The sequence below is a fragment of the Stegostoma tigrinum genome, chromosome 11, assembly GCF_030684315.1.
Source record: "Stegostoma tigrinum isolate sSteTig4 chromosome 11, sSteTig4.hap1, whole genome shotgun sequence".
Lineage (NCBI taxonomy): Eukaryota > Metazoa > Chordata > Chondrichthyes > Orectolobiformes > Stegostomatidae > Stegostoma > Stegostoma tigrinum.
In genome coordinates this window covers 76,204,307-76,276,395 of record NC_081364.1, presented here as the reverse complement: position 1 = coordinate 76,276,395, position 72,089 = coordinate 76,204,307, and the positions used below count along the sequence as shown (strand labels likewise).

Genomic DNA, 72,089 nt, shown 5'->3' with positions numbered 1-72,089 from the left:
TACTCTCTAGCCCACCTACCTCCCTATTTTCAGCATATAAACTGACATTTTCTCAGCCACCATCAATTCCGAGGAAGAGTCACTGAACCCCAAACATTGACTCCTTTTTTCTTCCTTCAAAGATGCTGCCAGATCTGCTGAGCTTTTCCAGCAACTTTGTTTTTGATCCTAGAATATAATTTGTTGCTGTTTAACATTTAATGCTTTTAGGATGAGGGCAGTCACACCTTAGAGTTGGGAAATAGAAATCTGCAATATGATCTTTTGGGGTTGAAAATTATGCTCTTTTGTCGTGTCTGGTGTTCAGTAATGTCTAATCGAGATTCTTCATAGTGAAGAACATGTCTGCAGAATTTCTTTCCCTAACATTGCAGTCTCCAGATATAGTAGGAACTGCTGCTGCTGGAGAATCTGAGATAACAAAGTATCGAGCTGGATGAACACAGCAGGCCAAGCAGCATCAGAGGAGCAGGAAAGCTGACATTGCTGGTCTGGACCCTTCTTCAGAAATGGGGGAGGGGAAGGGGATTCAGGAATAAATAGAGAGAGACGGGGGAGGCGGATGGAAGATGGATAAACGAATAGATCGGTGGAGAGGAGACAGACAGGACAAGGAGGCTGGGATGGAGCCAGTAATGGTGAGTGTCAGTGTGGAGGTAGGGTGGAGGTTGGTCATTCTAGAGAAGACAGACAGGCCAAGGAGACAGGGATGAGACTGGTTGGTAGGAGGTAGGGGTGGGGGTTGAGGTGGGAGGAGTGGATCAGTGGGAGAAAGGATTGACAGGTCAGGGAGGCAGGGACGAGCTGGGCTGGTTTTGGGATGCAGATGGGGGTCGGGAGATTTTGAAGCTTGTGAAGTCCACATTGATACCGTTAGGCTGCAGGGTTCCCAAGCAAAATATGAGGTCCTGTTCCTGCAGCCTTCGGGTGGTATCGTTGTGGCATTGGATGAGGCCCAGGATGGACATGCCATCCAGGGTGTGGAGCGTAGATGTTCCACAAAGCGGTCTCGAAGGCTCCGCTTGTTTTCCCCAATGAAGTGGAGGCCACATCAGGAACAGGGGATACAATATACATTAGCAGATGTGCAGGTGAACATCTGTTTGATGTGGAAGGTTTTCCTGCAGCCTGGGATGGAGGGTACGGGGTGGTGGGGTCGGGGCACGTTCCGCACTTCTTGCAGTTGCAGGGAAAAGAGCCGGGTGATGTGGAGCTGGAGGGGAGTGTGGAGCGGACAAGAGATTCATGGAGAAAGTGGTCCCTCCGGAAAGCAGGGAAGAGTGGCGAGGGAAAAATGTCTTTGGTGGTGGGGTCAGATTGCAGATGGCGCACGTGCTGGGGGATGATTTGTTGGATCCGGAGGTTGGTGGGGGTGGTCGGGGCCGTTGTGGTATGTAAGGGCGAGAAGATTCTGTTTTGGTTTTATTGAGCGGAGGGGGTGTGAGGGATGAGTTGTGGAAAACATGAGAGATGCGTGTGAGGGGATTTTCAACCACTGTGGAGGGGGCTTGCAACCCTTGAAAAACGAAGACATCTGGGATGTCTGGGAGTGGAATGCCTCATCTCAGGAGCACATGCAGAGGAGGCGCAGGAATTGGGAATAGAGAATGACATTTTTGCAAAAGGTGGGTGGGAAGAAGTGTATTCTAGGTAGCTGTGGGAGTTGGGAGGCTTGAAATGGATATTGGTTTCCAGGTGGTTTCCAGAGATGGAAACACAGAGGCCCAGGAAGGAGAGAGATGTATCACAAATGGTCCAGGGAAACTCAAGGTTGGTGTGGAAGATGTTGGTGAAGTGGATGAACTATTTGAGCTCCTTGTGGGAGCACAACGCAGCACCGATACAGTTATCAACATAAGGGAGGAAGAGGTGGGGTTTACGGCCAGCGTGGCTTCGGAAAAGGGATTGTTCGATGTAACCTACAAAGACGCAGGCATAGCTTGGGCCCATGCAGGTACCTACGGCCAACCCCTTTGTCTGTAGCAAGTGGAAGGACTTGAAGGAGAAGTTATTAATGGTGAGGACGAGTTCAGCTAAGCGGACAAGGGTGTCAGTGAAGGGGGACTGGTCGGGCCTGGGGGACAGGAAGAAGCAGAGGTCCTTTATGTCATCTGTATGGGGAATACAAGTATACAGGGATTGGAGGTCCATGGTGAAGATGAGGTGTTGGGGACCAGGAAATTGGAAGTTCTGGAGGAGTTGGAGGGCGTGGGTGGTATCATGGACATTGTTGGGAGTTGCTGGACCAAGGGAGAGAAAATGGAGTCCTGATAGGTGGAGATAAGTTTGGTGTGGACAGGAGCAGGCAGACACAGTGGGTTGACCAGGGCAGGCAGGTTTGTAGATTTTGGGAAGGAAATAGAACCAGGCGGTGCAGGATTAGGGAATGATGAGGTTGGAGACTGTGAGTGGGAGGTCACCTGAGGTGATGAGGTTGAGGATGGTCTGGGAGATGATATATTGGTGGTCATGGGTAGGGTCATGATCAAGGAGGCAGAAGAGGGAGGTGTCAGAGAGCTGGCATCTGGTCACTGCAATGTCGAGGACAGTGCGCCATTCTCCAACTGTGCTTCCCTTGTCCGCGGATTTTATAGTAAGGTGAGGATTGGAGACAACGGAGCGAAGGGCTGTATGTTCTGCGGGGCCAGGTTGGATTGGATGAGAGGGGTGGAGAGGTTGAGGCAATTGATGTCTCAATGGCAGTTGCAGATAAGAAGTCGAGGGAGGCTAGGAGGCCTGGGGATGGTGTCCAGGAGGAGGGGGTGTGTTGGCGGTGGGAGAAGTGGTCAGTAGAGGGAGGATTTCAGATAATAACCATTTGAGCTGGAAATCATAGCCAAGCAATTAAAGATGTTAATAGTTTATCTCAATGGCACAGCACATTCCCTCAACATCCTGTAGTTGAGGCAAGTACCTTGCATTTGTTCAACACTGAAAAATCTTCCCTGTGTACTTCAGCAAATTTAACCAGAATTTGATAAACCCAAACTCAGTTGATAGTTGGCACGCAAAATGAGACTCAAAATCTGGGCATGACTTTGGTCTTGTGTAATGGGTAGCGCCAATGCCTCTGTGGCTGTGCTCTGATTCAATTCCAATCTCTGAATCTAGGATAATGTCACTAGCTCTGGACCAGAAGTTCTGGATACAACTCCTGCCAGTCGCAGAGGTGTGTCACAGCCTGTCAGAACAGGTTGATGAGCAAATATACGGGACAGTCATATTATAGATTCAGGGGCCTTCGCAGTGTGGTGGCCTTCACCTTTGGACCAGAGGTCTCCATTCAAATCCCACAGCAGTGTTTCAATAAAATGTCTAAACAAGTTGGTGAATGTTTTTCCAGAATTGTGACTTGATTGAGAAGGACCAGTGTTGAATTTCAGAATTCAGGCCCGGGATAACAGAAAGCACAGCCATTCGTGTTGATTGGAGTAAAATGTGCGCCTTATATATATTTATAAAAACATGAAGGGCATGGATCGGGTGAATAGTCAGGATCTTTTTCCAGAGTATGGGGAGTCAAACATTAGAAGCACAGGTTTATGGAACAACGGGAAAGATTTATGAACCATACGAATGAATTTCCAGACAAAGTGCTTGAGGCTTGTGAAAACACCATTTCAAAGGATGGGTACATATATTGGAAGGGTCCAGAGGAATGTTAGCCAAATGCTGGCAAATGGGATGAGATTAATTTCGGATACCTGGGCAGCATGCACATGTGGACCAAAGGATTTGTTCCCATACTGTACATCTTTATGACTCATTCATTTACTCAGGATCTCTTTGTAATCTTGGATAACCTTGTCTGTCCATGGTTCAAATAATCTCAGTGTCATCCGTAAACTTGCTAACCTTGCCTTCTATAATTTTCATCTAAAGCATTCTTCTAAATGACAACCAAAAGTAAATCTAGCACCAATCCTTGTGGATCACCGCTAACCACAGGTTTCCAGTCTGAACGACAGTCCTCCATGGACACCCTGTCCCCTGCCATAAAGCAGAAACACGCGCACACACACCTGCATACGCACACGCAGGCACTTGCATACACGCACACAGCCGTAGAGATAGATATATTTTGATGAATAAGCAGTTCAAGCGTTATGGTGAGAAGGCAAGAGAATTGTTATGAGAAATATGTCAAGCTTAATCGAACAGCAGAGCAGACTCGATGGGCCAGATGGCAAATTCTGCTCCAATTTCTGATACTGTCTGGTCTGAAGGTATCGGGAATATTTAGAGGAGGTAATTTGCTGTGAAGCTAACACACTTTAAGAAGTCTCCCAATTAAGACTGAGATACGAATATCTCTTTCTATTTAATATTGTGCTGTCTGTGGTGTTCTCATACCCAGGGAATAGTGAACACTGGGTTAGTGAAGATATTCAAGGTGGAGCTCAACTGACCATTAATGGACAAGAGAGTCCATTATTGGGAATAAACAGGAAAAGTGTGTTCAGCCACAAACAGATCAGCCATGATCTTTCTAAATGAAGCAGCAGTCTCGAGCGTCCGATTGGCCAACTGCAGCTTGTATCCTGTTTGTTGTTGTCTCACTCCACCCTTCAAAGCTGTTACTGAGGAAAAGGATGTCCCCATTCAAACAGTCATGGTTGCTATCATAGAGACACAGAGATAAAAAGCATGAAAACAGAGCCTTCGCTCCAGCTCATCCACGCCATCCCGATAACCTAAATCAATCCGGGCCCATTTTCCAGCATTTGATCCATTCCTCTCTAAACCATTCCGAAACATATACCCATCCTGATGCCATTTAAATGCTGTAATTGTACCAGCCTCCACCACTTCCTCTGGCAGCTCATTCCATAAACACGCCACCCTCTGCATGAAAATGTTGCCCCTTAAGTCCCTTTTAAATCTTTCCCCTCTCTCCTTAAAGCTGTGCCCTCTCGTTTTGGACTCCCCCACCCCGAGGAAAAGACCTTGGCTGTTTCCACTCCTGTGTCTCTTATGACTTTGCAAACGTCTGTAAGGTCACTCATCAAAGGCTTATTATTTTCTTGCGTACCAATTGTGGCAATTTTTCCACACAGCGCCCACAGCCAAAAATGAAATTAATCATTAAGATTACCTGTACTCGTGGTGTTGTTATAGGGACAAATGTTAACCGGACTGATAGGAAATCTCCCCTCTTCCTCGCTACATTTCTGTGGAAAATTGAACACCTGATTGATAGGGCAGACCAGATTTATTACTGCATCTCAAAGACAGCATTTTTGACCTTGCAGCATTCCACTCAAATAGTACTCCACATTCTGTGCTTGTATTTTAAACGCTTAAGGATCAGAATCATTGACAGTACAACCTCTACCTGATGATCTGACAACAAATAGCCCTAATGGTGTGTTGCTGAGCTCAGATACACCTCAACAACCAGCTACACACCACAGGAGAGGCCCTGCAATCATTCCCAGCTGCTACACAGCAAGTCCTGGTTAGCTGACGGGAAATGCAGAATGTAGATAATTATTTAGTTGCAGGTTGGAAAGCTGCGACTAATGGAATTCCTAAAGGAATGTTGTGAGTTCATCAACAGTTTACAATCCAGATTAATGATGTCGATGAAGGGCTGTTCGGATTGGAGCTCAATGTGCTAGTACAGCATTATATTCACCCAATAAGATGACAAGTGGAGGGAGGCGATCTACACTGGTGTGTCGACAGGCAGTGTTTGGGAGCAAACTTCCGGCAATGCAAATAAAATAGCACAGTGTGGGTTATGGGACATTTGTGTTTTGGGGAAAGGATAAAACAGCAGTAAATTATATGACCGGAGAAGTAGCGCACAAATCAGTGCGACTGAGTGATTTGTGTGTCCTGGTACAGAAATCATATAAAGTTAGTCTGAAGATGTCGCAAGTGATTTGGAAAGTTAATGGAATAGTGCTGTATCTTGAAAAGGGTGCTGGGTATGACGTGAGGCATGTCTCCCTGCTTCTGTACAGGGCATTGCTGAGAATCCCTCTCATGCTCTGTCTGAAGTTATGATGCCCGAAACTGAAAAAAAATCACAATGGCCTTTGAAACTTTTCAAAGATGGTTCTCTGTCCACTGTCCTGTGACGAAGGCATTATGTTATGGAGGATTAACAGTTTAGTTCTGAGAACCAGAAATGTTCTTGACTATATAAGAACGTGAGGAGAGTGTAATTGGTGAATACCTGACGGATAATTTGTCTTCATTGGGAGGATACAACTGGGGAAATAATTTTAAAAATAAAACAGATTCTGAGCAAGGTTCACTTGACCTGAAACATTAATTCTAATTTCCCTTCATAGATGCTGCCAGACTGCTGAGCTTTTCCACTAATTTCTCTATTTCTTTAGGAGTAAGACACATTCATTTTAATATAGATGTTGTGAAGACATCAAGGCTTGTTATTTTTAAATTATGCAGGCACGTATAAACATGTCTTTAAATCAAGTAGGCCTTTTTGTTGCTCAGGAAATGAGTCTGTGTATGACAGCAGCAATGATGCGTCAACATGGAGCAGGGAACGTGATGGAAAGAAATAGCTCGGGCAATGTTCAAGAGGACCCCACATGTTCATATCTGGGGGTTGGATAGCATTATTGCATGATTCAACTCAGAGAGGAGAAAAGAAACGCAACCGACCTGAAAAGCAACAGCCTATCGCTCCCTCTCTATTTCCTTGTTCCTCATCGCATCAATGTATGAGAGCTGAATACACACCAATTATCTTTACGTCTCATGGAGGATTCATGATGAGGATAAAGTGGAATCTCCAACTGCCTGCAGCAAAGGGAATTCAGCTAAATCTAATAGTTCCAGGGAATAATCCCATTGCCAACAACTTGTGCGAGCAGAACAAATTTGGAAGCAGAATAACAGTTGGGACAATCTCACACATTTTTCCTTTTGTCATGAGTTCGACTGTTACGTGGACAAAGTTCTTTCAAATTAATATTTCAGCTTGTCATCAAATATACGTGTGTGTGTCTGTGTGTCTGTGTGTGTGTGTGTCTTTGTGTGTGTTTCTTCTTTGCATCATAGTTTGAGTAAAATTGGTTTGGTCATAAATGTGTCATTTTAGCAGATTCAAGAAAACTGTCTGACTCTTTCCTGACACTGACCCAGACCCAGTGTGAGACCTATATTATCGGCCACATCACCAACCTGGTTACATTTAAAATTTGTAGTGATCAGGGGAGAGGTGGGACTAGAAAAGGAAACAGTGACCCGGCAAGCCAGTGCGTCAGAGACCAGTGAGTCTGACATGAGTGCTGGATAAGTTGTTGGAGGGGATTCTGAGGGCTAGGATTTACATACATTTGGAAAGGCAAGAAGTGAATAGGGATAGTAAACATTGCTTTGTGCAGTGTAAATCACATCTCACGAACTTGATTATTTTGAAGAGGTGATAAAGAAGGTTGATGAAGGCAGAGTGGCAGACACTTTCCAAATCGGCTTCAGGAAGGTGTTCCATAATGTTCTGAATGGTAGACAGATTAATAATAGGTAATCACATGGAATCCAGGGGGAGCAAGCCAATTGAATTCAAAATTGGCTTGAAGGTGGAGGATTGTTTTATAGACTGGAGACCAGTGACCAGCGGTGTGCCACAAGTATCAGTGCTGAGTTCACTGCTTTCCATCATTAATATAAAGGATTTGGATGTGAATATCAGAGACATGGTTAGTCAGTTTACAGATGACATCAAAAAGTGATGCAGTGGACAGTGGTGAAGTTTATCTCAGAATGCAATGGGACATTGAACAGATGGGCCAATGGACCAAGGTGTGGCTGATGGAGTTTAATTTAGATAAATGAGAGGTTTTGCGTTTGGTAGAGTAAAGCAGGGCAGGACTTTGGACCCCACACCTCAGGAAGGACACACTAGCCCTGGAGCGTGTCCAGCGGAGATTCACACGGATGATCCCTGGAATGGTAGGTTTAACATATGATGAACGGCTAAGGATCCTGGGATTGTACTCATTAGAGTTTGGAAGGTTGAGGGGAGACCCAATAGAAATTTACAAAATAATGGATGGTTTAGAAGGGGTGGACGCTCAGAAGTTGTTTCTGTTAGGCGGGAGACGAGGGGAGACTAAGTTGTTTCTGTTAGGCGTGAGGAGAGCGAGAGCCAGACAGAGAGAGCGCCAGGATGCTGCCGGGAAGGTAACATTTTTTGTTCCTACTTAAAAAAGCTTCCCTCGAGCTGGGGCCATCTTCATTTATTTGGGCAGGAAAAAGAGTGGAAGGGCGAAAGTCATTGGGGATTCAATTGTAAGGGGAATAGATAGGCGGTTCTGCGGTCGAAAACAGGACTCGCGAATGTTATGTTGCCTCCCAGGTGCACGGGCCAGGGATGTCTCCGATCGGCTGCAGAACATTCTGAAGGGGGAGGGCGAACAGCCAGTTGTCGTGGTGCATACAGGCACCAACGATATCGGCAGAGAACGGGATGAGGTCCTACAAGCAGAATTTAGGGAGTCAGGAGCCAGTTTAAAACAAATAGAACCTCAAAGGTAGTAATCTCAGGATTGCTACCAGTGCCACTTGCTGGTCAGTGCAGAAAAGAAAGAACAGCTGGGCTGGATGCGTGGCTTGAGAGATGGTGCAGGAGGGAGGGGTTCAAATTTTTGGGACATTGGAACCGGTTCTGGGGAAGGTGGGACTATTACAAATTGGATTGTCTACAACTGAGCCGGACTGGACGCAATGTCTTTGCGGGTGTTTTAGCTAATGCTGTGGGGGAGAGTTTAAACTAATGTGGCGGGGGATGGGAACCAAATATTGGACAGAAAAGAGGTAGGAACGAAAGCCTGTAGGGAACTAACTAATGGAGTCAGTGTGACTAAAGGGAATAATAGTCGGGAAACAGATGATGAACACAAAGGGACAGGTGGTCTGAGGTGCATTTGTTTTAATGCGAGAAGTGTAGTTGATATGGCAGATGAGCTTCGGGCTTGGATCAGTACCTGGAAGTATGATGTTATTGCTATTACTGAGGCTTGGTTGAGGGAAGAGTATGATTGGCAACTAGTTGTCCCAGGATATCGATGCTTTAGTGGGGTTAGAGAGGGAGGTAAAAGGGGTGGAGGAGTTGCAGTACTTGTCAAAGACGATAACACAGCCGTACTGAAGGAGGGCCCCATTGAGGACTCAAACAATGAAGCAATATGGGTAGAACTCAGAAATAGGAAGGATGCAGTGACAATGTTGGGGCTGTACTACAGGTCTCCCAACAGCGAGCGTGAGATAGAGGTACAAATATGTAAACAGATAATGGAAAGGTGTAGGAGAAACAGGCTGGTGGTGATGGTAGATTTTAATTTTCCCAACATTGACTGGGATTCACTCAGTGTTAGGGGTCAAGATGGAACAGAATTTGTAAGGTATGTCCAGAACGGTTTTCTAGAGCAGTATGTATGCAGTCCAACTCAGGAAGGGGCCATACTGGACCTGGTGCTGGGGAATGAACCCGGCCAGGTGGTTGATATTACAGTAAGGGACTACTTTGGAAATAGCGACCACAATTCCGTCAGTTTTACAATACTCATGGACAAGGATGGGAGTGGTCCTAAAGGAAGAGTACTAAACTGGGGGAAGACTGACTATAACAAGATTCGGCAGGATCTGAGGAATGCAGATTGGGAGAAACTGTTTGAAGGTAAATCCACATTTGGTATGTGGGAGGCTTTTAAGGAGAGGTTGATTAGTGTGCAGGAGAGACATGTTCCTGTGAAAATGAGGAATAGAAATGGCAAGATGAAGGAACCATGGATGACAGTTGAAATTGTGAAATGAGCCAAGAGTTAAAAGGAAGCATACATGAGGTCTAGGCGAGTGAAGACAGACGAAGCTTTGCAAGAATATCGGGAATGCAGAGCGAATCTGAAATGAAGGATTAAGAGGACAAAGAGAGGACATGAGATATTGCTGGCAAACATGGTTAAGGAAAATCCCAAAGCCTTTTATTCATATATAAAGAGCAAAAGGGTAACTAGAGAATGGATTGGCCCACTTAAGGACAAAGAAGGAAAGTTATGTGCTGATTCGGAGAAAATGGGTGACATTCTTAACGAGTATTTTGCATCGGTATTCACCAAGGAGATGGACATGACAGATGTCGAGGTTAGGGATAGATGTTTGCTTATGCTAGGTCAAGTTGACATAAGGAAGGAGGAAGTGTTGGGTATCCTAAAAGACATTAGGATGGACAAGTCCCCTGGTCCGAATGGTATCTATCCCAGGTTGCTGAGGGAAGCGAGAGAGGAAATCGCCGGGCCTTAACAGATATCTTTGCAGCATCCTTCGACACGGGTGAGGTCCCAAAGGCCTGGAGACTTGCATATGTTGTCCCCTTGTTCAATTAATTAACAGACTGTAAGGAAGTAAATATACTGACCTGCTGGGTTCTGTCAATGGCTGGCATCTACCATATTAGTGTAGACAAAAGGTCTGGCATCAGACACAGAATGCGAACATGTTACTCTGTTGTACATTCATTGTGCTGAGGAACGCAGCACACAGAAATTGCCAAAATAGCGAAGTACATTTACTTCTGTCAATAATCTATTTTTCTCTATTTTTACACCTCTTAATCCATATTCCCTCTCTGTTTCAGTCTCCCTCTCTATTTATATCTTGTTAATAAACCCTCCAATAGTGCCCGGTATCACATCTCTCAAATCTCCCTCTTTCAGTTAGATCTATTGCTCATTTGTGGATGAGATGTGATTATAATTGAGGAATATCACTACAAAGGAGAAAGGAAGTTGCCAGAGTTGATGGGAAGGGAAGCCGAGCAGGGAAAACAGTGGAGCAGCAATGGCAGGAGTTTCTTGGGATAATTCAGAGGCACATTTTAAATTCCTCCCAAGGGAGAAGAAGCATACTCAGGGAGGACAAGGCAGCTGTCGGTAATGCAGGAAGTTGGGGACAGCATAAGAGCAAAAGAGAAAGCGTTCAAAGTGGTGAAGACTATTGGAAATCCAAAGGATTAGTAAGACTTGAAATTCCATCTTAGGGTAAATGATAAAAACAATAGGGAGGAGATGATGAAATATGATGGCAAGCTTGTTAATAATATAAAAGAAGATTGCAAGAGGTCTTCAGATATATAACAAGGAAAAGAGGGAAGCATGACCAAACACGGGACTGCTGGAAATGAGGCTGCAGTAGTTATGGGAAACATAGAAATGGTAGAGTATCTGAACAGGGACTTTGCATCAGTCTTCACGTTGGAAGACACCAGCAGCCAGCCAGAACATAAAGCGAATCAGAGGCAGAGGTATGTGAGGTGACCATTCATAAGGAGAAGGTGCTGGGGAAGCTGAAAGATTTGAACGTAGATAAATTAACCAGATCAGGTGGACTGCGCGCCATAGTTGTAAGGAGATAGCGGTCGAGTTTGTTTGGCTTTGCTGGTGATCTTTCAGGAATCACTGGAGTCAGGGAGGGTCCCAGAAGACTGGCAAATATCACCCCGCTGTTTAAGGAGAGAGAGACACAGAAATCAGGAAATTATAGGTGATGGGGCAATGAAAAATATTTTGAACAAGGCTCAGTGGATCCTTAGATTTGTGAGGAGAGGTCCAGACTATAAAAGCAGGGAAGTGGTGGAGTATATTGAAAAAAAAATTGGTTAAGCTACAGCATAACAAGGGTTAAATTTTCAAATTTTATTACAAACAGAAGACTTGCAAGTGCGGTTGAAATGAAGGAAATCGGTTTAAAGCATACAGGAGCGCACATGACAAACAAATTGTTGCCTAGACCCTGTACTTAAGGATGTTGGGAACAGCCTGTGAGTAAATTGAGTTTTAAAAAGTCTAAAAAGCACAATGAAAGCTGTTGCTGCAGTGGTCCCAATGTACAACAATGTCGACAATATTGAAGATGAAATAAAGCCAGATATTTGAAAAGATCGCAGACTCATTCCTCGTTTCTCAGCAACGCAAAACACACCTTCCAGGAGAAGCAGCATTTCACTTGTACTCTTTCAATCCAGTCTACTGTCATTGGTGCTCATAATGCTGCCTGCTTTACACTGGCAAGTCCAAAGAGAGACTGCTTTGCCAAACACTTCCACTCTGCCTGTCGAAATAACCCTAACCTTCCAATTTCGATAATATACCTTGTACTCATGCTAACATTTCGATTCTGGGTTCCTGCAAAGCTTCAACGAAGGGCATCCCAAGCTCAAGATACACCTCATTTTACGCTTTGAGCTTTATAGCTTGTAGGCCTTAATATTCAATTCCATAACTTCACAGCCTGACACCATTGGGAATGTTCTCCATTTTTTGTACGTTCTCCCTCCCGGCCTCCCTGTGACCTTGTCATGTTTGTTTAACTTGCACTCAATGGAAAGAACACATCTCCCCCATTCACACCTGCATTTACTCCCATTTTGCATCTGTTTCTCTTTCACCACAACTAAACGTCCATTTGTCTTTTGCAATGTAAACCACACCCTCTGTTTTCTGTCACTCCTCCTCCACATCTGTCAAGGCATTTTTCATTTCTTTCCAGTTCTGAAGAAGGTTCAGGCTGGACTTGAAACCTTAACTCTGTTTCTCCATCTCCACAGATGCGTCCAGACCTCCTGAGTTTCTCCAGAAATGAATCAGCACAAAATAAATTTTCAACAAAACATAGAACTGTGGACACTGGAAATCTGAAACAAAAACAATAATTGCTGATGAAACTGAGAGCTTTGAAGAAGTGTCACCGGATCCGAATGATGGCTCTCCCTCGACAGACGCTGCCAGACCTGCTTAGTTTCTTCAGCAATATCTATTTTCAAATAAATTCCAACAGTGTGTGTCAAAGCTGCACAAACGCCCTGTCCAACATGGAGCACCATACACTGGGAAGTGAATGGCACAGCAAGGTGCACTAATTCATTGGTTAAGGCTGGCACCACTGGCACTACAGAGCACTTCATCACAGTCAGGGAGAGAAACAGGGAGAAGCTCATTCACTTTAAAAACAGAAAATTTCACTGTGGGAAGTGAAAAGATTCAGATGAATATGTTAAATGTGTCTTGTGAAATGTGACAAATTGGAGGAGAGACATCATGGAGAGAGTCTCAGAACATTAAAATAGAAGTGTTACCACATCAGAACCCAGAGTAAGTCACTGAGTGCAGGAGCGATGGCGACTCGGATTGGACTGGGGGACAGGCAGTACAATTACATTGCACATATTGCAGCTCAAACCTGGGCATTCATGTGGTGATGTAAACCACTGCAGCAGCAAAAGCAGAATTGTGTTCAACCACAATCTGTAACTTTTTGTCCCAGAGAATCCCTCAGTCTGTGGTTACCATGAAGCTGAGCAATGATTCAGTGATGAATGCAGGCAAACACACTGGGGTCAGAACCATCTGAACGAAAAACTGATGCCAGCCCATTATAGATACCGCATTATGCTGCTTGCATTCCAAACGGTGGAACTAATACATTACAGACAGGGCAAAGTGACTGCAACAGCAACAGACCAGAAGTCCTGCCACAAACATTCATAAATGGTGATTGACAGTTAAGCAACTCCCTGGAGGAGAGGGCTCCACAAATATCCCCATCCTAAACAATGGAACAGCCCTCCACATCAGTACAAAAGTCAAGAATGTAGTATCTGCACCATCCTCAGCCAGAAGTATTGAGTGGATGACTTAGCTCGCCCTCATCACGGCTATCTACAAAATCACAGATGCCAGTCTTCAACTCTTGACACCGACCTGGCAATGTGGAAAATTTATCAGCTGTGCCCAGTCCCCTAAGAGGAGAATAGTTATGATCTGACCAACTGCCACAGCCTCAGTCTCACCAAGATCATCGAATCATTGGAAGTTGTTTTTGTCAGAGCTGTCAAGCAGCACAGAAATAACCTGCTCAGTCTGGTTTCTGATGGGTCCCCAAGTGGAGATGCTGCTGTTGTGGAAATATCATTAGATTACTAATCCAGACCAGGCTAATGATTTGGCAGCTAAGGAAAGTTCAGAACAATGAACAAAATACCAAAATTTCAAATCTGGTGTCAGTAAAAGTGGGCCTTGAAGCCAATATTGATTGTAAAAACCAATGTGCTTCAACAATATACTTGCAGGATGCAAATCTACTGTGCTTTCCTGGTATGTCCTAAAAGTGACTCCAGACCCGTGCTGAACTCTTCAATTGTCTCTGAGCCAGGACAGGCTGCAACATTACCTGCCAATTTTTATACTCAATGCCCAGGCCAATGAAGGTAGGCATGCCATATGCCTTGTTGACTACCTTTTCCACCTGCATAGCCACTTTCAGTGACCTGTGTACCTGGACACCCAGATCCCACTGCCTATGAGTGCTCTTCAGGGTTCTGCCATTTACTGGATATTTTCCATCTGGATTAGACCTTCCAAAATGCATTACCTCACATGTTTCCGGATTGAACTGCATCTGCCATCTCTCTGCCCAAGTCACCAACCTATCGATATTCAGCTTTGTCCTTTGACGGTCCTCATCACTGTCCGCAATTCCAACAACCTTTGTGTCATCAGCAAACTTACCAAATAGACCAGTTATATTCTCCTCCAAATAATTTATATATATATTACAGATAGCAAAGGTCCTAACACTGATTCCTGAGGAACGCCACACTTTTGATCTCAATATGACCCAAACTATCGACACACCCTTCCCCAGACTCATCATCTACCACGTCTTTCTCTGTGGTAAATACTGACACAAAGTGCTCATTTAATACCTCACCATATTCCTCTGGCTCCACATATAAATTCCCTTCCCTGTCCTTGAGTGGGCCATCCCTCTGCCTGGCTACCATCTTGCTCTTTGTATGTATATATGGGATTTTCCTTAATCTTGATGGTCATTGACGTTTCGTGACCCCTTTATAGCCGCCCTGACTCCTCGTTTAAATTTCATTCATCTTTCCTTATATTCCACCCTTGCATCGTATATTCTCAGCCTCCTGGCCTGAATAAATGCTTCCTTTTTCTTTCAAATTAGGCTCACAATATCTCCCATTATCCAAGGCTCCCTAAACTTGCCGTACTTTCCCTCATCCTTAGAGTAACGTACTTGTCCTGAGTTCCCAGCAACTTACACTTGAAAGCCACCCACATACCAGATGTGATTTTGCCCTCAAACGTCTGTCTCAATCTACATTCTTCAGTTCCTGCCAAATATTGTTATAATTAGCCTTTCCCCAATTTAACACCTTCACTCGATAACTACAACTATCATTATCCATCAGGACCCTAAGCTTACTGAATTGTGATCACAGTCTTTGAGCTATTCCCTTATTGAGACATCGAACATCTGGGCAGGCTCATTCCCCAATACAAGGTCCAGTACGGCCCCTTTCCAAGATGGACTGTCTCCATCGTGTTTCAAAAAGCCCTCCTGGATGCTCTTTATAATCTCTGTCCCATCCGAGCCCCAAGCACTGAGTGAGTCCCAGTCAATGTTTGAGAAGTTAAAATCACCCACAACAACAACCTTGTTACTTTTACATCTTGCCAAAATCTGGCTACAAACCTGTTCTGTTATCTCCTGCTGACTGCATGGAGGTCTATAGTAAACCCCAAACATTGTAATTGCACCCTTCCTGTTCCTGAGTTCTACCCATATTGTGTCGCTGTATGAGCCATCCGAGGTGTCCTCCCATGGTACAGCTGTGATATTCACCTTCGCAAGTAGTCCAACTCCCCGACCCATTACCTACCTGCCTCAATCCTGCCTGAAACACCTGTATCCTGCAATGTTAAGCAATCAATCCTGTCCCTCCCTGAACCAAGTCTCTGTAATAGCAACAACGTCATAGTTCTAAGTACTAATCCCAGCTCTACGTTCTCCTGCCCTACCTGTTACACTTCTTGCATCGAAACAGGTGAACTTCAGTCTTCTAGATCCGCTTTGATCAGCAACCACTCCCAGTCTGTTCTTTCTCTGTGTCTTCCTGGCCCTATTCTCTGATTCACTTTCAGTCCATTCACTTTGCATTGATTCCCCCACCACTGCCAAGCTAATTTCAATCCTCCTGAGTGACACCAGCAAACCTCCCAGCCAGAATATACACCTATCCTTTTCAAATCTCAAAGCATCAACTTTCCTGAATCTCTGATACTGCCTGGCCTGTTGAGATCATCCAACTCTCCACCTTGTTATCTCAGATTCCAGCATCGGCTGTTCCTACTATCTCTGAGGAAGTTCTGGAATGAAACCAGTTCACTTGATGGCCATTGTCAGCACTGCCCTCTCCCTGGTGCATACATGGCAGACTCTCTCAGTGTTGAAAATGCCTTCCTCTCCTTAGTTTATTTTCCTGGCTGATAAACCGTGATATTTCTGCATGGTCACAATGAACTGAAACTTTAATGTGTCCACACTTAATAGAAACAGTTGACAATGTAATTGCACAATTTTCTGTACCACAGTCACAGTAACAGCAACACCACTGTTGCTGCTGGAGGTGACTGGGGATGTTGGGGATGAAATGGCCTTGTGGAATTATTTCTGGACTATTAATCCAAGGACCCAGGTAATGACCCACACCCCAATTCAAATCCTGCCACGGCAGATTGTGGAATTTGAATTCATTGAAATACCTGGAATGATGAAACTATTTAGCCATCATTGATCATTGGGAAAAACCCACCTGGCTCACGGATGACCTTCAAGGGAGGAAATCTGCCATCCTTACCTGGCCTGGCCTACATTTGACTCCAGACCAACATCAATGTGGTTGACTCTCAACTGCCATTTGGAATGACCAAATCAGACACTCAGTTATATCAAACACCCCAAAGTCTCACAGAAATGACATAGGACAAACCTATTTACAGCAATATACAGCATGTGTACGGTAGAGATTCAAGAAAAAAGCTCATAAACACCTTCTCAAGGGCAACGAGGAAAGGGAAATAAATGCTGGCCCAGCCAGTCACACCCACAAACCATTAATGCATAAAGAAGATGCCCACATTCAGGAAAGACAGGCTGAGGTGACACAACTGACTTTAAGCAGGGACTCAGAAGTATACCTACATGGGCATGACATTCAGGAATATGGGAAAAGGCAAAAAAAGTAATTAATTTCACATTTTATTTCCATCCCACCTGATCATCAACAATTCCTTTTTTGGTTATATTTTTCTCTCGCTGTCTCTTTCTTAATATATTCAACTCATTCCTTCCCCCTTCAAAACAAATATCCCTGTCACCAGCATAAATCATAATATTTGCCAGCAGATTTCAGTTCCGATGTTTGTTCAGTCGACTTGAAATGTTACCTCTGCTTTTATTTCATCAGAGCCTGCCAAACTGTTCACTTTCCTCAGCACTTTGTTTTATTTTTGTCTCAGATCTCTGACATATGTCTTTCTTTGGTTTTACTGTGTTTTTAAAATAAATTTCACGGGATGACGAAATCATTGGCAAAAGAAGCATTTGATGACTATCATTAATTACCTTTAGCTGTGACCATTCTACAAGGCAGTTTGAAGCCAAACACATTGTTCTGGGTCTGAATTCACACTTAATCCAGCCCGGGTAATAACGTTAGATTTCTTTACCAGAGGAGATCAGTGAAATGAGACAGGTTTTTTGAGAATTTGCTGCTGGTTTTATGGTTGCTCATAGTGAAATTGGCCATGGTTACAATTCTTATCATTAGAATGAAAGTCCTACCACCAGTTGTGGTAGGATTTGAAACAGTATCTATCATGTGATAACCAGCATCTCTGCATGACCTCTTGAGTGACTTAACTACTCTAACATGGTGTCCCTATCGTGAGTTACTTTGAAAACAAGAACAAATGTGTGATCAAATTATTTGTAACTTGGAAGACTGGTCATAAGACAGCTGGAACCAGAAAGTCTTAATTTTCCCAAGGCATAGATAATGGTTTATCCAGCCACAGCACAGAGGCAGAGGGGGAGAGTGCAGATATTATGTAGCTGGTGTTGGACAAATTTGGTGATGGAGACAATAGTAAGACATAAATCAAAAAAGGCCCTCAATTTTGTGAACAAGCCTTGTTCTCAGATGCTTGCGAAGGATGAGTCTGAAATTCATGGACAAGGAAGCGAAGTTTTAATTGAAACTGAAGATCATTGTTTCCATCTTTTCCAAATACAGGTAACAGAAACGGCAACAAAGATGTATATGCCTTGTGGCAGTAATTACTGGACAGAGTTAGAAAGGCTTACCAGGAACACCAACTACAGCAAGAATGGGATAGTAACCAGCCTGAATAATCATCAGTACACCTAGTATTCGAAATGGTAACGTTGACCAAGATGCAGTAAGATAATAAAGACCCGAGGATAAACCCCTGCCCATTGTTGAAACATTCCAGTCTATTGTTCTCAGATTCTGATCCATTGTTGTAACATTCCAGTCTATTGTTCTCAGATTCTGATCCATTGTTGTAACATTCCAGTCTATTTTTCTCAGATTCTGATCCATTGTTGTAACATTCCAGTCTACTGTTCTCAGATTCTGATCTCTCCGCCCCCTCTCTCTGCAGCTGCCGAACCCTGTTAGTGCTGTCACTGATGCTCCCGCTTATACTATGGGATAAGACATTGAACAGAGCGCCTTAGGTATAGGAGAGGGAATGCTTCATGTAACGCAGTTAGAATCCATCGAGACTGACATCAATCACAGTCACTGAACAAACAGTTCCAGTTAACAGCTTTCAATACACCTTCAGTGAACCTTTGGTTCACAATTGAAACTGGGCTGGATTGGATCTTAACATCATTGGCTATTTGTTGTTTATTCCATCACCAATTGCTCTAAAGATGTATGGGGTGAGGGAGAATGATGGATGTTTTCATTTTGCAAGTTACGTGGCTCTGCCTTGTTGTCCACGTGCAATGCTGTAACCATCTGCATCAGTACACTAACCCTCCCCAAAAAAAAGACAAGCAAAATGTCATTACTGTGCTGATTGTACAAAAAAAAAATGCTGAGCAAAATTGTGTTGGCCTTGCAGAGAACGTGTGGTTTTCTCACGTCTGTAATAAAACAACATTGTATGTTGAAGATACAAAGTTCTTCATTGCCGTTTATGTGCTTTAAAACAGTAACATTTACATTTCTTGATTCAATTGACCTAAACTAAAATCAAATATGGTGTGCACAATGATGCTGTTCATTAAAGCCCATGGACTAAAGAGCCAGGGACAGAATGAATGTGACATTGGTTCGGAGACAGAGAGGAATGGGGGCAGTGGCTGTCGAGACTGGAGAGGAGTACAGTGATATCCCAATGTCATCAGTATTTAGCTAGCACTTATTCTGACAGATGGAATGAAATGTAATGCAGAGCAAGGAAACAGATTATATTTGGGAGATGGAATGCAAAACAACAATATGAACACACCATGATAATTTTAAATGTAATAGGAAATTATATTTTAGGTAAAGACTGTTTAATCATGGGGTATGCAGAATGATAAAATTGTTCATATATGCACAGGATTTTCAGAAGTAAAAGCAGACAAAGATTTCAAAATAACAAGGTTTAGAGCTGGATGAACACAACAGGCCAAGCAGTATCTTAGGAGCAGAAAAGCTGACATTTTGGGATTTCAAAATGTTAGGTGTCTGGGGACTTTTCAGAATAAGAATAGTAGGGATTTAGTTCACCCCGAGCTGGTGCAGAGATGATGGGCTGAGTGACCTCCATCTTTGGTGTAATTATTCTGAGATTTGTATGAAAAGGCTTCAGAGCCTGAGGGGAAACACTTTCAGAGAAGGGTATGGATTGTGCCATCACGAGTAATCTATTTCTGTTGTCTCATGCAGTGCAGCTGCCTTGGAAATTTATTTTCAATCAAAATCAATTTCCTAAAATTCATGAATTGAGGACTTATTCACAGAATATTTCTAATTAAGAAACAGACACTGGTGTAATACACCTGTAGTCAGCCCAATGGCTGTCACAGAATCGGGGATGGACGATATTGTCCAAATATAACCAAGTTCAACATCTGGACCTATCAAGAAAAGCAAAATTCTGGAGATTAAGGAAACCTGAAATAGAGGTTCGTGGAGAAACACAATATATGAGGCAACATCTGGAGACAGATTTTGAGTTAACAGTTCTGGTCTGTTATGAATCTGTTCTGAAAAAGTCATATTGCCCATGCTGCTAGACATGATAATTTTTATTCCAGCATTTCTTTTCTTTCTTTTGGGCTGTCACAATTTGTCTGATCTGAATCACAACAGTGAAGCTGCCATTTGATTTGACCTTCAAGTATTTGTGAATGATCATTAAAGGAGACATTGCAAAGTTTCTTTCATAAAGATCAAAAGTATCAATGGCATGTTACATTGAGATAAATTGCCATGAAAAGTTTGAACTCAGTGGCATTGATATCGCAAAATCAGTCCTCTTACTGAAAACGATGCAGACCCTTACCTCAATGTCATACCATGCTCCTGATGTCGCTGGGGTTACACTCAACCAGCAAAGTCTTACCTTTCTGATACTTTGGGCTCAACTTTGAAAACATAAAATATCTGGATATTTTTCATAGGACGCACTCAACCATTGGTTTTAGCAGGCACTAGCAAAGGCTGAGTTTATTTGTCATCACCAATAGCTCTGGATAAAGTAACAGCGAGCTACCTTCCTGAAACACTTCCAATCCAAATGCTGCATACGTGCACACAGAGCTGTTTGTTAGGGATTCCAGGATTTTTTTTTCAATACATTGTAGCCAAGGAACAGCAATTTAGTGCCTCTCCAGGATGACAAGTGACTTGAATGACTACTTTCAGAGATTGATTTTCCCATTGTCCAGTCGATGACATTACCAGTGCAGGAGTGTCTCCAATTTGCATTGATCACATTTTTGTTCAGGGTCCATATTGCCACAATGAGTGAAGTAACATGGGTGGCATGGCAAGTTACTCTGATCTCACTTCAAATGATGTTGGAACATGAGCTAAAACACGAAAGAGTGAAAGTACAGAACACTGTGCTCATTGTTCTCACAATATTCCAAAGCTTTTTTTTTCGGTACGGACTTCCGATTCTGTCAGCAGATGTTTGTCCTATTTGTGATGAGGCTAGTTGGTGTCTGGAATGCACGGCTTAGGATGGTGGTTGAGGCAGGGAACATCCCAAACTTTAAAAGCACTTGGATCAGCACCTGGTGGTGTAGTCTCAATGGGCCTTTTCTCAATTGTATGATTCTGTGTGGGAGCAGCCATGAAAGGTCTGATGTATTCTGAAGTACTGGCCAATGGTACTTGTTTGTCTGTTCCATCAACTGTGCTCAGAAAGTGTTTCAAAACAGCATCACTCAGACAGTATCAGCACTTACTCAGCTGAGGACAGCCCAGTAATCTCTGAAGATATACAGGATTTTTCAAATGGTCAGTGCAAGATTATTCCAGCTGTTTATCGCCATTATTTTAACAAAACCAATAAAATGGATACAGCTTTCCCTTCATTAGAATAAAATATTTTAGCTGTTGTGGCATCATTCCTCAAAAGAAGAACAAACTCCTTCTGCCCATGTACACATTTTTGGGATGTATTTGTTTTCCTGCCGGTTCTTTATCCCCACTCCCCTCCAGTGCTGCTTCCATGATCTGGTTCCATGTTTGTGCCACTCGAATATGCATTTCCAAAGAGAATGTTTCTGTTTGAGCCAAGATTGTGAATGCTCACAAACTAACAGATCATATTCCTCAGCACCGTTTCACAGTCCTCAGTTCCTGTAGTAGTATATGTCGTTGTTCCAAAATATGTGGCACCATTCAGGTTTAACTGATGAATGGCTAGTTCTTCAGTGTTGCCAGGCAGGAATTATCTCCAACAGGAGGCAATCCGAAAGCACCATCTTGATATTCAAAGAGATAATCAACTTCCAGTGACAAATATCCTGTGTAACTATTCATCTGAAATTCACCAAATCACAGAGTCAGAAAGTTGTGAAGAATGGAAACAGAGGCTTCAGTTCACTTCATCCATTCCAATTACATATACCCAATAAATCTTGCCCCATTTGCTAGCTTTTGACCCGTATCCTTCTAAACCTTTCCTAATCACATACCCATCTTTTCAAATGTTGTAATTGTACCAAACTCCATTACTTCCCCTTGCAGCTCATTCCACACACTCACCTCCCTCTGTGTGAAAAGGTTACCCCGAAGGTTCCTTCTAAATCTTTTCCAGCTCACCTTAAACATGCACCCACTAATTTTGGACTCCCCCACCCTGCTGAAAACATCTTGTCTAGATCCCCTATCTATTCTCCTCCTGACTTTATAAATCTCAGTAAGGTCACCCCTCAGCCTCCGAATCTTCAGGCAAAAGCCTATTCAGTTTCTCCCTGCAGCTCAAACCGTCCAACCCAGGTAACATTCTTATAAATATTTTCTGAACCTTTTCAAATTTCACAACATCCTTCCGATAGCAGGGAGACGAGAATTGCATGCAATATTCCAAAAGTGGCCTAACCAGTGTACAGCCACAACAGGACCTCCCAACAACTACATGCAACGCACTGACCAATAAAGGCAAGTTATACCAAATGCAACAGGAGTAGACTCCCGACTTTAAGGGCATTTAAATGGGCATTGGATAAACATATGGATGATAATGGAATCGTGTAGTTTAGATGGACTTCAGATTGTTTCACATTTTGGCACAACATCAAGGGCCGAAGGGCCTGTACTGCACTGTAATATTCTATGTTCTATGTTAAATGCTCTCTTTACTATCCTATCTATCTCTGAATCCCCTTTCAAGGAAAAAAGCGCCTGCACACCAGGACTCATCGCTCAGCAATACTCCCCAGGGCCTTACCATTTTGAGTACAAGTGCTGCCCTAATTTGATTTCCAAAATGCAACACCTCAGATTTATTCAAATTAAATCTACCTACCATTCCTTGGTCCATTGTCCCATCTGATCGAGATCCCATTGTACTCTGAAGTAACCTTTTTCAGTGTCCACTACATTTCCAATTTGGTGAACTTCTAGCTGGAAGTTTTCAAGGTCAATTAATGCCGGTCTAGCTACACTAAAATCCCAAATGAATTTTAAAAAAAGTCTGATTTTCCAGAAAAATTATTGATCTATAGAGCTAAATGCTGTCTTTGACGTCGTGGGATATATTTGCAAAATGCAGCTCATGCATAATGTGAAAGAAAAAGACAAATCACAGCTCAGGTCACAGATAATTAAAGATAACGCAGCATTTTTTGAAGCAGCTGGAGGAGCACTCAAAATGCCATGCCTAGTGGGTGTCGACTTCCAGATAAGTGTGATTAATGTAGTTTTGTTTTTTTGATTGGAACAGACACGTTGAGCTGAAGGTCCTGTTTTTATGCTGAATGGCTCTCTGACCTTAATTTTTGAAAACAGAAAAAGCAGTCTCACAATTTCCATAATATGTCAGCTTTTGTGCTCCTGAGATGCTGTTTGGCCTGCTGTGTTCATCAAGCTTCACACTTTGTTATCTTAGATTCACCAGCATCTGCAGTTCCCATTATCTCTGATCACAATTTCCATGTGTTGTGAGCATCAAGTGATGAGGATTACAATCTCAAAGACCACACAGCATCCTGGCTTGAATCTATATCATTGTCCATTCACTGACATTTCTTCAGAATCCTGAACGCCTCCATGTGACATATGTTAGTGTCCCTGGGTTTCACCATCATATTCTGAATGGAAATTCGACAGAGGCAAGAAATGCAGGTCTTGCCAACAACAGTCATCTCAACAGGACAAATAGAAGTAATCTGTACTATTAAAGACATATATTCAGCCCAATCTGTTTACTAAAGCAGTTTTATTGAGATTTTAACTTTGTTCTATGTCTCTGATCTTTCTGAAAAACCATGAAGCTTTCCTGAGCATTTTCATAGTGTCGTTTAAAAATCGTATTTGGAAGTTGTACCCATCATTCTGAAAGGGAGCGCCTTCATCGCAATGTGAAAACTTGGATCAGGAGTAAGTGATTAGAAAAATCAAACCAAGTTCGCCATGTGGTGAGCTCTTGAATGATGTGGCCTCAAATAACCGTTCCTCTCCACCCCTGCTAAAATTGGTGTGTTATTCTGAGTCATGAATCTGTCTGCCACTCCCTTACGAATATTCAATAACTTATCCTCCATCTCGCTCTGGAAAGACTTCCATAAACACACAATCCTTTGAAAGGGTAAAATAAACAAGTCACCATTGTCTCACTGAGATATTGTCCAGTTTTACAGTCCATCCACTGGTGGTAATCTCGTGCACAAATAGAAATATTGTTTCAGCATTCAACTTGAAAAGACTGCTCGGAATATTTTGCGTTCAAACAGGCCCGGATCAGATTTGTCCTCGGCTGCTTTGGGTAGCGAGAAATGCAATTGCTTCGCCACTTGCGAAGATCTTTGCATCCTCGCTCTCCACTGGAGTCGTACCTGAGGACTGGAGAGAGGCAAATGTAATTCCTCTCTTCAAGAAAGGAAATAGGGAAATCCCCGGCAACTATAGACCGGTAAGTCTCACGTCTGTCGTCTGCAAGGTGTTAGAAAGGATTCTGAGGGATAAGATTTATGACCATCTGGAAGAGCATGGCTTGATCAAATACAGTCAACACGGCTTTGTGAGGGGTAGGTCGTGCCTTACAAACCTTATCGAGTTTTTTGAGGATGTGACTAGAAAGGTTGATGAGGGTCGAGCTGTGGATGTGGTGTATATGGACTTCAGTAAGGCATTTGATAAGGTTCCCCATGGTAGGCTTATTCAGAAGGTCAGGAGGAATGGGATACAGGGGAACTTAGCTGCTTGGATACAGAATTGGCTGGCCAACAGAAGACAGCGAGTGGTAGTAGAAGGAAAATATTCTGCCTGGAAGTCAGTGGTGAGTGGAGTTCCACAGGGCTCTGTCCTTGGGCTTCTACTGTTTGTAATTTTTATTAATGACTTGGACGAGGGAATTGAAGGATGGGTCAGCAAGTTTGCAGACGACACAAAGGTCGGAGGTGTCGTTGACAGTGTAGAGGGCTGTTGTAGGCTGCAGCGGGACATTGACAGGATGCAGAGATGGGCTGAGAGGTGGCAGATGGAGTTCAACCTGGATAAATGCGAGGTGATGCATTTTGGAAGGTCGAATTTGAAAGCTGAGTACAGGATTAAGGAAAGGATTCTTGGCAGCGTGGAGGAACAGAGGGATCTTGGTGTGCAGATACATAGATCCCTTAGAATGGCCACCCAAGTGGACAGGGTTGTTAAGAAAGCATATGGTGTTTTGGCTTTCATTAACAGGGGGATTGAGTTTAAGAGTCGTGAGATCTTGTTGCAGCTCTATAAAACTTTCGTTAGACCGCACTTGGAATACTGCGTCCAGTTCTGGGCGCCCTATTATAGGAAAGATGTGCATGCTTTGGAGAGGGTTCAGAGGAGGTTTACCAGGATGCTGCCTGGACTGGAGGGCTTATCTTATGAAGAGAAGTTGACTGAGCTCGGTCTCTTTTCATTGGAGAAAAGGAGGAGGAGAGGGGACCTGATTGAGGTATACAAGATAATGAGAGGCATAGATAGAGTTGATAGCCAGAGACTATTTCCCAGGGCAGAAATGGCTAGCACGAGGGGTCATAGTTTTAAGCTGGTTGGTGGAAAGTATAGAGGGGATGTCAGAGGCAGGTTCTTTACGCAGAGAGTTGTGAGAGCATGGAATGCGTTGCCAGCAGCAGTTGTGGAAGCAAGGTCATTGGGGTCATTTAAGAGACTGCTGGACATGTATATGGTCACAGAAATTTGAGGGTGCATACATGAGGATCAATGGTCGGCACAACATTGTGGTCTGAAGGGCCTGTTTCTGTGCTGTACTGTTCTATGTTCTATGTAAGATCATGTGTCATTCGCCTAAAGTGCAATAAATCCAGGGCCAGTCTGGTCATGATTTCCTCTGAAGATAAATACTTCTCAAAGGAATCACTTCAGTCAATCATCTCTGGATGGCTTCCGATTTCATCGTGCCCACAGCCTAATGCAGTCTCACCATTACCCGGGAAAAGTGGCCAAAAACTGCCCTATTCGGCCTTGAGACTGCTCGACCATGTCCTGCAGCAAACCAGGTACTACAGCCACGTTACCTTTCTTAGTACCTTCCTAAGGAACCAGATCATCCCCATTGGACTACAGTCCACATTCAAGCCTTCCCAATTTTTCCCCAGATGTGACAATATCTACATCCAGAACATTAAGACACTTCAGAAGCATCTTTCCCTGCGACTCCTGAAACACACACTCGCAGCAGTGCGACGGCAACTCCAGGCAATACACTCCAGCCTACCCAAGCTCAGAGCCTCCCTCTCTCAGACTTCTACACCCCTCGCACTCACTCCAACCTCTTTCCTGCAGAACGTACAGCCCTCTGCTCCCATCCCAACCTCACCATAAAACCCATGGACAAGGGAGGCGCAGTTGCAGTATGGCACACTGACCTCTACATCGCTGAGGTTACGTGCCAACTCTCCAACACCACCTCCTACTGCCCCCTTAATCATGACCCCACAACCGACCACCAAACCATCATCTCCCAAACAATCCACAACCTCATCACCTCAGGTGACCTCCCACCCCCAGCCTCCAACCTCATCATTCCCCAACCCTGCAACGGCTGTTTCTATCTCCTTCCCAAAATCCACAAACCTGCCTGCCCTGGCTGACCCATTATCTCTGCCAGCTCCTGCCCCACCGAACGGATCTCCACCTCACTGGAATTCATTTTTTCACATTTCGCCCAGGAACTCCCTACCTACGTCTGTGACACAACCCATTCTCTCCATCTCCTACAAAACTTACAATTCCCCAGTCCCCAACACCTCATCTTTACCATGGACATCCAGTCCCTATGAAGCCGCATTCCCAATACAGATGGCCGAAAGGTCATCCGCTTCTTCCTCTCCCGCAGGCCCAACCAGTCCCCCTCCGCTGACACCCTCATCCGCCTTGCTGAACTCTTCCTCACTCTCAACAACTTCTCTTTCAATTCCTCCCACTACCTACAGACAAAGGGGGTGGCCATGGGTACCTGCATGGACCCAAGCTGTGCCTCCTTCTTTGTAAGTTATGTGGAACAATCCCTCTTCCATACTTTCACAGGCCCTAAATTCCACCTCTTCCTCCATGACAGTGATGACTACATCAACGCCGCCTCCTGCATCCACGAGGAGCTCAAACAGTTCATTCACTTCACTGACACCTTCCACCCCACCCTTAATTTCACCTGGACCATCTCTAACGCCTCTCCCTCCTTCCTGGACCTCTCTGTCTCCATCTCCGGCAACAACCTAGAAGCTAATATCCATTTCAAGCCCACTGACTCCCAAAACTACCTGGAATACACCTCCTCCCACCCACCTTCCTGCAAAAATGCCATCCCCTATTCCCAATTGCGCCAGATCTGCTCCCAGGATGAGGAATTCCACACCCTGTACATCTCAGATGTCCTCGTTTTTCAAGGACTGCAACCTCCCCCGACACAGTGGTCGAGAACTCCCTCGACCGTGTCTCCCACATTTTGCGCAACTCATCCCTCACACCCCGTCCCCACCCTTATCTGCCTTCCGGATGGACTACTCTCTCCGTGACTCTCTGGTCCGCTCCACACTCTCCTCCAGCCTCACCACACCTGGCACTTTTCCCTGCAACCGCAGAAAGTGCTCCATCTTCCCCTACTCCTCCCTCATCATCTCAATCCCAGGCCGCACATCTGCTTATACGGTATACTGCATCCGCTGTTCCCGTTGTGGCTCTGCTGCATCGGAGAAACCAAGCGGAGGCTTGGGGACAAGTCTGCAGATCACCCATGCTCGGTTCACACTAAACAACTCCCCCTCTCATTCTGCAAATGACATGTCCATCCCGGGCATCCTGCAATGCCACAACGATGCCACCTGAAGGTTACAGGAATAGCAACTCATATTCTGCTTGGGAACCCTGTAGCCCAATGGTATCAATGTGTATTTCACAAGCTTCAAAATCTCCCCTTCCGCCACTGCATACCAAAACCAGCCCAGCTTGTCCCCGCCTCCCTAACCTGTTCTTCCTCTCACCTGTCCCCTCCTCCCACCTCAAGCCGCACCCCCATCTCCTACCTACAAACCTCATCTCGACCCCTTGACCAGTCCGTCCACCCTGACTGACCTATCCCCTACCTACCTCCCCACCTACACTCACCTTTACTGGCTCCATCCCCGCCTCTTTGACCGGCCTGCCTCCTCTCCACCTATCTTCTCGTACGCAGCAGCAGCTACGCACTGATGATGTCTTCTCGACTGGAGACGAAACGTTTGCAATTCATTTGCCAAACTCGGCGAACAAACCAACAGACAACTATCTTCTCCTCTATCCATCTTCAGTCCGTCTCCCCCTCTCTCCCTATTTATTCCATAACACTCTCCCCATCCCCCTTTTCTGATGAAGGGTCTAGGCCCGAAACACCAGCTTTTGTGCTCCCGAGATGCTGCTTGGCCTGCTGTGTTCATCCAGCTTCACACTTTATTATCTTGGATTCTCCAGCATCTGCAGTTCACATTATCGCTGATGCAGACAGTGACAGGCTGAAGCACCTTCCCCTGTGCTGGGACATTCTCTGAATGTGCGGTTCTGTACCGATTGTTGCTGCAATCTCACTGACCCTCCGGTAGTCATGGAACTGGTTGACGAGGCTTGTTAGTGACGTCAGCTCTGCCCTGTCTCATCTGATTGGTACCTTTCCGATGATCTACATTCACTGCGAAGAGAGATTTATAGAAAAGGTGCTGAAAAAGTGTTGGTGTAAACTGACTGTTTGCCCTGGTCAGGAAGCCCAGGAGTTTGGGAACAGTAAAAACTGACAGCAGTGATTTACAAGTCTTTGCACCCAGTCAGGCTGATGGAAAATATGGAAGGTAACTGGGACTTAAGGTAGTCCAGCACTATAAGGGCCTTGTTTTTTGGCCTACTTAGTTGACTTCAGTGTGTCTTGTCAGTTTTAATATCTGATGTGTCCTTTATTTTTAAGGCCCTATGTTAAACTGATTGTTGGAGTAAGGAGTAGGAGCTTGTGCCATTTGCTGTATTTCCAAACTGGTTATAGTCTCTTTGAACCAATTCTAAAAACAGTCTAATCAAAACTTGAGGAAGGGTCTAGGCATGAGATGTCAGCCTTCCTGCCGTGTTCATCCAGCTCTACACCTTGTTATCTCGGATTCTCCAGCATCTGCTCAACAGGCCCTTCAGCCTGACAATTCCACACCAAAACTCAGAGCATCCCAGCCAGACCTACAACCCACCTAATCTACCCCTCCCTAAACATTACAGGCAATTTAACATGGCCAATCCACCTAACCAGCACATCTTTGGATTGTGGCAGCATCCTGATGAAACCCACACAGACACAGGGAGAATGTGCAAACTCCACACAGGCAGTCGCCCAAGGCTGTACTCGAACACGGATCCTGGTGTTGTGAGGCAGCAGTGCTCACCATGGAGCCACCATGCCACCAAAGTGCTTTCTCTCAGTGCTCTCACCCAACTTTCTCCAAATATGCTTGTTCCAAGGTAACTGTTAATCTGTCCTTTTTTGCATGTTCAACACTTGCTCTGAATGTTAGTGCCTCATCCCTGGTAATGCCGCACCTTCCCACCAACACCATCCCCAAATATCCACACATGGCATCAGAAGTAAAAGCAAATCGCCTGCCAACACTACCTCATTACAAATAGCATTTCAGAAAAAAAAAAATGAAGCCATCGAAGTATTCACTAGTGTTGACTTTGATGATGACTTGGGATGTATTGAACTACAGATTTTGGAAACACTGTGAGCCAGGAAAGGATATGGCATGTACAACACACGTTTTTCATTTGAGTGCAGAGCAACTAATCAAACAAGTGTGCATGTGACTGCTTTATTTTTCTCATGCCAAGGCCTGTGAGCTTAATCAGATTACCAATTCACTGATGCGAGATACAACTGTGAATGACAGTCAGTGGCACATTACTCCGAAAGCCAATTCTCACATTAGCCAGACCGAGAGATATTTACAAATCTAGCAAAATGAGCCAGAGTTAAATAAAAATGCTAAATCAAGATGCAGAATTGCCTGTCCACAAAGTACATTCTTGCTCTAAGAACTCTACAAGCTTTTCAGCACCTGACAGGAGTTATGCCGCAATATCTCTGCCCTTCCCTGACATTTTTGCACTTTGATGTTTCAACTAGAACTTAATGCCTCACAGTGCTCCTGTCTTGCCTGGTGTTTATCGCAGGCATAAGCCAGGCAGCTTAGCATTGTTATTACCAGCAGTCAGTCAAGGGGTGGTCAGCACCTGTGGCAACAAACACATGTGTTTCGACCAAATGGGCACGTCTCAAATTCTCAGGGAAACAGTTCTCAGTCAGGGCAAGGGGGAATAGTATTCAGTCAGGAGATCCTGACACAGCATGGCCAAGGAATCATTCGATATCAGCCCAGGGACTTCGACACTGTCAGTCAGCCATTTGAGACAATCGGGATCAGGGGATCTGTATCACTACAGTACAGAGAGGTGGCCACACTCACCACTAATTTCATTCCCAAAATGGTCCAGTAGATTTGTTGAGCCTGAATTATGACCATCAATCCAAGCTGACCCTGTCCATTCCTGCCACTGGGCGTCAGTTTGATGAAATTCTCAAAGGTGTTCAGGAGATTGGGAGGTTCAAGTCCATCGCTCCCTGAAATCGCAACACAAGTAGATAAGACGGTGAAGAATTTCACTTTCATGGTTCACTGCATCAGGATCTGGTCAGCTTTGATATGTGGCTGATAAGTGAGATGAAGTATTTTTTTCAAACATGTCAGAGCATGCATTGTTCCTACGAGAACAACTGTGGTTCCTTTCATGCATTTTTAAAAATTTCAATCATGAAACGGCCACAACTTGATTAGAAGTGAAAGTGACCATCAACCAGTTTGAACTGTCGGTTGCTAAATAAATTAAGACAGAGATAACTGTATTTGCAGGAGTTTTTTTTTGTTAAAAAAAAATCATTCATGGAATCTTGATATCACTGTATAAAAATGGAAGTTTTCTTCCCTAAAGGACAGAGGTGAACAGATGGGTTTTTCTGACTGACAACAGATTCATGGTCATCATTAGATTCTTATTTCTAGATTTAAAAAACTCAAATTCCACCATCTGGAATGGTGTGATTCAAATCTAGGTCACCAGACCGTATCTCAGTCTCTGAGTGAGATGTTAATGTGATGACAGCCCATTGATTTATATACTTCTATAAATTAAAGTCTCTGTATAGAAATCAAATGCAGATAAAAGACTTTAATTTACAGAAGTAAACTCTTATCTACCTACACATCGGTATGCAGGCACTACCCTGAAGTTTCCTGCCCAGCTAGGAATTCAGCGTAAAGCTTTTTTCACTCCTTTTCTTCTCACACATCGGTATGCAGACACTGTCTTAAGCTTCCTGTCTGAATTGAAACTAGAATCAAACTGTTTCAAATAGGGTTAGGTGGGGAAAATTTGTAAGGGTGTGAAACCTCTAAAGCATGTAACTTCTGTCACTGGCAAAGGGGCCAGGGCACTGACTTTGTTCTAGTCAGACACACTGGCAACTTGAAATCACAATCCGTCCTCGACAACAACTCAAAATCGCCTCCTGCCATTAGCAGCTACTTCACTAGCAATCGATACTATAAGCTGGTCTTTTATGTTCTTGATGTAATAATTGCTTGGTATCCTATTTTTGTCTGTTGTAGTAATTGTTTTATGCATCATGCCATTATAAATTGTGAAGTCATTTTCAGTATCGTGGCTTTTGTAAAGTATAATAAGCGGGCACTGTCTGCTGCTTGGGGAGAATTACTTGCGAGACTCTGCTCTCTGTGCCGGGTTGAGTACAGTGATTCTCCACAGCTTGTACTTGCTTGGTAATAAAAGGATTTGTGTTTTTCTAAACAGGTCAGTGTCTTGTGATTGCAGCAAGTCCGTGAGGGTCTCCGAAAACAAACTTGACATGTGGAGTAATGGACAGCAGACTAAATAGGAAATATATACTAGATATCACACAATGTCTAGCTTTTTGTATTCATCACAAGATCTGTCACTGCTATGGACACCTGGTAAAGATCTGAAGAGACTGCATTCCCCATGGACAGGTCACCAGGTTTCATTGCATTTTTGCAATCGGCTATCAGGGATATAGAACATGACTCATCCCAATCTTTTGTTGGATTTAAAACTTTCCTTTGATTGTTTCCAATAAACAAATATCTATTAGTAGTTGAAAGATGTCTGTGGAGAGCAATAGAATCCATAATTGTAGAAGGTGTGCAAACATATTGACCAGACACAACAAATAAAGGGCCATTTCGATCAACATAGAATCCCTACAGTGTGGAAGATGGCCATTCAGTCCATTATCAACCCTCCAAACAGCATCTCACCCAGTCTCACACCCTACCCTGCATTTTGCACACAAGACACTATGGGCAATTTAGCATTGTCATTCTACCGAATTTGCACATTTTTGGACTGTGGGAAACTAGAGCACCTGGAGGAAACCCACGCAGGCAGGGTCTGGGTAGGACACTCTAAGTTCATTGGGAACTCGATGGGCTAAATGGTCTGCTTCCAGACTGGAGGGATTCTATGATCTCCAGAAGCAAGCCCAAAAAGCATGGTTTGGATATAGCTAACTGCAGAATCAAAAACCGACTTCACAGTTACTCAGAAATTTGCTGCTCGTTCACCAGTCCGGATGAACCAGGAAATCCCTTTTCACATACTGTGCGGGCGGCTCGTCTTTAGTCAGTGAGAATGTGTCAATGTGTCGTGATAACGTGACTATTTCCAAACTCTACCTGACAGATACACAACTGATATTAACATTTTATCCACAATACCTGTACTTTTAATTGAGCAGGGATCAGTAACATCAGTAAATACAGCCCAAAAACACGGTTCACTTGATAGTGAGAGTGACAGCAAAATCCTTCAACTGTGCTTCTTTGTGAACTCACTGGTGTGTTAACAGTTTGGATAACTGAGTGAATGCTTTCCCCAGTCAGAGCTCATGAATGGGTTCTCCCCAGTGTGAACCTGCTGGAACACAAGCAGGTAGGATGACCAAGTGAATGCTTTCACAGATTTAGAGCAGGTGAATGGTTTCTCCCCAGTGTGAACGCTCTGTAGGTTAGGTGAGCAAGTGAATCCCTTCCCACACTGGGAGCAGACGAATGGTCACTCCCCAGAGTGAAGTCGCTGGTGGATCAGCGGGCAATTCGAGTCAGCAAAGCCTTTCCCTCACACAGAACAGGCCAACGGTCTCTCTCCAGTGTGAATTCGCTCGTGCATCAGCGGTTGAGATGTCTGAGTGAATGCTTTCCCACATTTCAAGCATGCAAATGGTTTCTCTACAGTGCGAACTCACTGGTGTTTAAGCAGGTTAGAGGACTGAGTGAATCCCATTCCACAATCAGAGCAGGTGAATGGTTTCTCTCCAGTGTGACTCTGGTGGTCAGTTTCTAGCTGGGATGGATTAAAAAATTCATTCCTGCAATCTGCACATTTCCACAGTCTCTCTCCAGTGTCACTGCGCTGGTGCTCGGACATTTCAGATGAATCTTCACAGACTCTTTACAGACCATGTGCATTTCTCCCCAGTGTGAATGCTGCTTTTTCCTCCAATGTTCAAAATCCTGAGGTAACTGGTTTGTGATAAACAAAGTGACTGTCAGAGCTGGATGTGGACCTGTTTGTATTCTCCAATTGCAGACTAAGCTTTCAAACAGAAAGCAAGTGCAGTGAGTGAGGAACCAGAAGAACAACCACAGATTGTGAAATCGAGAAATCCTCTGGACATTTATGGAGCGACACTTGGGAAATGTGCTGGATCATCATTAGGACAAATTGAAATAAATATCCTCCAGGCAAGGGATCCAGTCAGTATTTGCACAAAACTGCTCAAAGAGAGGTGGGAGAGCCAGGGAGGAAGGGCAGGCATTGTAACTCAGTATTTCAGAGGGATCAAAAGGTTAAGAACAGTGCAAAAGTAAAATTGTGGAAATCTGAAATGAAAACAAAAAAAATGCTTAGTCAGAGTTGTACAGCATAAACCAATCCCTTTCATCCCAGTTGTCCATGCTGACCCTATGTCCCAAATTAATCTAATCCCATTTGCAAGCAATTGACCCATATTCCTCTAAACCCAACCTATTGACATACCCATCCAGATGCCTTTTAAATGTCATAATTGTACCAGCTTCCACCAGTTCCTCTGGCAGGTCATTCTACACAGGCACCACCCACTTTCCCTTAAAAAAATTTCCTTCTCAGCTTAAACCAATGTGTTTAGTTCCAGTCTCCCCAACCCCAGGTCAACAACCTTGGCTACTCACTCCATGCCCACCATAATTTTATTAACCTCTAAGGTAACCTCTCAGCCTTCAATGCTCCAGGGAAAATAGCCCCAGCATATTCGGCCTCTCCCTGCAGCTCAAAACTTCCAACATCCTTCTAAATCTTTCCTGCACCCTGCTAAGTTTAACTGCATCATTCCTATAGCAGGGAGACCAGAACTGAACACAGTATTCCAAAAGCAGCATAATCAATGCCTTGTTCAGCCTATAACATGACCTCCCAACTCCTACACTCAATGCACTGACCAATTAATGCAAGCATAGCAAATATCATCTTCAGTACCTTCTGTACCTGCAATCCACCTTCAAGGAACTGTGCACGTGCACCTCAAGGAGTCGCTGTTGCGTAACAGTCCCCAGGGCCTCATCAATAAGTGTTTCAGCCCTGCCGTGATTTTCATTACCATAATGCAAAAGCACTCATTTATCCAAACTAAACTGATTTCTATCACTCCTGGGCCATTCGACCCATCTGATTAAGATCCGATTGTCCTTGGAGACAACCTTCTTTGCTGTTTACTGCATAAACAATTTGCGTCATCTGCACACTTACTAACCATTCCTCCAATATGCATTCCACATGAGTTGTATCAATGATAAAAAGCAGTGAAGCCAGCACCAATCCTTGCAGCACACTGCTGTTAATAGTCCTCCAGACTGAAAAAAATACAACACACCCACCACGATCCTGTTTCCTACCTTCAAGCCAATTTTGTTTCAAATAGCTCAGTCTCCCTGGATTCCACTTGATCTCATCTTGCTAACCTGTCCGTCATGTGGAGTTTTGGTGAATGCCTTGCTGAAGCCCATATCGAAAACGTCCATTGTTTTGTCTTCTTCAACATTCTTTGTCACTTCCTCAAAAAACTCAATCAAGTTAGTTACTCAAGATTTCCCACTCACAAAGCCACGTTGACTATCCATAATCAGTCTTTGCTTCTCTAAACACATGCAAGCCCTGTCCCTCAGAATCCCCTCCAGCAATTTACCCACCACTGACATCAGGCTCAATGGTCGATGGTCCTCTGGCTTTTCCTTTAAGAATGGCACCAGATTAGCCACCCCAACTTCTGACACTTCCCCAGTGTCTCAGTGATGCAGATATCTCAGCAAGGGGCCTAGTAATTAGATTAGATTAGATTCCCGACAGTGTGGAAACAGGCCCTTCGGCCGAAGAAGTCCACACTGTCCCTTGAAGCATCCCACCCGGACCCATCCACCTATAACCCACACACCCCTAAACACTACAGGCAATTTAGCATGACCAATCCACTTAACCTGCACATCTTTGGACTGTGGGAGGAAACCGGAGAACCCGGAGGAAACCCACGCAGACACAGGGAGAATGTGCAAACTCCACACAGACAGTCGCCCGAGGCTGGAATCAAACCCAGGTCTCTCTTCCCCAGCTTCTCACAGTTTGTGGATAACACCTGATCAGGTGCCAGGGACCTATTCACCTTTATGCATTTTAAGACGTCCAGCACCCAGGCCTCTGTAATATGGACACTTCTCACAACTCATTATTTATGTGTCCAAGTTCTCTTGCTTCCATATCCTTCTCTGCAGTAAATACTAATGTGAAAGACTCATTCGCATCTCAGTCTGCAGTTCCACACATAGACAGCCATGTTGATCTTTAAAAAGGCCCTGTTTTCTCCCTCGTTGTTTTTTTGTCCCAAATGAAGTGTCAGAATCTCTTGGGATTACCCTTAACCCTATTTGCCAAAGATGGCTCCTTGTTGCCATTCTCATTTCCCTTGAGTATACTCCAACTGCCCTTATACTTCGAGGGATTGACCCAGTTCCTGCTGTCATGACCTGACATGCGCTGCCTTCTTTTTCTTGACCACAGCCTCAATTTCTTCAGTCGTCCAATAGCCCCTACATTTACCAGCCTTGCCCTTCACATGAGAAGGAACATACTGTCTCTGGACTCTCCCTATTTCATTTTCGAAGGCCTTCCACTTTCCAAGCATTCCTTTACCTGCATATTACCTCTCCCGATCATCGTTTGGAAGTTCTTGCCCAATAATGTCAAAGTTGGCCTTACTCCAATTTAGAAATGTATATTAAATATACAACTTTTATATTTAAACTGATCCCATCTATCTGTATCTGGCACATATTCCTTTAAACCTTTCTTATATATGTCCTAATTCAAATGTCTTTTAAACAATGCGACTGTGCCCGCATCCACCACCTCCTCTGAAAGTTCGTTTCACACATGAACCACAATGTAAAAGAAAAATTGTCCCTCATGTCGTTTTTAAATATGTCTTTCTCCTCTCACCTTACATGTCCCCTTGTCTTAATCACCCAACCTAGGGGAAAAAACCCCTTAATATTTGCATAATCTGTGCCCCTCATGTTTTTTCTGAACATCTGTAAGGTCACCCTGTAACCTCCTATGCTCCAGTGAGAAAAGTTCAAGCTTTGGCAGTCTATTTTGATAATCGAGCCCTCCATTCCTGGTAACATCCCAGCAAGTCTTTTCTGACCTGTCTCCAGTTTAATAATAATCATGTCCTTCCTGTAACAGGGCGACCAGAACTGCACGCAATACCTCAAATGAAGCCTCAACAATGTCCTGTACAACCTCAACATAACATCCCAACTCCTATACTCAAAGGTCTGAGCAATGAAGGAAAGTATGCATCACAATTTACTAACCACCCTGTTGGCCTGTCTCCATAAAGTTCGAAGAATTATGCAGTGAATCTCAGCATTTCTCTGTTCCACAACTCTACCCTGGGTGCAACCATCAGTTGTGTAATTCCTACCCTTGTTCATTTTACCAAAATACAATATTTCACATTTATTCAAATTGAGCTTCATCTTCTCCTCAACCCATTGACCCAAATGATTAACATGTCACCGTCATCTCAGATAACCTTCACTAACCACTATACCACCAATTCAGTATAATCTGCAAACTTACTAATCTTGTCCCTTAAATTCTCATCCAAATTGTTAGTGTAAATGAGAAACATAAGTGGACCCTGTACCGATTGCTGTGGAACACGCTGGTCACAGAACTCTACTCTGAAAAAATCCTCCAGCACCGCGTTCTCTCCAAAAACTAAACCAATTTTGTTTCCAATTAGCAAGCTCTTCCTGAATCACATGTGATCTAACTTTACTGGAATTCTGGAACCCTGACAAAAGCTTCACTCTCATTCTAGAGGTGCTGCAAATCTGACCCAATTCCCTGCCATTTGTCCATGGCCCTCTTGATCGTACCTTGAAAAGTTAAATCCCAAATCTTTGAGAATAACTACTGAATCTGCATCTGGCTGCCACACAGACTGTTGCAGATTCTGGGAACTTGCTGAGTCAAGTAACCTTCAAGTTTTCACCCTGCATTATTTGCCAATTATCTGAATGTTGTATTCTGCAGTTACCAAACATTGTCACAATGTTAATAATTTTTGTCTCTCTGCAAACTAATATCCGGGAAATAAACCTACTAAACTAAATCATTGCTAATTAGCCCAAAGGAGAATCATCCGTGCTTCTGTTAGCTCTCTCCAAACCAGAAACCCATCATAATTATAGATAACGAAGTGTGGAGCTGAGTGAACACAACATTTGCTGCTTGGCCTGCTGTGTTCATTCAGCTCCACACTTTGTTATCGCGGATGCTCCATCATCTGCAGTTCCCATTATCACCCATCAAAATTGTAATTTACTTATGGGACGTGGTCTTTGCTGCCCAGACTAATATTGATTGTCCATTTTTATTTGATTTAGAGAAAGTGGCAGTGAACCACTCTCTCTCACTACTGCACTCTGTGTGCTGTAAGTGCACCACTGTGCCGCTTATTTGATAATCCACCCTACAGCCTCACCACACTCCCTATCGCAGGAATCATATCTCAATCCTCACTACCCTCCCTATCATGAGAATGACCCTTCAGCCTGCACGATTGCAGGCTCCACCTTCGAGCCTTACCACCTTTCCTATCACTGGAATCTCTCTCCAGCCTCATGACCTGCCGATTGTTGGAATCCCCCTCTAGCCTCAGATCTCTCACGGTCTCTGTAGATTCCTCCAGTCTCTCAAGCCTCCTATCTCCAGTCTCCTCCAGCCTCAACACTCTCCTATCTGTGTAAATTCCTCCAGCCCGTATAAACTTCCTTAGCTGTGTAATTGCCTTTAACCTGACAAACCTCCTTTTGTTTGAGGTCTCCTCCAGCCTCTCAATCCTCAACATTTCTCTGACTTCCTCCAATCCCACACTTTTCCCTATTTTTGAAATCTTCGACAGTCTCAGAACCCTTCCCGTCTCTAATATTCTCCAGCCTCACAAATCTCAATATGTCCCTTCCTCTAATACAGTCCTAATGATGATGCCCCATTTTTATTCCTCCACTTGATGGTGGCACTTGCAAATTCCTGGGATTCAAGCTCCAGAATTTCCTGGTAAACCGCTTCATCTCTATACCTCACTCGTTTCCCAAAAACATTAACCAATTATGAGTCATCTATTCTAACATCTCCTTTCCTGAGAGGGAAAAAAATTGCTTGAACTATTGCTTGGCATCTTCTCTGTGAAGTGTCTCTGAATCGACAGTACAGAAAAGGGCTCTGTGGCCCATCCAGCCTCTGCCAGTTAAAAACCACCACCTAACTACTCTAATCTAATTTTCCAGCACTTGGCCCATACATTTGTCTGCGTTGGCATCACAAGTGGGCATCTATATATGCCTTAAACGCTATGAGGATCTCTGTGCCTACCACCCTCACAGACAGTGAGGTTCAGTGCCATTGTCACAGCATGATGACATCACAGGCAGGAACAGAGACGAGCTGAGTCTGTGCAAACCAAAGATCCCCCACACACTGTGAAGGACGGGAGGGACCCGGATAGGGGGCAGAGGAGATTTAACAGAATGGTTTGTAGGAAGAGGGTTTTTAGTTGCATGGTTAGGACTGTTTATTTTTAAAATTTTTCTTTCATGTGACTTGGAGGTTGCTGGTACATAGAGAATATCCATCTATGATAGATGGACTCTCCTTCTCAACCTCTCCCCTCGCCTGGGGTGTGGTAATCTTCAGGTTAAACCAGCCCTATGGTCAGGTAGGGCAGTGGTGACTTTACCTTTGACACAGTGATGCCACTTTGCCTCGGTGGTGTAGAGGGGAATGTTGAATGTGGTGGATGGGACACCACTCTGACACAGTGCTTCATCTGGAGGATGTTCACTTTTTCAAATAGTGTTGGGGTTGTACTAATGCAGGGAAGTGGAAAATGTTCCAACACAATCCAGACGAGTGCCTTACAGACAGCCAACAGTCATTGAGGAATCAGGTGCTTGGAGAAACTGAGATTGCTCTCCTTGTAACAAAGTATTTTGAGGGGACCATTGATAGAGGTGTTTACAAATGAAACACTTTAGCATGATAAAATGTACACATGACTGATCATAAAAACATTACAGGACATATATTGAAAATTTTAGGGACAATCTATTGAGAGAATGGGGTGATTTAAGACAAAAAAAAAATAGACGGCAAATGAGAAATTAGCAGGAACACAATACTCACACACAATGCAAATATCCAGATGTTGATGAAGTGAGGAACTCTGTCAGAGTTTGGGGTTACAATTATTGAGTTTCCCCACCTGAAAGTCCACTTGTAATATCCTGTAACACAAATTCATAACATCCATCACTGTCAGTCCGGGTAGAAATTCACAACATCCCCTCATCCTGGCCGAAGATGACTGTGCATTGTCCCTATTACACATTCTCCCTTGTGGAGGTCAGTCATCGTTTCAGAGGGAAATCTATTCGGGTTTCTAGGAATTTAAACCTTGGGACTTCATGTCACTAACCAGAACTGTAGGTCTTTGACACATGGCAAAGAATGGCCAAGGTTTAGTGACAGGAAAGAGAAAGAGATGCAGTGGGATTTTCCAATGACAGTGACGTCAAATATTGGTTTTTAACAGAATGGATGAGATGGACATCACCAGAAAAGAGGAGCAGACAGAACAAGGACAATGTCTGAACTGGCATGGGGGGGGAAGAGGCAAGGAGGAGGAGAAGGAGGAGAAATAAGGGAGGCTTAGAATGTTTGTGGTTTCGCAGGAATAGGGCAAAGGATTAAGACGAGCTCTGATAAGGCTTCACACAAAACTGGGGAAAGATGAAAGTTTGGGACTCAAACGACGAGCAAAGTGCATGGCAATTTGGTTTGGTGGGTTAATGGAAGAGAGGGAAGCAGCAGAGGCATCTGATTAGGATTGTCTCAATCTGAGTGACATGGAGTTTCTATGTGTCTCCCTCACTTGTTGTTGGAGGAGAGGAAGGAGGAGACAGGATGATGGACAATGGTTTGCAAAAAAAAACAATGCCTGTGTTAGAGATATTCAAAACTGAAGGAACAAACCTGATGAATTAACTTTTATCCAGAATATTAAAATGCACAACAGAAGTCCGGTTTTGAACCCCATCTCAGCAGATGGTGGACTTTGAATTCAATAAAAAAAACTGGAATTAAGAATCAACTGTTGCCATGGTACCATTGCTAATGGCAGAAAAAGAAAAAAACCTGACGTCCTTCAGGGAAAGAAATTTGCTAAACTCAGCAAGCCACTCAGTTACAAATCAATGCAAAGTCTCAACAAAGGAATGAAGCTGGGTGGCCCGCTTGGCATCTGCCAAGGCACAAGGAAAGACAACTGCAGAATCAGCCCTATCGATTCCATAAACTCCTCCTCACTAATATCGGGGGTGAGTGGCAAAATTTGGAGCGATGGCTCAAAGACTAGGCAAGGAACAGCATCATATGCTTAGAATCTACCTTATAGACAAGTGACACACACCACCATCAAGGTCCGTAGTGAAGGCCTGTCCCAGGAGCAGGACAGACATGGCAGCACAGTGCTATTCTGATCGCAGTAATTGACCTGGGAATACGACATTGACTCTGACGCCTGGAAGACTCATGGCTCCTGTTGAATGCCATGGACCATCCTCCCTCAGTTGATAAACAGTATTATCGCCAGATTATTAATCCAGAGACCCAGACACCATTCCGGGGACCTGGGTTCGAATCCTGCCATGGCAAATGGTGGAATTTGAATTAAATAATGATGTGGAATTAATAGCCGAACGATGAACATGAAACCATTGCTGATTATTTGGGTTCGCTTATGTGCTTTCGGGAAGGAAATCTGCCATCCTTACCTGATCTGCTTGACAGGTAACTGCAAACCCACAGCAATGTGGTTGACTCTTAACTGCCTTAAGGGGAATTAGGGATGGGCAATAAATGCTGGTCAGCCAGCGACTTCCACATCCCAAGAGAGAATTTTCATAAAACCTCCATGTTGAACAGCAATTGGTGTAAGCACAGAGTGTAAGTGGCAATAAGTGTACTCAATGCCCCCTATGAGTAGTTCACAGCAGGATTACCAGTCAGGCTGGTTGGATCCTAAAGGGAAAAAAACACTACTTGGGTGGGACTGAAGCAGGTGCTGCCACAACCAACAGAAGGGAAAAACATAGCAGATCTCATTGTCACGAATTTCCCAGCTGCAGATGCATCTGTCTGTGACAAGATTGATAACAGCAACCACCGCACAGTCCTGTGGAGACGAAGCCTCATCTTAAACTTGATAATGCCCTCCATTGTGTTGAGTGGCACTAACATCGGGTAAATGGGACAGACTTGGAACAGATACAGGGGCTCAAAACCAAACATCTATGAAGCTTTGTGGGGCATCAACAGCAGAACTTTCCAGCACAATCTGAAACCTCAGGGGCCAACATATTTCGCACTCAACCATTACCATTAATCCAGGGGAACCACACCTATTGAATGGATAGTATAGGAGGGCATGCCAAGAGCAGCATCAGGCATAGCTAAAAATAAGGTGCCAACCTGGTTAAACTTCCCAACAGGACGATCTGCATGCCAAATAGCATAAGCAGCAAGAGTGAGAGCTGAGCCATCCCAGAGCCAGTAGATCAGATCTAAGCTCTGTAGTTCTGCCACACCCAGTAGCGAATGGTGATGGGCAATTAAACTGGAGGAAGCATGCCAAAAAATCCCCATCCTTACTGACAGAGGAGCCCAACCTATCCACACACAAGACAAGACTGCTGCATTTGCAGGAATATTCAGCCAGAAGTGCCAATTGTATGATAAATCTCAGCCTTCTCCAGAGGTCCGCAAGATCACAGATGTGAGCTGTTTTCATCCAATCTGATTCATTTCAAATGATATTAATAAGTGGAGGAATAGTGCAGCAAAGATTATGGGCCCTGGCAACAGTACCGATGACTTGTGCTGTACAGCTTGCTCCCTGCCAAGCCAAACTGTTTCAGTACTGCTACAGCACTGGCATCTACTGACAATTTGGAAAACTGCCCAGGTCTGTTCAGCACAAAAATACAAAGCAAATCCAACCCGACCAATTTCCCCTCAAGCAATCTACTCTCTATCATCGGAGAAGTGATGGAAGGTGTTGACAACAGCGGTATTAAGCACTTACTCAGCAGTAACCTGCTCAGTGACAGCCAGTTTGGGGCACGCCAGGCACTCAGTTCCTGATCTTATTACAGACTTCATCCACAAATTCACAAACATGTGAATTCCTGAAGTGAGGTGAAGGCAACAGCAGAGTCCTGCACAAAAACCATTTCGTTCCACTTCAGTGACAATGACACCTTAGTTTCAGCTCATCTGCTGAACCTCTCATGTAGTTCTGCGTTACCTCTAGATTTAACTATGCAAACTCACTCCCAGTTGACCTCCCACATTCAACGCCCCTGTAATCTCAAGAATACATAAAATCCTGCTGCACACATGTTCATCTGTACCAAAACCTGTTCACTCATCACTGCTGTACTCCCTGACCCACAAAGGCTCCTATTTATGAGCAACAATTTAAAATTCTCACCCGTGATTTAATTCCGAGCCGTGATTATCCCTGTTTCCCTGCACCACACAACCTTTGAGACTCTGTTGGAGTCTGAAAGTAAATGAATTGTAAATGTGTTTAATCATTGCTTCACTACTGGAGGCTGTTTCTACAGTTGGCAGGCAACATGGTCTGGAATTCCTATGATAAACCTCTCAGGTTTGTTCTCCTTCTTTTAGATAGTCATGAAAACCTGTGAATTTGGTAATGTTTCTGGTCACCTAACCTAATAGGCCTTACATCAAAAGTTTCTTGATAATATTTTTGTGAAATTATAAACTAGATAAAAATACATATAGTTTGTTGATTTGGACATACACCATCAGCTCTTCAGTATCGCTAGATGAATGATCTGTAACTTCTCAAATGACCACAATTGTGGGAGCACCTTCATCATACGAACTGCAGCAGCACAGGAAAAGTTAAACATGACCTTCTCCACAGGTAACAGGGCTTTGGCAACGATCGCTGGTATCTGTGGCAGGAGAAACAGAGTAAATGTTGCAGAAGTGCAAAAATGAACGACAGAATAAAAAAGCTGTAGAATTTGGTGGTCTGAAATGGAAGAAAAATGCACTCTCTTTCTGGGAAAATATTGCGTGACTTTGAAAGATGCCATTCAAAAATTAATCTGGTAAGAGAGCAGCACACAGTTAGGGGGTGGACAGCAGTGGAATATTCAGTTCCAATAGGTATAAGAAAATAACAGTGAAATACGAAACAGAGATCAAATATATCCATCATTAGAGACTGAAGAGATTAGACACCGACAAAGATCTGACCAGGAAGCACAGAACTAAGTTAGCAGTGCGAGCTGCTATGATCCCACACTCCGGGAAAGAAATCCAGAAGAAACAAACATTTCTCTTGGTTTGAATTTGCTCTGCGTAATTTCATTTCATTTCATTTCTGAAGAAGGGTCCAGACTTAAAACGCAGGGAGTGCCGATACAGTCATCCATGAACTGGAGGAAGAGGTGGGATTCGGGGCTAGTGTAGGTATGGAAGAGAAATTGTTCCACATAACCGACAGAGGCAGGCATAGCTTGGGCCCATGCAGGTACTCATGGCCACTCCCTTTGTCTGTAGGAGTTGGGAGGAGTTGAAAGAGAAGTTGTTGAGGGTGAGGACGAGATCAGTTAGTCATACATGGGGGTCAGTGGAGGGGAACCGGTCACACCTGCAGGGCAAGAAAAAGCATCGGGCTTTTAGGCCGTGTGCATGGGGAATGCAGGTGCTAATGTGGTATACTGCCTCTGCTGTACCTGTTGTGGCCTCCTCTACATCAGGGAAACCAAGCGGAGGCTTGGGGACTGCTTTGCAGAATATTTACACTCAGTTTGCAATAAACAACTGCACCTTGCAGTACCATTCCACCGGCAACATGTCCATCATGGGCCTCCTACAACACGATAACGATGCCACCCAAAGGTTGCAGGATCAGCAACTCATATTCTGCTTTGGAACCCTGCAGCCCAATGCTGTCAATGTGGATTTCACAAGCTTCAAAACCTCCCCTGGCCCAAGCGCAGTCCAACACCAGCCCAGCTCATTCCTCACCTCACTAACCCGTTCTTCCTCTCACCTATCCCCTCCTCTCATATCAAGCCACACCCCCATTTCCTACCTGCTAACCTCATCCCACCCCCTTGTTCAGCCTCCCTTGACTGACCTATCCCCTCCCTGCCTACACTCACCTTTCCCTGCTCCATCCCCACCTCTTTAATTTGTGTCTCCTCTCCACCTGCTTCCCCGTCTCTCCCTATTTATTTCAGTATCCCCTTCCCCTTCCCCATTTCAGACGGGTGTGGGCCCGAAAACGCCAGCTTTCCTGCTCCTCTGATGCTGCCTGTCCTGCTGTGTTGCTCCAGCCCCACACCTCGTTCTGTCACTTTCAGCCAGAGAGAGCTGCGCATGCGCCCAACTTCACCTCCGCCCCCAAAGTTTCAACGCTGCCGCGCATGCGCCCCACGGATCATTGCCCCCAATAAAGATGGTGGCGGTCACACGGGCCTATCACTATCTGAGGCGTTGATTTATTTTCTGCAAACGTGAGCCTGGGAGTTTCAAATGTGGGTTTTCCGACGTGCACTCCCAAGCCCATAAGAATATCACGTCCCTCCCGCTTTCTGCTGTTTTGCCTTCTTCACCGGGTCCTGCTCTTACCTCAATTGCACAAACCTTAGTCTCAGCGAAGGGACCAGGCACAAAACGTCAGCTTTCCTGCTCCTCTGATACTTCTTGGCCTGTTATATTCACCCAGCTCTACACCTCAGTGTCTCGGAATCTCCGTCATCGGCAGTTCCTACTTATCTCAGCGAACCTGCACTGCTCTTGTGGATGATCACGTGGTTTGCACTGAGCCAGCCCCCTCTTCATTCCGATTGGTTAGAAGGGCAGAGACGTCCGCCCGATCATGCACGCCAACCCTGTATTCCTATTGGTCCCACCCTGACATCAATCAACCAGACGCCATTGTGACCTGTAGCATGCGCAGTGCTTTCTGTTGTCATTGATAAATGAGCCTGAGAACTGGATGAGAATGATTGTTACATTAACGATCCTGGGGCTTTATAAGTCGCTCTGAGGAAGGGGCACTGCACCCGAAACGTTAACTCTGTCTTTTTACCTTCACAGATGCTGCCAGACCTGCTGAGCTTTTCCAGCAACTTTGTTCTTGTTCCTGGTTTACAACATCCCAGTTCTTTTGTTATTTTTTAATAAGTCGCGATTGAAAAGGCTTCCTGCAGCTCAAAGCTAAAGATAGCTCTTGATGCCGCTCTGTCAGCGAATAGGGAAATGGCGGTGAAATAAGGATAATAAGTACAGGTATAACAGTCCTCAGGTAAGATGTAAAGAGAATATTATGAACATGAAGAACACCACGTGGTGAAGTGAGGTGAGTGATGTTCATATGAACTGTGATTGGGCAGAGAAGGAGGTTAATCAAAAAAGAACAAGCAGAAAAGAGATTCTTAAGAAAGGTCTGTGCAATAGAAAACAAGGAGAATCAGAAGGTAAAAGCCCAAGACGGAGGAAACAGTTTGAAGACCGAGGCTGCAAAAACTTCAATAAGTCGTTTCACTGCTAGTTATTGACACTAGCAGTATAACCCACATTCAACTGGAAATAGCTGTCTGAGTTGTCACTATAGTTTACTTCATAACAGATAAACTTCTCCACACTTTGTCTCAATAAGGCTGACAGCTGGTTCATAAATCAGTTCTTCTGCCAAGTCCATTCCTGTTTGAAAAGGGGTGTAGATCACATTTAAATCGACAATGCTAAATGTCAGTCCAGGCTGGCAGCCAAACTCCACTTCCTCACCACTGACTCCATCCCTGCCCCTGGTAAATGGCTGGTAACACACTGCTCACACTCATGGTGCAATATTTCACCCCAAGATGAGCTTCCAACCACATTTCTCACCCCCACGCCCATTACCACAAAGACCACGTATAATTTCAACCTCAACAACATCTCAGTTCATCTGTTGCTGAAACTCTCATCCATTCCTTTGTTACCTCTCGACTTAACTCCCCAAACACACTCCCGGCCGGCTTCTTAATTCTACTGCCCTGAAATCTTGAAATGACCCAAAAATCTACTGCCTGTGTGTTTACTCTCACCAATTTCAACATCTTCGGGTTTTGCCATCCTGTGTTCATTAACATACACATTTGCTGGGTGGCAAAGCACCAAGGTATTGAAATTCATATCCTTATTTTGAAATTTTGTCATCAAACCTTCTTTTGATGGTGCCTCCAGCTGCAAAACCCTCTGAGATATATCTGAAGAAGGGTCACTGGACACAAAACAATAATGCTGTTCTCTCTCCACAAGCACTGCCAGATATGCTGAGTTTTTCATGAATTTCTGTTTGTGTTACTACTTTCAAGCATCTACTGTTCTTTTGATTTTTCCGTCAAGATATTTGTTCTCCCTGACTTCCAACCTCCTGTGGATTTCTGGCTTTAACTTTCCCACCTTTTTCATGGCCTCAGTTTCCAAGGCCATAAACTCTTGAATTTACTCCCTAAACATCGCTGGTTTTCAAAGTCCCTTTGTTTGTTCAGGATATTCCTTGAAACCTACTTCATTGGCCAGTTTTGGGTCACTTGTCCTAATAAGTGCCTGGTATCAAATATTGTTTTGTGACAACCTTGTGTAATATGTCAGATCATTGGATTGAATCAAAAATGTGAAAACATTTAAATTGTTCTTTTGGAAAACATCACTAATCCTTCACGATCATTTGGTAACTCCTTACCTAATATTGTTGCAAGTGCGACTTCATTATATGGACTGCAATCGTCGAGAAAGGTCAAACATCAAATTCTCCAGAGGTAACTGAGGATTGGCAATAGTTACTGATACCTGTGGAGAGTGATCCAAAGTTCATGTATCAGGAAATGTTGAATGAATGACATGGTGCAGAACTTGTTGGTTAATATAAGCTCAGAACAGAAAAGAAAAGGACTGCATTAAGAATAATTCTTGACTACAAAACATACTGTGGGAAGACAAAGCTTCTGAAACCATAGGGTTCAATGAAAGAAATGTGGTGGAAAGCTCATCTGGACGAAATCTGATAGAGTAACAGAAGCATTAAACAGACAGGTACTCACACATTATTAGAGACAGAGGTAAGGCAGAAGTGAAACAGAGCAATATACTGAAATGGATTCAGATCCATACTAAAGGAGACACACCAGCCCTAAAGCTACAGAACATCTCACAGGTAACAGGCACAGCACTAAAACTCAACATTGTTGGCGAATGGTCAAAAATACTCCACCACGTCACTGTTGACAATTTGAGATTCTCCTGTTGCACCTGCAGCTGGAAAGATATCAGAAATACTGGAGTTAGAGAAAATTCTGTCAGTTGAGGAAATCCCTAAGGAACAGGTGGTCTCACTGTGCTACTTTTGCTGCAGTAGGATCCTCAGAGGAGATAGATTCATTCATAAACCAGAAAGTTTCAGGACTGAGGGAGTTGTGAAGCGATGGACCACCTGGAGTTGGAGGGAGATTTTATGAATGCATCTATCTCCTCTGAGGATCCTCCCCTCCTTCACAATGTATGACAATGTCTGTTCTGAGTATACCTGGTCATCCTTGGCCAGGAGGAGGGACGTCGTGAATTCCTGAAATAAAAGAGAGGTGTTGGAGCACCCCATAAGCCTGGCAACATCTAGGGAGAGAGAAATAGTGCTAATGTTTAGAACCAGTTATTATACTTTTATCTCTGCACTGATAGTGATTGATTTTTGAAGCTTCTTTCACTGAGGCTCATTTGAGGACCTACATATAAAATATTAAATCAAACAAAAGGAATAATTTGTGTGTCTGATTTCCAACCGAGACTGACACTGACCTTAGTAAACTTCTTTTACAGAATATATTAAAACAAATCACAGACAGGAAACTTTAAACAAACAGCAAATCAAAATTTGGCATGATCAATCGATTAATCAGAAACTGGACATTATTGGCCTTTTGAGTGTAAGTGTCATTACCATTCACTGCAGGTAATTTAACCGTTATAACCTTCATGTTGATCTAAATCTGACATTTGTATCCCATGATCCATTTCTTTTCAGTTAATGTGAACCCCTTGTTTTGTCGACGTTGCCTCAACCAACAGTAAACATTATAGTTCCGTCAAATCTCCCTTCAGCTTCAGTTAATCCCTGACATCATAAGCCTTTCCATTTTTAACCTTCCAGGCAAAGGAACAGGTCTGCTCCCTCTCAGCGACCCTACGTCCTTCCCAATGTGTGGGTGATCTCTGGTTTGCACAAACCCAGATGCCCTGTATTCCCATGTGTGATGTGATCATGCAGCAACAGTAGCACAGTGACATCGCCTGTTCCTTAGGTATTCCCTCAACTGAGAGATTTTTCTCTAACTCCAGTATTTCTGATATCTTTCCAGCTGCAGGTGGAACAGGAGAATCTCAAATTGTCAACAGTGACGTGGTGGAGTATTTTTGACCATTCATCAACAAGATCTTGGACAAAATCGATAAGGAAGATCTGACGAAGAAGCTATGTGAAAGGGCTTCCATAGCCTGGCTGCAGTAATTGTTTGTAGATAGTTTGACTGAGTAGTCAAAATCACTACATTTGAGCTCTAGTCTCTATCGAGTCATGGGTATGAATCTTACCGGTAACCAAAATCATGAGTGATCTACCTCAGGCAGTCACATCGAAGGAGCTGGGCAACTTCAAGTTTGCAATGTTTACATTTCTTCTGGGTAACTGTGGCTGCCTGGGTCTCTGATACTCTCGGTGCTGAAAGTGGGAAAATGGGCAACAGCCTCCAAAAACAACAAGAGCTCTGGCTTCACAACGGCCCTTCAGAACTCCGCTAACACCCTGCTTTAGCGGATTTTGCATGGCTTGTTGATGCCAGTTTGTATGGCTCAACCGATCAGCATTAGGTGTAAACTGAAAAGTCGGGTGTTTGAGACCATCTGGGCACTCAACGTTAGTTATTTTGGATCAAGCAATTTGAGTGACCACCGACCTGCATTTAACCCATGAAAAAGCTACAACAAGATTGGAGTCAATACACATCCATCAATGATTCTCTCTTCCCCAGCTCCACACAGAGTGAGACTGGGACAAGCAGCAGGGTTTGACCTCGCTCTTCAATCCCCATTGCCAGATTTTATGGGCAGAGAGATCAAGGACAGAGAGATCAAAAGATCGTACAAATGGTTTGCGTGCAGTCTCCGATAAACAGTCTGCAGGTGATCTAAAGTGTTAAACGGTGTGAGTAAAGTGTCAACAGCTGAATAACAGGTGAAGGGATGACCTTTAATCCGATTAAATGAGGCAGAGAGATAATTACAAAAAGAAACTAAAAATAAGTTCGTGCTTGGCACAAACCAATTTCTGATGAAGTGTCTAGGCCCAAAACATCAGCTTTCCTGCTCCTAAGATGCTGCTTTGCCTGCTGTGTTCATTCAGCTCCACACCTTGTTATGGCTGGAATTATGTGATAGGTATAAGAATCGCTTGCTGACAGTCTAACCAAAGTAATAAATAATCCAAAACTGTACAAACTGATCAAGAGAGAGAGGTCATAACAAATTATCAAGGTGATGGTTTCGAAATAGGACAATAAGGAAGATTTTATAGATACAGAACACTACAGCGGGATCACATGTAGACATGAACTTAAGATAATGATTGAGGCTGTCTTCATGGGCATGGAATTTGGCTATCAGTTTCTTCTCAGTGATTCTGCTTTGTCGTGTGTCTCAAAGGCCACCTCACATGCTGACCCAAAGATCAGAAGCTTAATGTACTTTACTGCTGAAGTGTTCTCCAACATGGAGGGAACATTCTTGTCTGGCAATTGTTGCACGGAGTCAATTCATTTGTTGCCATGGTCTCACTAAAATACCATGCCTGGGGCATTCTTGCCTGCACTGTATGAGATCGATAATGTTGGCCGAGCCACATAAGTATTTCCCTTTAAGTGATGGGTGATGTGCCCATATGTGATGGTAGTATATGTGTCAATGATCTGACACCTTTCAGAGGCACCAGTGACAGGGTTGTGTGGTGTTGTGGTCGATGTTGTCCTGAAGGTTGGGTAGCTCGCTGCGAACGACAGCCTGATTGAGGTTTGGAGGTTGTTTGAAGGTGAGAAGTGGAGGTGTACGGATCATCTTGGTGAGATGCTGGTCATCATCAATGACATGTTGAAGGCTGTGGAGAACATCGTGCAGTCTCTCCGCTCTGGGGAATTACTTTATGATGAAGGGTACTCTATAGGTCGCATCCTGTGTCTGTCTTCTGAGGAGGCCATTGTGGGTTTTCGCTGTGGCACGTCGGAACTGGTGAGCCTCTGTCCAAAAATAAGTCTCTGACGGTGATCAAAAAGTGTTTGATGGTGTGAGTAAAATGTTTACAGCTGAATAGCAAGGAGAGGGATGACCTATAATCCAAGTAGAGGAGGAAGAGAGATAATTACAAGAAAATAAAAAAAAGACGGTGCTGGAGAGAAACAAAATGACTTTGTTTTTCCTGCAGAACATTAAAGCCAATTTTGAGCACTTATTCCAGGATTTTAAATGAATATTTTAAAGTTATTGCCCTCATCTTTGAGCAGCCCACCTGACTGCTAACTACTCTGTCAGGCGCTGAACAATTCTGGGAAATTGCTTCAATAAACCCAGTCATTTCTGTTACAGATCATAAGGAATTCTCATTTGGCTGACGAGACATGATCAACACTTTGTCTGTTCTGCGTGCAGGGTCTCAGCGAAGATCTGAAGAGACTTTGTACAACTGGAGGTTTCACTGTTTAAGAAACTGTCGCCAATTTTACTGCTGTCATCAGCCAGTGCATCGGAGGCCTGCAGAGCCGGCAACTGATCGAATCGTGGGGAGCTGGTTACATTGAAACTACATTTAAACTCTCTCCCAACTGAGAAAGGCCTCAAATATTTAACACAGTTTCAAGCAAACTACAAAACACATATAGAATCATGAATTGAATTATTGATAATGTATCATCCATGTGTTAGGATTACAGAACGAAAGGACACTGCTGATGGTTCAAATCTGAAAGACTAAAAGTGAATGTGAGAGACACCCAGCAGGACAGAATCTAATCTATCAGCAGGGAATCTCCCCACCCTCAGAGACTGGGGTGAGATTCGTTAGAGCAGAATAGACTGAGGAAGGGTCACCGGAACAAAAGGTTAACATTTTTTTCTTCACAGATGCTGCCAGGCCTGCTGAGCTTTTCTAGCAACTTCTGTTTTTGTTCTGCACTGAGAGACGGGGGAGAGGGGAGGGTGGGGAGGAAGTGAGTGTGATGTATGCATTTATGAGGGAAACAGACAGAGTAAACAAGATGAATCTTTGTGCTTGGTGGCGGAATGAGTATCGGGGAGGGGGTGCCTAGGACAGACACTTTAGATCAGATGTAAGGATTTTTTTTTCACTCAGATAGTGTGAATCTGAAACTCACAGACTGGAAATGTGGGAGAGGTGAAAACCATCATCACATTCCACTGGTCTTTAGCTGTATAAAATAAGCGCTGAAAGAACTGTGAATGTTGTATATCAGAAACAAAACAGATATTGTTGACAAAGTTCATAATAATAAAGTGTGAAGTTGGATGAACACAGCAGGCCAAGCAGCATCTCAGGAGCACAAAAGCTGATGTTTCGGGCCGAGATCCTTCATGAGAGAGGGGGATGGGGAGAGGGTTCTGGAATAAGTAGGGAGAGAGGGGGAGGCGGACCGAAGATGGAGAGAAAAGAAGATAGGTGGAGAGGAGAGTATAGGTGGGGAGGCATGGAGGGGTTAGTTCAGTCCAGGGAAGACGGACAGGTCAAGGAGGTGGGATGAGGTTAGTAGGTAGGAAATGGGGGTGCAACTTGGGGTGGGAGGAAGGGATGGTTGAGAGGAAGAACAGGTTAGGGAGACAGAGACAGGCTGGGCTGGTTTTGGGATGCAGTGTGGGGAGAGGATGAGCTGGGCTGGTTTTGGGATGCAGTGGGTGGAGGGGAAGAGCTGGGCTGGTTTTGGGATGCGGTGGGGGAAGGGGAGATTTTGAAGCTGGTGACGTCCACATTGATACCATTGGGCTGCAGGGTTCCCAAGCGGAATGTGAGTTGCTGTTCCTGCAACCTTCGGGTGGCATCATTGTGGCACGGCAGGAGGTCCATGATGGACATGTCATCTGAAGAATGGGAGGGGGAGTTGGAATGGTTTGCGACTGGGAGGTGCAGTTGTTTATTGCGAACCGAGCGGAGGTGTTCTGCAAAGCGGTCCACAAGCCTCCGCTTGGTTTCCCCAATGTAGAGGATGCCACACTGGGTACAATGGATACAGTATACCACATTGGCAGATGTGCAGGTGAACCTCTGCTTAATATGGAAAGTCATCTTGGGGCATGGGATAGGGGTGAGGGAGGAGGTGTGGGGGCAAGTGTAGCATTTCCTGCGGTTGCAGGGGAAGGTGCCGGGTTGGAGGAGAGTGCGGAGCGAACAAGGGCATCACGGAGAGAGTGGTCTCTCCGGAAAGCAGACAAGGGTGGGGATGGAAAAATGTCTTGGGTGGTGGGGTCGGATTTTAAATGGCGGAAGTGTCGGAGGATGATGCGTTGTATCCGGAGGTTGGTGGGGTGATGTGTGAGAAGGAGGGGGATTGTCTTTGGGCGGTTGTGGCGGGGGCGGGGTGTGAGGGATGTGTTGCGGGAAACGTGGGAGATGCGGTCAAGGGCGTTCTTGACCACTGTAGGGGGAACGTTGCAGTCCTTGAAGAACTTGGATATCTGGGATGTGCGGGAGTGGAATGCCTCATCGTGGGAGCAGATGCCGTGGAGGCGGAGGAATTGGGAATAGGGGATGGAATTTTTGCAGCAAGGTGGGTGGGAGGAGGTATATTCTAGGTAGCTGTGGGAGTTGGTGGGCTTGAAATGAACATCAGTTACAAGCTGGTTGCCTGAGATGGATGCTGAGAGGTCCAGGAAGGTGAGGGATGTTTTGGAGATGGCCCAGGTGAACTGGAGGTTGGGGCGGAAGGTGTTGGTGAAGTGGATGAACTGTTTGAGCTCCTCTGGGGAGCAAGAGGCGGCACTGATACAGTCATCAATGTAACGGAGGAAGAGGTGGGGTTTGAGGCCTGTGTAGATGCGGAAGAAGGACTGTTCCATGGAACCTACAAAGAGGCAGGCATAGCTGGGGCCCATGTGGGTGCCCATGGCCACCTGCTTTGTCTGTAGGAAGTGGGAAGAATCAAAAGAGAACTTGTTGAGGGTGAGGACGAGTTCGGCTAGGCGGATGATGGTGTCGGTGGAGGGGGACTGGTCGGGCCTGCGGGACAGGAAGAAGCGGAGGGCCTTGAGGCCATCTGCATCTGGAATACAGGTGTATAGGGACTGAACGTCCATGGTGAAAATGAGGTGTTGGGGACCAGGGAATTGGAAGTTCTGGAGGAGATGAAGGGCGTGGGTGGTGTCACAGACGTAGGTAGGGAGTTCCTGCACCAAAGGGGAGAAAATGGAGTCCAGATAGGTGGAGATGAGTTCGGTGGGGCAGGAACAGACTGAGACAATGGGTCGACCAGGGCAGGCAGGTTTGAGATTTTGGGAAGGAGATAGAAACAGGCCGTGCAGGGTTGGGGTGTGGATTTTCGGATGGCCCGTTTCTATCTCCTGTATTCCAGCCCCCATACACCTGTATTCCACAAGCAGATGGCCTTAAGGCCCTCTGCTTCTTCCTGTCCCAGAGGCCCGACCTTTCCCCCTCCACCGACACCCTCATCCACCTAGCAGAACTCGTCCTCACCCTCAACAACTTCTCTTCTGATTCCTCCCACTTACTACAGACAAAGAGGGTGGCCATGGGCACCCGCATGGGCCAGAGGTATGCCTGCCTCTTTTTAGGTTACGTGGAACAGTCCTTCTTCCACACCGACACAGGCCCCAAACCCCACCTCTTCCTCCATTACATTGATGACTGTATCGGCGCTGCCTCTTGCTCCCCAGAGGAGCTTGAACGAGTTCATCCACTTCACCTACACCTTCCACCCCACACTTCAGCTCACCTGGGCCATCTTGAACACATCGCTCACCTTCCTGGACCACTCAGCTTCCATCTCAGGCAACCAGCTTGTAACTGATATCCATTTCAAGCCCACCAACTCCCACAGCTACCTGGAATACACCTCCTCCCACACACCTCCCTGCAAAAATTCCATCCCCTATTCCTAATTCCTCCGCCTCCGCCGCATCTGCTCCCAGGATGAGGGATTCCACTCCCGAACACCCCAGATATCCAAGTTCTTCAAGGACCACTACTTTCCCCCCACAGTGGTCAAGAATGCCCTTGGCTGCTTCTCCCGCGTTTCCCGCAACACATCCCTCACACCCCGCCCCCACCACAACCGCCCAAAGACGATCCTCCTCATTCTCACACACCACACCACCAACGTCCGGACACAATGCGTCATCCTAAAACACTTCCACCATCTACAATCCGACCCCACCACCCAAGACATTTTACCATCCCCACCCTTGTCTGCTTTCTGGAGAGACCACTCTCTCCATGCATCCCTTGTTCACTCCACACTGCCCTCCAACCCCACCACACCCGGCACCTTCCCCTGCAGCCGCAGGAAATGCTACCTCCTCCCTCATCACTATCCCTGGCCCCAAGATGACTTTCGATATTCAGCAGAGGTTCACCTGCACATCTGCCAATGTGGTATACTGTGTACATTGTTCCCGGCGTGACTCCCTCTACATTGGGGAAACCAAGCGGAGGCTTGAGGACCGCTTTGCAGAACACCTCCGCTCTGTTCGCAATAAACAACTGCACCTCCCAGTCGCGAACCATTTCAACTGCCCCTCCCATTCTTTAGATGACATGTCCATCATGGGCCTCCTGCAGTGCCACAATGATGCCACCCGAAGGTTGCAGGAACAGCAACTCATATTCCGCTTGGGAACCCTGCAGCCCAATGTTACCCATGTGCACTTCACCAGCTTCAAAATCTCCCCTCCCCCCACTGCATCATACAACCAGCCCAGCTCATCCCCTCCCCCCACTGCATCCCAAAACCAGCCCAGCCTCTCTCTGCCTCCCTATCCTGTTCTTCCTCTCACCCACCCCTTCCTCCCACCTCAAGCCGCACCTCCACTTCCTACCTACTAACCTCATCCCACCTCCTTGACCTCTCCAACTTCTCAGGACTGACCTATCCCCTCCCTACCTCCCCACCTATACTCTCTCCACCTATCTTCTTTTCTCTCCATCTTCGGTCCGTCTCCCCCTCTCTCCCTATTTATTTCAGAACCCTCTCCCCATCCCCCTCTCTGATGAAGGGTCTAGGCCCAAAACGTCACCTTTTTGCTCCTGAGATTCTGCTTGGCCTGCTGTGTTCATCCAGCTTCACACTTTATTATGTCGGATTCTCCAGGATCTGCAGTTCCCATTATCTCTGATACAATTGTTGACAAAGTTCTGCAAGTCTTGCAGTATCTGTGAAGAGAAATCAGAGTTAACATTTCGTGTCAAGTTTCCCTTCCTTAGATCTATTCTCTCCGCAGATTGTGCCAGACATAGAGAGTTTTTTTCAGCAATTTCTGTTTAATTGTGATGACATTTCGGACACATCTCTGGGAAAAGTGCTGGAAATGACACTTGAATAGTTATTTGACCAGCAATAATTCAATGGTCCAATAGGCCTTTTTCGCTGCTGTGGACTCCGAAACTGGGAGATTGGTTCAGATCAGTCAGCAAGGGCACAGGAAGGGGGAGGGGGACGGTGAACAGAGGGAATGAGCGGGTGAAGGGTGGGAGAATTTCGCCGACAAAAGCTTTCAAGCGAAGGGGAGTGGTGATGGAGAAGGAGAGATACAAGAGGTGTCTGATATAACAAAGTGTGGAGCTGGGTGAACACAGCAGGCCGTGCGGCATTGGAGGAGCAGGAAACTTGGCGCTTCAGGTCTGGACCCTTCTTCAGAAATGGGGAGGGTGAGGGGTCTCTGAAATAAATGGGTGGACAGTGATAGCAGGTAGATAGTGGAGTGGATAGGAAGGGAAAGAAGATGGACAGGTCAATGAGGTGGGTATGAAGCTTGAAGAGGTGAGTGTCGGAAGGGACTGGGGATGTGGGTTGGTCAGTCAGGAGGGAGAGGTGAATATGTGGGAGAGAAGATGGACAAATCAAGGAGGCAGGGATGAGCAGGTGCTGATCTTGGGATGAGGTCAGGGTTGGGGAGATTTTGAAGCTTGTGAAGTCCACATTAATACTACTGGGCTGCAGGGTACCCCGGCTGAATATGAGGTGCTGTTCCTCCAACCTTCGGGTGGCATCGTTGTGACACTGGAGGAGGCCCAGGATGGTCATGTCATCAAGGGAGCAGGAGGGGGAGTTGAAGTGGTTTACGACTGGGAGGTGTTGTTGTTTGTCACAAACTGAGTGAAGGTAGTCTCTGGGATCTCTGAGCCTGCGCTTGGTCTCACCGATGTAGAAGAAGCCACAGTGGGTGCAAAAGACCTCATCGGCAGATGTACAGGTGAACATCTGTTTGGTGTGGAAGGTTTTCTTGGGGTCTGGGATGGAAGTGAGGAGGGAGGTGTAAGGCCAGGTGTAGCAATTGCTGCGAATGCAGGGAAAGATGCCAGGGTTGGTGGGGCTAGTGGGAAGTGTGGAGTGGAAGAGGGAGCCATGGAGAGCGCGGTCCCTCCAGAAAGCAGATCAGGGTGGGGAGGGAAAAATGTCTTTGGTGTTGGGGTCAGATTGCGGGTAGTGAAAGTGGTGGAGAGTGATCTGTTGGATCCAGAGATTGATGGCGTGATACGTGAGGACAAGGAGAATTCTGTATTTGTTTTTATTGTGTGGAGGGAGTGTAAGGGCTGAGGTGTGGGAAACGCAAGAGATGGGGTCAAGGGTATTTTCAACCACTGTTGGGGTTGTTTGTGTGTGTGTGTGTGTGTGTGTGTGTGTGTGTGTGTGTGTGTGTGTGTGTGTGTGTGTTTGTGTGTGGGTGTGCACGTGCGGCCATTGCTGTCCTTGGAAAACAAGGACATCTCAGATGTCCGGAAGTAGAACACCTCATTTTGGGAGCAGAGAGGTGGAAGGTGCTGGTAAGGTGGATGCTCGAGCTCTTCGTGGGAGAATGGAGCGGCACTGATACAGTCATCGATGTAACAGAGGAAGAGTTGGGGGGATAGGGCCAGTGTAACTGTGGAAAAGGGACTGTTCCACATTTCTCACAAAGAGGCAGGTATAGCTTGTGACTGTGGCCACCCCTTTCATCTGTAGGAAGTGGGAGGAGGTGAAGGAGAAGTTGTTCAGATTAAGGACAGGTTCGGTTTGGTGGATATTAGTGAATGGGGACTGGCCTGGCTTGCGGGACAGAGAGAAGCAGAGGGCATTTTTGGAGATTGCAAGTATACAGGTATTGGACGTCCATGATGAAGATGAGGGGTTGACGGCCAAGGATTCGAATGTTTTGGAGGAAGTGGAGGGCATGGGTGGTGTCCCGGATGTAGGTGGGGAGCACCTGGACCACGGGGGAGGAAAGAGAGTCGAGATAAGTGGAGATAAATTTGGTGGGGCAGGAGCAGGGACGATGGGTCGATCAGGGCAATCGGGTTTATGGATTTTGGGAAGGGGATAGAAGCGGGCGGTGTGGGGTTGGGAAACGATGAGGCATGAGGCTGCTGGTGATGAGGTTATGGGTGGTCTGGAAGATGCTGTTTTGGTGGTCGGGATGGGGTTATGATCGGGGGACGGTAGGAGGAGGTGTCAAAAGCTGACACATGGCTTATATATAAGTTATCCTTGTAGGAGAAAAATACATAGAATACTTGCACACACAGCAACAAATGTCCCCGAGAATATCAGAGTCAATGTGTGAGCTTCTTCAAGAAGGGCAAGGTGCCTGACTGTCTTTGTTCAGTTGGACAGATTCACGCTTCATTCTCCCCTCCCTTCTAAAGGTTCATAATGCTCAGCCTGGGTTTTTGTGTGTTTTTTCATTCCCAGCAACTGCAGTGATTTGGTCGGTGGCGTTCATAAATTGGCACATACCCATGAGCAGCTTGTGGACTATTTCAGCTTCCCCTCCCCTTTGCTGTTCTCAGTGAGACCTTCAAAGAATTTCTGTTGCCTGCAGATCAAGAGTTCAAAGCTGGTTTCATTTTTGATGCCACGAGAAAGTTTAGTCTGGAGTTCCAGCAAATGGCTCAGCGCGTCACCATGGTTGTCCCTGCAAGTTTATATCCAAAAACACGTTAACTTTTATGAAGATAACAAAGTGTGAAGCTGGATGAACACAGCAGGCCAAGCAGCATCTCAGGAGCAAAAGCTGACATTTTGGGCCTAGACCCTTCATCAGAGAGGGGGATGGGGTGAGGGTTCTGGAATAAATAGGGAGAGAAGGGGAGGAGGACCCCCTCCCAATCCCCCTCTCTGATGAAGGGTCTAGATCCAAGACGTCCGCTTTTGTGCTCCTGAGATGCTGCTTGTCCTGCTGTGTTCATCCAGCTCCACACTTTGTTATCTTGGATTCTCCAGCATCTGCAGTTCCCATTATCTCTGATCACAACTTTTATGAAGGTTTGGTTTGTTTGAACATGACCAGCAGTGAGTTGCCTTTTCTTACAATTGGCAATCTCAGTAAGAAGTCTTGCTGGTGCTGCTTTGACTCCTGTCATAAACAGCCTTTGCGTTTCTACTCAGCTTTCACCCGTAGTCAGCAGGATTCGAACCTGCGCAGGAATAACCCAATGGATTTCAAATCCATCGCCTTAACCACTCGGCCATGACTACTGGGAGAAATGCCCTGCTGTTTGTCTTTTCAGGTCACTTTCCATGGCCAGTCACGCTGTGGATGAATTATTGCTGGGTTTGTTTGAATCCAATCACTTTGCAGATTTCGAAAGTGTTTAATGTAATACATGGTGATTCTGGTTGTTTAATACCAATAGATAAAATAAACGTTCATTTGCAAATGAAAATATACATTGCAGGAAAAAAAAACTCAGCAGATCTGGGAGCATCTGTGGGCAGAGGATTTGAGTCAACATTTCAGAACTTCTTCAGAACTCTGTTTTCTCCTTTCTGTCGTGCAGTTTAGGTTTTTGATTCTGATTCCAAGCATTCCCAGCTCTTTATTGTAGCTATTAAATCAACATAGAAATAACTTTATGGTCACTCCCCAGACAAGATATCCGTTTGGTGAACATTTTCCTGACTGCATTAAAACCTGTAACTATATACTCAAAAGGGAACTGGTGGAGGGAGAACAGCACTTGTTCCTTTCTCAGTGGCCTCAAACCACCAACTTCACATTTCACAGTCGAAAGCACCAGCCAATTGCACCACAGAAAATGGCGAGCTCTTGCAGCAGCCCTTAAAGCGGGCTTGTAGTGAATTCAAACTTCTAACTGCCTCACTTGGAATGACAATTGTCTTGTATCAGCTGCACTTTTCCAAAATAAAACCTGGGACACTCATTGAGGAGACTTGGTATCAGATTGATCCCTCCCTCTGCAGACCCATCCACATCACTGGGAACCAGATCTTCTACAACCGGGCCCGTCTCACTTTGACCCTTTCAGTGTCTTGTCTATTTCTCAGTTTTCTCATTGTCCCTGAGACGAGATTTGAATTCCTGTTGCACAGGAACAAGAATTCTTCCCATGTCTCAGCTCAGTTCATGTCCCAATAACACCTGTGTCAATGCCCGGCCTCTTAAAGAAGTGGCAGGTGTCTGGACTGTTTGTGCTCAATCAGAAAGTTCACTCTTCATTGTCCTGTGATTCCAGTTCCCAGGACATTCTGGCATGTGGCCAGGGGAGGGGAGATTTTGAACCTTGTGAAATCCACGTTGATACCCTTGGGCTGCAGAGTTCCCAAGCGCAATATGAGATGCTGTTCCTGCATCTTTCGGGTGACGTCATTGTCTTAATGCAGGAGGCCCAGGATGGACATGTCACCAAAAACAGCACAGCTAGTCCCCGCCTCCCTAACCATTCCTCCCATCTCAAGCCCCAACCCCACCCCCTACCCACTAACCTCATCCCGCCCCCCTGACCTGTCCATCCTCCCTGGACTGACCTAATCCCCCCTTAACTACCCACCTACATTCACCTTCACTGGCTCTCACCCTGACTCTTTGACCTGTCTGTCTCCTCTCACCCTATCTTCTCCTTTCTCCATCTTCCATCCGCTTCCGCCGTCTCCCTATTTATTTCAGAATCCCCTGCCACTCCCCCATTTGTGAAGAAGGGTCCCGACGTGAAACATCAAGCTTTCCAGTTCCTCTGATGCTGCTTGGCCCGTTGTGTTCTGACAAGGCGAGGTATGTTCAAGGCTGAGATAGACAGATATTTCGTCATTTTGGGAGTCAAGTCAATTGTTGGGAAAAGCCTACCTGGTTCACTGATATCTTTTCAGGAAGGAAACTGCCATCCTTACCTGGTATGGCCTATATGTGACTCAAGACCCACAGCAATGTGGTCAACTCTTTTCTGCCCTCTCTGGAAATTGGAAATGGCTGATAAATGTTGGCCTTTCCAAACATCCCCCTCATCCTGCGTATGAATAAAGGATCTGCAGTTCTTGCTATCACCAGTTAACAGAAGCTTTTCTGCAATACATCTACTGAACAACATCAGATTATTACAGCCCCGTTTTCTCCGCTTTGAAACGCAGGGCAATAATATGAATCATTTCAAAACTTGGAGAAAGACACTTCGCTGGTGAAGGTGCTTCTGGTGTAAGAACTGACTTGGGAGTGTGTGCAAGTCAGGATGCTTGGATTAGTGTCGAGTAAACTGGTTGGCTTTTAGTGCTTGCATCGCTCAGGCATGGATGCAATTCCCACTTCGGAAATGAAGATTTATATCTCTTCCTGTTAACCTCAGGAATGAAAATGAGTTGCTGGTTATGCACAGAACACACACCCTGGATCTAGCAGAATCAGTCCAATGAGAGCTTGCCTTCACATTGAAGGGTAATGGCAGCAGTTTCATGGGAATTTGACCACAACAAACTCCCCTTCAAGTATCTCACCATTCTGAGTTTGAACTATGCCACTGTTCCTTCAGCGTCTCTGCTTCTAAATCCAGGAACTCCCTTCCTAATAACATCAAAGCTGTACCCAAGTGCCAAGGAGTTTGAGTGTTCAATAAAGTAACTTATCACCTCCATCTGTGGGTTAATTAGGGAAGGGCAATAAATCCAATCCCATTGAATGAAGTCCTATCGAAGGCATCCGGGTTCAAGTTGTAGTTTCTAACTGAACACCTACAATTGGTCAGGAACACGTTCAGAAGCAAAGTGTGGGAGTGAAGCAAAAGGGAAAAGCAACAATGGCCGTGAGGGGGGGGCGGGGGGGGCATGAGGCAGGAAGTGAGTGTGGAACTGTTGGTGCAAGGATCAATGTTGGCTCCAATGGGCCAGGCTTTACATTTGCTCAGTCACCAAAATGAACCTATTCTTCTTGTTAGGTTCCCTCAGTGTGTGTTAACGTTGTTCATGGGCCCCAAGAGGATGGGCCCATGCTCTTTATCCAGTCAGCTGAAACAGGTGAAATTGTCGGTTTTAAACCAAAGGGTCCAGGCCCAAAACGTCAGCTTTTGTGCTCCTGACATGCTCCCTGGCCTGGTGTCTTCATCCAGCTCCACACTTTATTATCTTGGATTCTCCAGCATCTGCAGTTCCCATTATCTCAGGAGAAAATTGGCTCATTCCATGTATTTTCACAGGAGAATATTGAGCTGCCAACAATCCGTGTTGAAAAGTGGTGTCAGATTGAAATTCTCACTGAGTAACACTGATACAGGAAAGTTCCCCCAAGTTACTGTGATTGCTGGTTAAGGAAATGCCCTAATGGATGGGTAAAAAATCAGTGTGTAGTAAACAGGCGATCTTGAGTTAAAATCCCAGCGGTGCCTGAGCTTTACATTGAAGATGCCTTGTTTCAACGCTTCTGAAATGCCATATAACAACAAAGTTACTTGCCCCCCTTTATTCATTCACAGACTGAAGGTGTCACTGGCTCGGCCAACATCTATTGCCCGTTGCTAATTACCCACCATGTTTGCTCTGGGCCTGGAGCCAGACGTAGGCGCGATCAATAAGGATTAAGGATGCCTGAAGGACATTAGGGAACCACATAGGTTTTGGTCCCCTGATAATGGATGTATGGCCATCATTGCATTCTAAATTACAGATATTTATTGAATTGAAATCCCATCATTTTCTGGGGGTGATATTTGAACTTTGGTCTCCAGGACGTTACCTGGCTTTCTGAATAAACAGTCCAGCGACAATACCACTCAGCCATTACTTGCCCTGTCAGTGCAGAGAACTGAGCATGGTTCCTATGTTTTAGTGCAGACAGTTATCATTCGATGCTGGCACTCCTGTCGCCTGTTTTCTCCCCATCAGGGAATGGTTTCCTGCTAACAAATAATTCATCCTGAGGTTTGGTAGGAATAACAAGGTGAGGCAGAATAAACTGCAGCCTTCGTGCGGAATATTGTGGTAATGAGACAGGCACCACGAACTGTTCACCCTCATTCTCTGCTGTCACCATTCATTCATTTTACACCAACAGTAAAAACATCACAGCAATCATGTAGTTGTGGCATTTTGTTTCTTTTCTGGTGGATTAGGAATTCTGTTAAGAAGTCGAAACACTCATCATGTTTTGAGGGAATAAATGTCTCCTTGGCTCAGCCCTAAGTAACAGAAACACTATTTGGAGAATGTGAGCCCAGTTCCAGGCTTTACAATCGGGGTGGGAAAGCCTCTCAGCAGCTCCAGTCTCAAACACTGTCCAGTCTTCAGACTTTTCAAAGTTCAGCAATGGGAAATGAGGGATATTGATATAGAATCCCTACAATGTGGAAACAGGCCCTTTGGCCCGACAAGTCCACACTGAACCTCAAAGCATCCCACCTCCCTATAACCCACCTAATCTACACATTCCTAAACAGGACGTGCAATTTAGCACGGCCAATTCACCCACCCTGCACATCTTTGGACTGTGGGAGGAAACCCATGCAGACACGGGGAGATTGCACAAATTCCACACAGACAGTCGCCCAAGGCTGGAATTGAACCCTGGTGGCTGGCACTGTGGGGCAGTAGGACGAACCACTGTGCCACTGTGCTGCCCTCAATATGGATGGACAGAGTTGGAGAATATAAAATTTGGTGAGGTGAATACCCAGAGACAAATAGAGGTGCATATTGAGGCAGACACTAAAAGGACCAATTCTCCATTCGACATCGCTGCTGACTAACTGAAAGGAAAAGGCAAATAAAACCTTTTAAGCAGAGCCTTTTACCACCTGAGGGCCACGGAAGCAGCATTACAGGCGATAAAAGTCTGTTAAAGTAGTAAAGTTGACGATGGGAAATTAATGTGATATTTTAATAAATATGCTGATTTGACAGATATAAGTGATCATTTCCCTGGCATTATAATATAAAAAGGCATAACTGACCTGGTTCTGATGAACAGTCAGTGGATCTGAAATGTTAACCGTATCTCTCCACAGATGCTGCCAGGCCTGCTGGGCCTCTCTGTCAATTCCTGTTTTTGTTTCAGATTCCCAGCATCCACAGTTCTTTGTTTCACGTTAGCCTGAGTATCGTTTGGGACACAGTTAGTTACCTCACAGCCCCTTTCCTTCTCCTCATAGGGAGGCGATGCAATCCATGCAATCGATTGTCGGAAGAACCCTCCGGTTCACTAATGCCCTTTAGGGACAGAAACTGCCCACCCTCACCTGGTCTGGCCTACATGTGACTACAAAGCCCCAGCAATGTGGTTGATTGAATAAATGCTGCCGAGCCAGAGACGCCAGTTAATGAATAAAAGTACAATGAGTCAGCAAAGCTGTCATCGCTAAAAGCGAGGAGGTAACATCTTCCACTCAGTATTTCAAACCAGGGCCGTGGTTCCAAAAGCGCCAAATCCGAACCACTAGACAACCAAAGAACATGCCGGAGATGCTTGTATCATTTCTCAAAAACGTTGTTTTTGCCTTTCCATTTTCGATCCTTTTGGTGACAGGTCAGTTTCTCCCAGTCTGAGTTATTATCGCGTGGAAAGAGACTATCAGGGCCATTGTGTCTGTGTGTGTCATCAGGCATCTATCCTATTCTAATCTCATTTTCCAGCATTTGGCCCACCGTGTTGTGCATTCTGACACATCAAGGGCAAACGTCATTGAGATTAACCCTGTAATCAAGGTTTTGTGACAGTAAAACAGTGTTACAGACTACTTATGGAACTCATCCTCATGTTTAGCCACAGAGGGAGATACACAGGCACATTGCTCAGGATGACACTACCTCCAGGCGCTTCACGTTCACTCTCTGTCCCCACACATGTGTCGCCCACAACAGGCAGATTTATATGGAGCACAAGCAAGTTCTCCAAGCAATGAGACATGTTGTTCTGAGCTCAGAAATGAAGCCAACAGTGAGCTGAAAAGGTCCCCAAAACTGCTCAACTTCCAATTTCGTAGTTTAGCTTCAGGGAGTTGGCAACGAAATCACCCACCCTCTATTCCAACTTCAGGTGAACATGTCATCTTGCTAGCCTTGAAAATGGGTAGGTTGCACTCAAGCCAGGCAGGACTCGAACCTGCAATCTTCTGATCCGAAGTCAGACGCGTTATCCATTACGCCACTGGCTCGCAATGGTGAACTGGCTTCTTGTTGAGTTGAGATGTTTACAGGGACCAAGGTGGAAATGTGATACATGAGATGAGCACCAGCAAAGGCAATCTCTGTCACTGCTTCATTTCAATGGGCCTCATTTTGTGAAGCAGAAAATTTCACTTGCAAAAAAAAACAAATTTGTCCTCAGATGCCTGCTTCATTGTCATCTGTTTCTCTGCTGAGACTTGGTATCATTTCATTCAGTTATTGCGCAAGTTTACCGACCAATCCAGTGAAACATAATTTCATACGATTACTAACCCTAAACCTTGGTCAGGTAAGTGAATGCATGTGATGTATTCGCAGAAAACACCCTTTTTGATCATAGGCTGAAATTGATTTCATAAAGAACCACCCCCAAGCTCCTCCGAACATTAAAAAAATACATCAGAGGCAACAACGGCTCATGTAGGATTCAAGCCAGCAACTTGGCACATTCCTAACAACCACCTGATGTGAGAATCAGACCACAAGGCCAATGACGCAGTCTGTGGACACCCCACTTAACAATAAATGAGGTGCCACTCAGGCAGTGATAGTCTCCCTACCTTGGATGTAGGAGAAAGAGTTCAAGTTTTATCTGCTCCAGAGGTATGTAATAAGATATCTGAACGTGTTGCTTAAAAAAAATCCTACTTCCCAATGCAGCAGTGAATATTTTCTTTTTGTTCTGTCTCTCTACCACGGAGTCAGAGCTCTCTCCATCAACAAATGCATTAAGCCATTTAGCCACGGGCAGGCAGTGCTGGGAGTGGTATACACTTTGTCGCTGTCTCTCAAACACTGGAAGAAGGAAGGAGCAGAAGGCATGGAATCAGACTTGTGTAGCAAATTTTAAAGGCGATTTGGAACTTTCATCAAATGACTTTTATCAGATGCAGACAGAAAGATGGAGAGCTGCTGGGAAAGATAGAAGTCGAAACTAGAGATTAGTCTGTACAGCAACTTAAAATGCAATCTTTCTGTACAGCCTGTTTGATGTTCAGAATTTGTCTGCACACAGGGCGTCCTTTTGTTTGTGACCTCCACAGCAGGAGTTAATGTCTGACACCAACAGTCCCGCGTTAAGTGAATCTGAGTGAAACACTCACGCACTGAGAGACACCCCCAACGACCCTGAGTTGCTGGGCTGCAGACAGTACAACGTGGAAGGGAGGGTTAATAATGAGCCATTGTTTCTCCCCCACCCGCTCCCTCACAGAGACAGGGAGAGTGACGTGATAAACCCATGGTGTCATTCACATTCACATTCAGCCCATCGAGTCCACAGCGACTCTCTGCCTCTTGTATTTCTCTGTAGTTATTCACAAGTTTTGATATCTGTCCCTAATAATGGTGAACTGTGTATGTGTCATGATGCAGTCTCTGGCATCCTGATCCTTTTGTCAATCATGTCTGAAACAGCATTGGGAATTACTGCCAGGCATGACAAAAGAGACTGCAAGTAATGTGTTCAGAGATAATGGGAACTGCAGATGCTGGAGAATCTGAGATAACAAAGTGTGCAGCTGGATGTGCTCCTAAGGTGCTACTTGGCCTGCTGTGTTCATCCAGCTGCACACTTTGTTATGCAAGTAATGTGTTTCTACTTGACCGGATTATTCTCATCTCAGAGAGGAAGTTTGACGATTCAGCTCGGAGCAGACCAACTGAGAACAGGAGAAGACCATTCAGGCCTTCTCAAGTGTATCATCTCACCTGTATGAACTTGGCCACAACAAACTCTGAACATATTCATGTCGCATCTCTTTCTGCTTCTGTCCCTGCCTCACCTCTAGCTCCCTCTGACCGCCCAGATCTGAGGTCAATGAGCTGGTCGATACAAATGCAGTCAGATCGTGAAGCCAATCTTTACCTTGGCAGCAGGTCCAGGGAATGTCAGGCACAAGGAACGGATTGAGAAGCGATGGGTTATCACATGGTTGTGCGAAGAGACACCAGGATTCCATCTTCCTGTCTCCCAGATACTGATTCCAGGAACATGCACAGTGCCAGTTATCCCCAATCCCAATGGATGACGTGTCTGATCGCCAGATGAGGGGACAGTCAGACCGACACCTTCCTGGCTCGGGTGCATTTTGAAAACGCTGTCCTGTCACTTCACAAACGAAGCTGACCACAAATGATCATAGAGGGCTCGAGCACAGAAAAAGACCCTTCATCCCATCCGGCCTGACCAGTTGAACTCAACACCTTGGCTGTTCTCGGAACAAAATCAAAATTGCTGGAAAAGTTCAGCAGACCTGGCAGTATTTGTGAAGAAAAATCGGGATTAACACTGTGGGTTGGCTGACCCTCTCTCAGGGCTGACTGTTCTCGTCTTATTTGCAAGCAGATGGCTCACAGCCTCACCACGGCTGGCCCTGCAAGTGGATATCTTCAAACTGGTTGACGTTTATGAAGTTTCGTGCCTGTTCTGCAATGACAGGCAGTGAGTTGCCTTCTCCCCACCACTGATGCCCTGAGTGAAAAGTTTGTTTCCCACTGCTGTGATTTCAGTCACATGCAAAATGGAGGGAACAAACAGCCCTCACACTTGTCTCCAGTTCCCCCCCCCAACCCACGCACACAGTCAACAGGATTTGAACCAGCACAGGGATGCCCCAACAAATTTGGAGCCCTTTACCTAAACCACTTGGCCATGATTACTGCAAGTGGTATGGTGCTCTTTATCTTTTCAGGTCGCCTTCGGTGGTCAGTTGAGCTGTGGCAGAATGAATCCTTGCCTGGTTTGTTTGAATCCAATCACTCTGCAGATTTTTAAAGTATGAAATTTGGTTCATGGTGATTCTGGTTGATTTATTCCAACAGATAAAATAAACATTCATTTGCAAGCAAAATATAAATAGCAGGAAAATAGCTCAGCAGATCTGGGAGCATCTGTGGGCCAAGAATTTCAATCAAGTCTTCAGAACCTCTTCAGAACTCTGTTTTCTCCTTTCTGTAGTGCAGTTTCTGTTCATCGTTCTGACTCGAAGCATCCCCAGCTCTTTATGGAAGTAAGGAAAGCAACATCAAAATACCAGTCTGGTCACTCACCGGACAAGATTTACGTTTGGGGAATATCTTCCTGACTGCAATAAAGCCTGAAACAGTACAGTCAAAAGGGAACTGGTAGAGTGCGAACAGCTCTTGTTCCTTCCTCAGTGGCTTCAAACCCCCAACATCACATTTCACAGCCAGAAGCGACAGCCATTTGCATCACAGAAAATGGCGAGCACTTGCAGCAGCCCTTATACCGGGCTCGTAGTGAATTCAAACTCCCACCTGTCTCGAACGGAGTGATAATTGTCTTGTGTCAGCTGTACTTTTCCGAAATTGGAGCTATTTCAGGTAAAAAACAGCAGTGTTGCAGAATCAATGCACTGAATACTGCAGAAACTCAACAGGTTCAACAATATTGGTGGAAAGAAAAACAGAGCTGAGGTTTTCAGTGCAGCTGGATTCTTGTTCACAGCATGTGTGCCCTGAATGTCAATGCACTGCCAAAGCTGAGAAAACATGACCTTGTTTTGACAGAAATATAGCTGCCAGGATTTGAGCCTACATGGGGAAACCCTAAGGGATTTCTAAGCCATTGCCTTAACCACTTGGCTACAACTACAGGCCACTGAACATCTGTTAATATTTCTCATGAAATGGTTCTAACAGGAAAGGTGAGTGCTCGATTTGTGATGTCTGCACCATGACCCTAATATCTCCTGTCACCCTGTACTTGATCAGAACAGAGTCGGCTGTTGTGGGATTGAACTGAACTAAACACATTGATGAACGATAGAGTGGATGGAAAGGATCCATTTCCATGAGCAGAGAGATTGATTGTCAGGGCAATGGATCTAGAAATAATTATGTCCTTGTATTTTAATCGCGCCTTTCACCACCACCTAAACCGCAGCCAACGAAGTACGTTTGGAACAGATTCATCTTTGGGAAATCTAACGTGCAAATCAGGGCAGTTGGTTCAACGAGAGGCCTAGAAACAAAATACTTTAAATACTTACAGCTGGGGCTGGGGACGCCAGTGAGTTCACACCGAACTTTGGAAGCTTGTTGTGTTCTGATTTATACCCGAGTGAGTTATTTCAGGGAAGCGAGTTGCCCATTTAAATCAAAGATAAGGTGGGTGTTCTCACACTCAGGGAGAAGCAAATCTGTGGAATTCTTGAAAACAGAGGCTGTGCTGGCTTGATATATTCAAGGCTGAGACAGACAGACAATTCGTCATTTCAGGAGTCAAGGGCCACGTGGATACGGCAGAACAGTGGTGTTGAGGATTACCAGATCAGCCTGGACCTCATTAAAATGTATAGCTGACCTGATTGGCCAAATGGCTTCCATCTGCTCCAATTGCTTATCTGTCATTTGGAAAATGCTGGGGAACAATGTAAAGGAAAAAATAGCAGAACATTCACCAAAGATGACCGCAGTCAAACTGAGTCAACATCGTTTGATGAAAGGAAATCTGCACTTGACACTTTTCTCAGAGTTGCTTGTTAATGTTAAAAATGGAGCTTATAAAGGGAGCCCGTGGATGAAATGTACATGAATAAGGGCCAAATGCTGGCAAATGGGGCTAAATTAATTTCAAATATCTGGGCAGCATGGACGAGGTGCACCGAAGTGTCTCTTTTCACGCTGTCCATCTGGACGAAGCGACACTTGCTCATTCCCAATTTAGTTGTTTGTTGGCAAATGCCAGTAGAACCAGTCTCTGTGGCGCAATTGGTTAGAGCGTTCTCTATTCGCTTTCAGTGAAAAGTTCGGCTGTTAACTGAAAGGTTGGTGGTTCGAGCCCACCCAGGGACGCAGTGCTTTTTCACTCTTAACCCAATGACCCATTCTCCAGGGCGCTTTTTGGCTGCCAGAAAATAACCGTGTTTGCTCATCATGAATCGAGCGATGCCCAACATGGACAGGTCTTAACGTGCAGCCGAGGCTAAAATGACAAGGCGAACACAGTTGCAGACGCACCAAAGCATAATTGCTGTCTGTGAGACACCTCGGCTTGTTTGTGTCGTGATCTACTTGCACAAGTGGCAGCGGGGCAATCCCAAACTGTGCTTCCACTATACTGGGAGTTTAGTCCAACGCCACTTTCCAGAAAATGCTCTCATAAGGAAAATGAAAGAAAGGATGAGAATGACCCATGGAAAGTGATGATTAACAATCACAATCTCAAAGAGAATGAAATGTGAGGCTGGATGGACACAGCAGGCCCAGCAGCATCTCAGGAGCACGAAAGCTGATGTTTCGGGCCTAGACCCTTCATCAGAGAATGATGAAGGGTCTCGGCCTGAAACATCAGCTTTTGTGCTCCTGAGATGCTGCTTGGCCTGCTGTGTTCATCCAGCTTCACATTTCATTATCTTGGATTCTCCAGCATCTGCAGTTCCCATTATCACTGATACAATTTCAAAGGGGCTGGGTTTCCCCTCTGATCAACAGTGGGGTGTGCCTGCACAGCAACGATTGCAGCGGATTGAGATAGCGGCTCATCAGTTCCCTTCTCCAGGACAGAAATGGGTGAAATGAGAGAAATTTAACAAAATTTCACATCGCAATTATCCTCCTTTTCACATCACAGCAAATAACTGCGGTAAGAATTAATGCAGGATTTGATTTCACAGCAGCAGTAGTGTAACGATCTCCATTCGCTTTCAGTGAAAAGAGTGAAAAATGCATCTTGTCTGGAACATGAAGCAGCAGAGCAGCCTGCTTGTTCCGGAGATCATGCTGGGGACATTCCATGCTTTAATGGGCCGAATGGTCACTGTGTATGCATTAGGTTTTCTGTGATCTCTGACTCTGCGTGTTTTTTTTTTCTTATTTAGAATTTTGAAATTGTCTGCACCAAAATGTGCGGCTCATTCACATCTGTTCAGAAGAGAGGTGGTCTCAATAGGACTCCATTTAACAACATTGTGCACTGTTCCCAAATCTGGAAAACAAATCCTCATGGACAATTTTACATCCCCGCTGTCATGGAGTTTTTCGTTCTACGACATGACCCACACTACACCAACTATAATCACCGTTTCTATGTTTAAGAATACACAGCTATTTACATACATCTCTCAAAGAAGAGTGAATATCTAAACAGATACAAATTTTCAGCAAGAAACAACGGATTATTGTTGATGGTTGTTTTTGTCACTGATAACCTGTTTCCAGTGTTGTTTCAACAGGCTCTGTGCAAGGTCACGTGATATATGTGGCAGACACAGAAACATTGTAGCAGGAAGAGGCCAGTCGGTCCTTCCAGCCTGGTCCACTATTTAATACGATCATAGAGATCACCCAACTCATTTCCCTGTTTTACTTCTCATTCCATATCCTTTTGTCCCATGAGACCTAAGAACCATAACTAACTCCGTCTTTGAAAAATAAACAATCTTTCAGCTTCAACCGCTTGTGAGGAACAGAATGCTTCAGACGTGTTATTTTATGGTGATGATGTTCCCCTCACCTCATTCCTATATGGC

At 45.0% G+C, this 72,089-nt stretch overlaps 2 long non-coding RNA genes and 2 other non-coding genes across 5 annotated transcripts; all 4 read right to left on the bottom strand.

Annotated features, from left to right (window-relative positions):
* Positions 1-29,899: 29,899 nt before the first annotated feature.
* Positions 29,900-34,077, bottom strand: LOC132210142 (uncharacterized). Its single transcript, XR_009446363.1, has 2 exons — positions 32,920-34,077; positions 29,900-30,728 (listed from the first exon to the last, which is right to left on the bottom strand). It is a non-coding gene; the product is annotated as an uncharacterized LOC132210142 (long non-coding RNA).
* Positions 34,078-34,118: 41 nt separating this feature from the next.
* On the bottom strand, positions 34,119-45,725 carry LOC132210141 (uncharacterized). 2 transcript variants are annotated; one of them, XR_009446362.1, is made up of 5 exons: positions 45,539-45,725; positions 43,692-43,848; positions 41,249-41,503; positions 39,986-40,086; positions 34,119-35,288 (listed from the first exon to the last, which is right to left on the bottom strand). It is a non-coding gene; the product is annotated as an uncharacterized LOC132210141 (long non-coding RNA). The 2 variants fall into 2 exon arrangements; XR_009446361.1 differs by lacking the exon at positions 41,249-41,503.
* A 13,884-nt stretch (positions 45,726-59,609) lies between these two features.
* trnas-uga (transfer RNA serine (anticodon UGA)) lies at positions 59,610-59,691 on the bottom strand. The gene has a single exon. It is a non-coding gene; the product is annotated as a tRNA-Ser (tRNA).
* Positions 59,692-65,509: 5,818 nt separating this feature from the next.
* On the bottom strand, positions 65,510-65,582 carry trnar-ucg (transfer RNA arginine (anticodon UCG)). Its single transcript has one exon. It is a non-coding gene; the product is annotated as a tRNA-Arg (tRNA).
* Positions 65,583-72,089: the final 6,507 nt, after the last annotated feature.